Source organism: Opisthorchis viverrini, assembly GCF_000715545.1.
Source record: "Opisthorchis viverrini unplaced genomic scaffold opera_v5_43, whole genome shotgun sequence".
In the NCBI taxonomy this organism is placed as follows: domain Eukaryota; kingdom Metazoa; phylum Platyhelminthes; class Trematoda; order Opisthorchiida; family Opisthorchiidae; genus Opisthorchis; species Opisthorchis viverrini.
In genome coordinates, this window is record NW_008751699.1 from 594,398 (window position 1) to 666,486 (window position 72,089).

General features: G+C 42.7%; 3 protein-coding genes across 3 annotated transcripts; 1 reads left to right on the forward strand and 2 right to left on the reverse strand.

The window, feature by feature from the left end:
* Window positions 1-20,574: 20,574 nt before the first annotated feature.
* T265_03147 (hypothetical protein) lies at window positions 20,575-32,767 on the reverse strand (the record flags this gene model as incomplete). Its single annotated transcript, XM_009167560.1, has 8 exons — window positions 20,575-20,730; window positions 21,131-21,265; window positions 21,773-21,898; window positions 23,116-23,279; window positions 26,098-26,283; window positions 27,012-27,135; window positions 27,222-27,428; window positions 32,720-32,767. 8 exons carry the CDS (start codon window positions 32,765-32,767, stop codon window positions 20,575-20,577), a joined length of 1,146 nt encoding a protein of 381 aa, XP_009165824.1.
* Window positions 32,768-46,091: 13,324 nt separating this feature from the next.
* T265_13172 (hypothetical protein) lies at window positions 46,092-47,198 on the reverse strand (the record flags this gene model as incomplete). The annotated part of the gene is made up of 1 exon (XM_009167593.1): window positions 46,092-47,198. A coding segment is annotated over one exon (1,107 nt), but the record flags the coding sequence as incomplete, so codon positions are not given.
* A 13,842-nt stretch (window positions 47,199-61,040) lies between these two features.
* Window positions 61,041-61,952, forward strand: T265_03148 (hypothetical protein; the record flags this gene model as incomplete). The annotated part of the gene is made up of 1 exon (XM_009167561.1): window positions 61,041-61,952. The coding sequence occupies one exon, from the start codon at window positions 61,041-61,043 to the stop codon at window positions 61,950-61,952; it is 912 nt and encodes a 303-aa protein (XP_009165825.1).
* Between the last annotated feature and the right edge of the window lie 10,137 nt (window positions 61,953-72,089).

The window sequence follows — 72,089 nt, forward strand, 5'->3', positions numbered from 1 at the left end:
CCTATTCTCCTTATCGTTGGAAAGCAAAACCTCTGCAGCCCTAAGATGAGGAGAAGGAGGCCTGTCGAAAGCATTAAATGATGCCTAAACATCCAAGCGCTCAATCGATCTGGAAAGAAACTGACAGCAAAAGGCCATTGACGAAGGAGGCCTGTCGAAAGCATTAAATGATGCCTAAACATCCAAGCGCTCAATCGATCTGGAAAGAAACTGACAGCAAAAACGCCATTGACATCGACGAGTCGCCTCTAATGTTCCCAGCTAGGCACGGTGGTACTCCAACCTCATGAACAACACAAACTCTCCGTATTCCCTTTCATACTGTTCTGTCAAATCAAACGTCGTCCACCCCGGAGTTTGCGCCATTCGTAAACCGACTCACATTTTTGGTACGCAGGGTCCATGTCTTGCAGCCATACAACATATTGCCTTTACTATAGCCTGGTACATGTGACACTTAAGACGCTGTGGTATGCCCATTTTACGCAGGTTAGTAGGTGTGATTCGGACCTTTGAGCTTTGTGCTCTTCTGTCAAACTGGAATATATTGCCGGTGGATCTCGATACATTCTAAACAACGCGAATCAGTTCTTGGTCGAAATAAAGGACATACAGGTTGGGGAAGTCGAAATAACGATTTCTTTCGATGTGAGCTCGCTGTCTATAACTGTGAACCTCATTTCAGCGGAAGGAAATGCGAACCACTTGACAGTCGTGCGCTTCAAGCGGATCTCCAAACAGAGAATATATTCAACTGATCATTCCCTGTCTTGTCACATATTTTGAATTCAGCGGAAATTATTATGAACAAATTAATAGAGTACCAATTTTAGGATCCTCAGGATACTGCAGTGCAACCACCAGGGCTGCAGGACTTAGTTTAGGACGTAGATCCAAATTTATGGAACCTTTACTTGGAATATACCTCTGCTAGCATCAAAAGGAGCGAAATTCGCCAGAAAGATGAATTATAAAACAACGTTTTTAGCAGCATCAAATTTACAATGTGAGAAGATAACTGCGGGACAATGATATTCTTGGATGCAATTATCACTGCCGGATGGACGTCTACAAATCGTAGTCTACAGGGAAGCGAGTCTTACAGATCAAACCCTGACATACCACAGTAGCCGCCCCAGCAACTTCAACCAGAGCTACATCCGAACACCCTCATTGAGGAGTAAAGCACATTCCACCACCACGGAATTCAAACTTCCAAAGCAGCCGGTATCCGAGAAAACTTTATTGGAATGACTCTGAAAAATCGTAACACGACCAAAGAAGCAACAAAAGGGGAAACCGAACCGACAACAACCTGTACATCAAGGACATTTCGGAAGGATGCTATGACATCACAACTAACTGTGGCATAAAAACCACTGAGCACAATTGGAAAAGTATTATCAAAGCCAAGAGGAAAACTAATGAAGACTGGTGCTTTATACAGTATTCAACCAAGGACCGCAACAAACATCATGCTGGGCAGACGCGAAATAAACCGTCCACCTCGCTGTACGAGCATCAGCCGTATGAACAAGTCTCGCTCGTCTCCGTTCAAGAACATCAGGAAGGGAATAATTTCAACTGGGGCGGTGTTCATACACTATCCCAAGCAAGAATAAGGGATGAACTTGAATTCGTGGAAGCACGGTACTCAACCAGGAAAGCTCTCAGCAGACATACTGAAACCGGCCCAGCCCATCAACGTCTCGACAACAAAGAACTTGAGTAGAAATGCCCGTTCGGACACTTTTGAGGGCGAAGAGTTTCCATAATCACAGTCCATCTTTCTGTTCAAGGTCGGTCGTAAGGACTGAATGAAGTTTCCAGAATTTTTCATTTGATCTACTCCTTTGGCCTTCCGGATCCACCAACCATTCTGGTCTGCAAGGACGCTCAGCTTTAGCTGAAGACGAACTAGGCCTCGAGTTAAGATTTGGCTTCAACCGGAGAAAAATGTCGACGGCCTCCAGCAAAACCACGGTCTTATCAGAGGTCTAGCGTTTGGATGAGGTTGACTGGGTTGTACCGCAGGCAGGATTTCCTGCAGTGAGTAATACTTTGGATATCTGTCTCCAGCAACAGCTAACATCTGACACCAAACCAGTAGGCATTTGTTGGAGGAGTCTTTTCTGATAGGTTTGTTTGGTTTCTGGTTAGTGATCTACTCAGTGGCTAAGCGAGGTGCGCAGTGAGAAGCAACAGTGGAATCCACGTAGGTATTCCAGAGGGAGAGACAGTGAAATATTGGACCTCGTCACCATTAATTGGGAGCAGTATGGTCTATTTGGATTCGGAGCTAGTTCATCGGTGGGCATCGGCCGTTCCGGGGACGGTTACGGCAAAATTCTTTGATCGGCATACATTTGTAGTAGACGCTTTGCATTTTTCGAGCGTCTCTTGTCCAACCGAAAACGACCATCTAGTTTGGCCTCAGCAGCGCTTAGGCTACCTACATGAGCTTTTATACCACAGCAACCACAAAGATATCCGGGCTTGCGGCTTGTGGTAAAAAACATCTGGAGCATCATACAAACTAACCTTGGTAGAATCAGAGCTGCGATCCGTTAGGACTTAAACAGGAAAAAGGGGTGAATATACACTCATTTGTAAACTAATTTGGTTCTTTCGAGAGACTCACCTGGAACCCAGCTGAATCTCTCCTTTATGATGTTCTCAGGCAACTGAATGCGCTGCACCAGGCACCAGTAGCGACTGAAACATGAGGCGGCCTGGTGCAGCACATTCAGTTGCCTGAAAACATCATAAACGAGAGATTCAGCTGGGTTCCAGGTGAGTCTCTCGAAAGAACCAAATTGGTTTGCAAACGAGTGTGTATTCGCTAATTTCGTGCAATTTGGTTTCAAGTAGAACATAAGGTTGACGGAAACCCGGGGACTGCGTCTACCTGATGAGCCCCAAGAAGGGCGAAACCGGTCGTCGGCTGTCGATGGATTTTCAGCAACCTTATGAGTAGTACGTTACAGGGAAAAAGGGGTCCTAAACGTCTCTATCCGACACTACTTTCACAGGCGTTGCCGAGCTAACCACGCGGGGTTGAACATCAACGGATATACAATCAAATATAGGTTAAATCACCGACCCATCTCTATGCCCCACTACACTCTCCAACAGCGCACTGATGATGTCACCTCGATTAGTGCTGAAACGTTTGCAACCAAATTGCCCAGCTCAGCGAAAAAACCAACGATCCGAGGCGTTTTTCCCCGGTGGCTTAGTACAATACCCATCCCAAACATACGCAGCTACAGCGGGTTCGCTTCACCAGAGTTGCTGAAGGGGAGCCAGGGGAAGTCGCCTCTATTGTAGCACTGGATCCTCGTTTCTGAAAGACGTTTACATTTACGCGAAGGGAATTCAGCGTACAAGCAACAGCCGTTTGTTCTCCAGCATGCTTCGGGCTTCGGATATTACAGGCAGCTAAGTAGACTGGCTTTCGACATTCGAAACAGACTTCGAGGTGTTTAGAATTCTTAATGAAGTCATACGCACAGAGGCCAAAGCTAAGCGTGATGCATGGCGAACAAAGCGACCATTCCTGGCTGAATGTTCCCACAATGTTGCCAAGCCTCTGAAACCCCGCATACGGACCAGTCTTCACCTCATATTAGCTGTTTACCAGGCTAATTGGTAATGTATTTAGATCTTGTCTGTAGTGGTGCGCACACGTTCACTGACTAAGTTGTTATTAAAGTCCAGTATACGGCGTATCATCATCAAATAAACTGATATTGTGGAATTCTATGCTGAATAGGGTGTCATTGTTATTGGTGGAAGCCTATAGGGGCCACGGAGTGAAATAACACACGCGTTGGACGATATTTTGAGACATACTATCATTTGTATACTTTATTTATTTATTTATTATTGATTAATTGTTGATTAACAGTTGTCTTCCAGGAATATACACATTCCTGTACACTATTCCTATTATTGTGATCAATCTGGTGAACATAATCGTTCTCAGTACTTTCCCGTTTTGGGGAGGCTTCAAACACAAGGATGAATGGTGCGCTCTACTGCTGGACGTGCTATTCAGCTTATCTATCTGGATGACGATGATTCATGCAGAAGCTCCCAGGACTCACATGACCTTGGAATTCACCAGAATGACATTTCTTAACGTAATGCATGTAAGTTCCTTCCTTAAAAATTTTAACCAAGTGGAGAGTAACTACTAATCTCATGTTCACCTTAGCCGAAGAAATTCACATGAGCAAGGAGCTTGATACGGAAATAATTTAGGAGTGGACCGTGTTAGTTCGCTTTTGCTGGACACTCGAAAAGCGCAACACGAATTTATAACAGAAACATTCACGATTCCAAGACCCTTGCCCAAACCGAACTTTCCTCGCAGTAAGGCATATACTTTCGGACATGTGGATAGCAAACTGGCCTATCAGATGTAGCAAAAAGTAGCATCAACATATGAGTTTATCGTTGCCAGCTCAATTACTCAAAGGTGAATCCACCAAACTGGGTTGTTTATCGCTTTCGACATACAACAACCTGAACACCTCAGACAGACTCAAGCCCTTGTACCAATAATGTTTCACCGATCGCTACACATACTGAATCAGTGCAGCCGAATTCGAGCAGACAGGTGAACGAACCACCTTGATTCATTGTCTGGCTTGTGTCAACCACCTGTCTACTGATCTGTGCAGACAGTGTTTGTACTGACGTGTCTTTAGGCTTCCACAATGGCTATCCGAATTATTTTTAGAACTGTTCACAGATACTTGCCGACTTTGCTAACATAGTATCCTGTCACCACAACTGCAGGCAAACTAGTGACTGAAAACGAAGAATAGGGGTAGGTGAACGCACTTATTACATGGACGAGATCCCCAGCGGAAGCTACAGTTTGGTCGCTGAAGACGTATACTATAGTACGAACTTTACTGCAATCGTCTTGAAGACACAATTGTGGAACACTGCTTGGATACTGGTTTGTAAAACCCTTGTGTTATCAGACCGGATTTTGATGTGGATTTAAGTAAAGCAGCATGGATTCACCCATTGGCTATTAGGTAATATTGCAGTCACTGACAAGGATAATCGAAGTCGAAACCTACACAGTAGCTTTCTAAGTTTACAACAAAACTGAGGATTTTAATATTGTGGAAAAATCAGTGCCGCTATTGCGGTATTGAACCCGGTTTCATCCACCCAGTCACCGGCGTAAGTTGGCATAGAATCCGCCGAGCTGACTCCAGTTTGAGGCCTTTAACCGATTCCGTGAAGTAGGATCCGGGAAGGCCGTTCCGTTGGCCTAAGTATGTAGGGTTATTTTACGTAGATGATGCAAACTATAGAGGATGCATTTTCTTTCATATACTACGGTGAGCTACCTGAAATGTTGTTTAGTTTGGCGAGCTGCGAATTGCCGGACGAAGTAATTCGAAGCGTACTGTGCTTATACCGCGTGGCTAATAAGTTCAATATATACTTGTCCACATGACTCTGAACTCCTCTGGAAGTTGAACTTTTAACCTTTAAAGTAATAGGTTAGGTCAAGATCTCTTCTGCTGAGTTAGGCTGTCACTCGGGTGAACAAAACTCCTCGGCATTTAGCAAATAATAGGAGGTAAACTCTTGGTATTAAACTAGATTCGCTATTCAATTCGGTTTTTTATAAAAATGCAACTGTTAGAATTCAGGATCAAGTGCTATAATTATACGGGATCGGATCACCTGAACAGCTGGAGCCTGAAACAACTACTAAATGCAATTTACGGGAAGGGCTTAAATTTTGGTCCTACAAATATTGAATTAGGTAACACGGAACGAAGACACTAAGCTGATAAAATCAACTCCAAATGCTCCTACTTGCACACAAATTTGCTTTCAACCCCTCGTTTATAAACACACAGACTAGCATACTGTGCCTGCGTAAAGACACACGAAGGTCAAAGCCGACAGGCTTTTGGTAACCTTGATGAGACATATTTTGCGTTTTGTTTTCTTCTAGATGTACAGTTGCCCTGTGGATGTCAGTGGAACGTATAGACCGCTGGTTCTAACCATTCGTTTGAACGCCTTGATAGCAAAAAGTAGAAAACGAATTGGGCATACGCACAGTGAAAGTCCACGGAAAGTCTTGTACAAACGTGTAAAAAACAATATTTTTGGTGCTTCTTTAACGGAATGCACTTAAATTAAAGTCAGCGGTCAAGTATAGATAGGAGAGTGTGGAGTAAATGTAAAAAATTTAAAATGGCTATCGTGTCTTCTCGTGCTTTCAATGCTTGCGGGAAATTTAAAAGACGATCCCACGAAACACGCGCATAGTCTTGCCGTAGAATTATGGTTAGTCAACCCCACTAGCCAACAAACAGGGACATCAGACTGACACTCAGCATAAAGTTGACTAGTCATAAGAAATCTCACGGGTGGGTTCCCTGATTGCCTGAAAACCCAACCAACCTGCTTACTTACTCACCTGGCCTGACGAAGCTTCTGCGTCAAAGGCGAAACGTTGCCCAGCAATAAATCTACCGATTGTTTACCTAAACCTCTCTCAAAAGATGACTACCCAATCGGCTCCAAACATTTTCCAATTGATTGAAAAGTATGGTTCACCTTTTATTTTATCACCCACACAACAACTTATTTGATTCTGTGATACATGTTTCTTCTTCAGGCTGCCGTGACCCTGGCATGTCAATGCGTTCTGAAGCCCAAGATGTTCTTTTTTATGAGACATGTCATTCTCCGCATATTTGGAAGAAAATAGAAATCCCCGGCGGATGGATTTTGATGTGCTGTGTAAGTAGGCATCTTCAGCTCGAATCACTGGAAAGCTTATATTATATATTACATAATATCACATTATTATTATATTGCATTATAGAAATGCAATGTTTCACTCGCAGATGGTACATTTTTGGACCAGCTAAAATCGTTGCACTCTGAAGAGCGCACTCTCTTGAGGGGAGGCACAAAAGTTGGACCATGAATTTGCATACCTTCTTCACGTTGCGTTGCTTGAAGTGGATAGACAAACTGAAAAAATATGGTTCTATTAATTGCGAAAAACGAAACACGGTGACCGCTACAAATGACTGGATAGTGAACCTAACAATATTCTTCGCATCACCAACTGAGCTCCCACAATTGATGGCACTTCCGTTGGATGATGCAAAAAGGACACTCGACGGGTGAACGTGTGAAGGTTGCTAGATGCATTCGGTGTAAACAGTCACTCGGTGTGCTGTCATTTCTAGTTCTGTTGAATAATATTCATACCCCACACTTTCGATGCAACGGAATCAGATGATGAGGAAATATTCTAGGAATTTTCAATGAAACCGTATTCGTCCGACCTTACGCTCTAGAAAACTGTGAACTTCCTCACTTTTATGAAACTGCATCCGATTTTACTGTGTCGCCATGGGGAGACCTGATTTTACGAAGCATTTGTTTTTGGTTTTGTACTTGACATCCCCTAAGATTGCTTAGGTTGAGAATATCCATCCAGTGAGTTTAATTTAGTGTCCTGAGAAGAGTTAATGTTCATGATCCTTTACAATGCCATATAGGTTGGAACGTCTTTTATTCTATTCGGTGTATGCTTCAAAGGACACCCATCGCACTTGCGTTATAGTTCCGGTATTCAGAATTTGCACTTTTTATATTATGAACCCAGCTCTGTTTGCGAAGAGCCATTCAGTTAGCCAATGCTTTAGTGGGCTTCCCTTTTTGTTCGATTACGTCCTTGTTTTATATATAGAACTAAGCGGTAAAAACGTTTTGAATCATCCGTGTATTTTTGTTTGCTTCACACCGCGTGTCTGTTCGATCCATATTCGGGTTTTGAAACCCCACCCTTAAGTGCCGTCACTCCCCGCCAGTAGCTTTACGTGTCATAATCACTGCTACTCGGTCTCCAGATTCTCGCACAAATGACTTCTTGAAGAGCGAAGCTTCTTATGGTGGCATCCTCTAAACAAACATAATTTTTTTCAAGCATATGCTCTTCCATAGTATGTGCTTTTCAGCTGGGATTGTTATACTACACCTCGGCACTTTGGCCGCTAAGAGTACGACAATTTTCTATAACCCAAGCAACTGTCTCTCATGTTGCTCAAAAACTTCTGCTGCCTTTTTGTGCAATATCAAACGAGTGGTAATCAAATATTTTTTTGGAATTTCATTCCTCAAAAACGACTTACAGACCTCCATCTTCATGACCCTGGATGCATGTTTCTGATATTTGTATCCTCACTGATTCCAGGAGTTCAGGTAAATGGTCGTTGCATCTAACAATGTTGCTCACCTAGGTCTTACTGACCCAAGAGACGGCAGCCACGGGGCTAGTTGTTTATCCATGATCTTTTACTCGACTAGTCCTACCTTTTTCTTAATAACAGGTGGTCGCGGGATCTGTGAGATCCGCACTCCGTCATAAAACGTAACCATTGACGCCTCTTGTGGAGCACGGCGGTTTCCAAGTCGGCTTCTTTGGTGAGAATACAAGTAGACCAGATAGTGTAGCATGAGATACAGAGGGCACTGAATAATCTGATTATGTCACATGCAAAAGCGAAAAGAGGTCTGTCACTTGCGTCCCTGTCAATCCGAGCTTTCCTAGATAAACGTTGCGATTTCATGACATTATAGTTTTCCGGGTGCTGAACAGGAAATACCAGACATGACTGGCGTTGATCAGTGGTCACGGTTGCACAAAGCAGCATCCTCCTAACTTATCTAAAATCCACCGTGAATTTACTTGACTGCACAGATTGGCGAACGCATACCACAAATAATCATGAACCCACTATCTAACTCCGCAAAAAGTAGAATCCTGTTCTATTTTCGTCAGGCTTCGGCGCCTGCATGGCGCGGCTTTTCCACCAAGAAAAAACGTGCTGCGCCGCACGTGGAATCATCCTGCATAGTTAGATTTTATTTCTTTTTAAGCAAACTTTTTTCGATTGGGCGAATGTACCCCCTTCTTGAAGGCATCCTCTTTGAGCTCTCCTCCTTGACGTGCAGAATTATGTGGGCAAGATAGTCGTGAACTGCACCACTCTTGGGCTTTGAAGCCATTAGTTATATAAATACACGTAGAAGTAATTTCAGGTTTATTACAATAAACCAGGACACAGTAGTACAAAGGAACCACTTTCAGCTCACTTTATCAGCAGCAGAGGAAGGCTCCTATTAATCAGAGTCAGCTAAGAACACAGGGATTGCTTCTGAAATGTTGACAGTTCACGGACTCTGGTGCATGTGATCAACGCATAATGAGATGGCGATCGTGCTCAGTTCAGTACTATGGTCAGTCTCATGAGTTCCCGATTTGGAAGTAGCTAGTGAAAATCCGTGACAAGCCGAATAAACTATAAATTCTACCCGGGATAGACGTTCCTAATGATTCATAGACAAGATTTTACTTTTGTGTTCGGACTACCAAGACTAACTGCGATTTGGACCGGCAGTGTCAATCAGCTCTTAATACCGTTGGATGCATAGATATTCCTAATTTTAGTCGCATCAGGGATACCAAAAACTTCTTTGTTGAGTAGTACGCCTGATGGCATATGAGTCACCGATTCGCTTGGTAAAAAAAGCGTTCCCAACGTTTGTTTGGCGCAAAATGTGTGCATAGGCTTAATACTATACGTAAATTAGTCACTATTAGCTGCAAATGCTGGCAGGCGTGCGGCGTCGTACCGATTCAAACAGCCTGCTGAGCACCACGTGGTTTCCGGAAATTAATGACGATCCATTTCAAACCACACAAACTTCCAGCTAACCGCCTCATGATTTTTTTCACTTTCTAGAAGTACTTTTGTCCAAATCAGTTGGTTATATTTTCCAAAAAAAGTGTACAGCTTGGGTGTGCATATTGAATAATGCACGGTGGTGAGATTTTAAAATGTTGTAATTAAAGCAACGGATGATCGGAACTCAGATGTTCGATTTTTATTTAAAAAAAACATCACAGTATTCGTTAGTACTGGGAAATCGACGTCACTCAGTTGAGTACTCAGTTTAAATTAACATCGAGCGAAAAAATTTTAGGGAGTAAACTACGCCAAGATCCTACCTCCAAAATACACTGAAAGAACATGAATCGCAGATTAAAAAGTGAATCTGCTTGCATGCGGTCAAGCCAAAATCAAGATCATTCAAGTTGACGGATGGAAACCCTGTTCTTCTGAATGAGTTCTGTACAAAAAAGTAGGAAAGATAAAAAAATGAAAAGGATAAAGTCAGATGCCACAAATAGCAGTCTTGCCTGAGTTAGCCATGATAAAAACACTATAGATGGAAGACTTTCAACATCTGAAGCTCGAGTGACCCACCTGGAAAACTCACGAGACTAAACAACACCTGTCTGTGTTTGACTGCCCAAATAAGAGATGAACTTAGCTATACTTTCCGTGGCCTTTTCCTCAAAAGCCCACTCAACCCTCTGATTAAAATATGCTGATCGCTGTAATAGGTGTGTCTCACAATAGGGTCACTTTGAAGAAGCAACAGATCCAGTCATTCAAAAAGTTCTGCCAATTTAAGAAGGCTTCTATTTGAAAAGGGTGACGGACGAGATCTTTCCTACATAAGTAGAAAACACTTGTTGAACTGACGCTCAGTTCAGCAAAACCATATCTGCCAGAGCCTGAAGCCTTCCGATAAACAGTTCTCCACTATCAACCATGTCATGCGGTTTTTCCCCCGCTATCCGACATCTGGTACCAGAACTAACGTCTATTGGTCATTTACGCTGTTTTTTCAGTCGGAGTGGTAAGGCTACTGGACATTCCGCCGCACAGCAGTTTTGATTCGTTAATCCAACAAGCGAATAAGATAAATGAACATATGTGTGCTCCAATCGTACATCTCAGTGCTTGTAACGAGAAATAATCGCAGTGAACACGTGACAGACAGGAAGCAAGTCGTCAGTTCCTACGGTCGCATTTCAATAACATCAGCCAATAATTCTCATGGAGTACGATAGCCTTACTCCAAGTACTTCTTTTAAAAGGTACGAAAGAGATCATTCCTTCCAAGTTAACCACAGTAGTGCTGGAATACAGGACTAGGTTTACAGACTTCGTTAAATCCTGCAAAGATGCATGGGATAGCGTTAGCTCTTACTCTCTGACCATTTGGTTCGCACTATAAAGTATTTCATCTATCAGATGACATAGTCGACACACTTGTTCACATAAATTTTGACATAAGAATAGGTAGGATTTCCCTAATGTACATCTGGCAAATAGAACAGAACATAGAGGAAAATGTTGGTGGCTCAGGTAGCGTAGATCGTTGTTGACTTTTTCACACAACCCCCAACCCATCACTACGCACCACTACGCTCCTGAATAACGCACTGATGATGTCACCTCGATTGGTGATGAATAAGCCAACGACCAGAACAGGACATGTTCTATCATCTGATCTAAGTAACACAAACCTAGACGCTGATTAGGGTGGTCATAGACTTATAGTTTCCGCGACAAAACTCAGCATGAACAGTCACATCGAATTTTCAATCCGTTCTCGAGGCAAAACAGGGTCAAACCCTTTTCACTGATTGTTTACTTATCATTCGGTGGAAACCAGACTTTTACTCCTACACTTCACGAAAGGATTCCCATTTTTCCGTCCCGGATGATGAATGGTGAGGTGAGGACTTACAACCGAAGCTAATTCATTGAGGAGGCGCACCCGGTTACATCCACTCTTTTATCATAAGGCGGCAGATCCTTATCCTGTACGTGCAGTTTTCTCCGAAACCGCTGGGTCGAATAAATCTTGGCGTAAGCGTCAGATTTTTGCATGTATGCTCAAACCCAAAATCACCATAATCTGCTTTACTTCGGTTGGAATTTATTCTAATTAATCTATCTTCGTGATTTTTGGCGCGCATTTAATTTTACAGTCACAGTGCTGCGACTCGGCAAGTTATGGGTTCGGTTTCATTTATGTTTACTGAGATATTGGTGCCTGTCCAATTTTTTTTCCATCGTGGCACCTGAAAAGGCGCTAAATGAATAATTATGTGGCGCATTTGCTAATTACGAAGCCCCTGTTGTCCAGTTTGGCTTTGTCTAAGGAGACATGGAAACCAGCGCTCAGTCAACTCTTATCGTCCTGAACATAATCATAAAGTGATCAAATTTAGTGCGACCGACTTCCTGTAAACTGACGGCTAACTGAAGACTAGTTGGGCACGAGAGTAATCCTTCCGCAGATTGTGAGTCAATGAGTGGGCTGTAGCAAGTAAATAAAACGAATAAAAAATTAAAAAACGAATGATTATCGCCGCACAGCTATCTGCAGCGTTCATCCATCCTAAGAAATTCACATTTTCCGGCAAATCGCGGTATTTTATTCCATTAGACACTGCTTTCCAAATCGAGGCAAATGTTTACCTTGAATAATCGTTCACTTATTCAAATCACCTGTACGAAGAATTTGCAGAAAAACGCAACTGTCATGATGTGGTTACCTCGAAAACTTTGTCGTTTCCGAGAAACCATTTCTATCCGTCGGATGCTGATCGGTCATAAAGCTGCAGCCGACGCAGGAGTTTGGAATGTCCCATAATAGCTTGACCACTCTCGTAGGTTCAACAAGGACAGGGTGAACAAACATTAGATATGTACTGGCCTGACGGCAAGATCTTAAAAGATTCATGCTCATCCCTTTTGTTTTTGTTTGGATATATTCAACGCCAAATGGTCTCACTCACGAAACCTGCTCATTTTTTGTTTTTCTTGAAACAGCTGATGTGTAATATTACAAATAGGATAATGCAATGACGGTTGGGGTGTATTTCATGCCTACATTTATCTTCCCATACAAACATGGTTTATTGTTTCTCAGTGCTCGCCAGCAACTGACAAAGTTCAAGATGCTAAAGCTTAATATCCTCGGTATACTGCTTCCAGCTGAAAATCCGGGATCCCACCCTACTACCGAGCCGAATTCCTCTGATTGACTGATTTCTCTCAACAGGTCTATGTATATTGATCGAACGATCCCATTTCTTCAATTTCATATCGACATCATGGACTAAAAGACACCTTCGTCCAAACCGCCTGTTATCAGAAATCTGCAAGGAATCCGCTCATTCCAGGAATCTCGGCCTCTGTTCCCAGCCCATCACCTACAAATACGAGACCGTACTCCAATGGATGCTTGATGACTTTTAATTATATCTCATTTGCCATCTAATCGCTTCATCTGACTTTCGACTCTCTGCTGATACTCCGCTAGGAGCGGTGCAGTATCAAGGCTGTCGATCATAAGCTCACCCTCCATAAAGGCTCTCCTCAGGAAAATGTCTTCTTCTTTCCAAAGGGTCAACGTGCGGATGGATCACCGAAACGGATAAAGTGGACGTTGAGACGCAACAAAGATGTACTTTACAGTAAAGTTTCACAATAATTGTACAAGACTGTTACCGAGATAAATTATTCTAAACAAACAATTTTGTTTATTGAACAAAATAGTCAGTAGATGATACGTTACGGGCTCTGTCTTATCGGGGAGCAACTGTGACATGAAATTCTTCAGAATTTAGAACAAAATAGAGGGCTATAGTTTCTCAGACAGGATTTCCGCCGCCCAGAATCTCTTGTCACGTGACTGTTCCCTCACTGGTAAAAGGGAATAAGCGATTAGGCTTAGACGGACTTTTATTAAACTGGAGCAGCCAAGACATAATTTCCGCCTGAGTGGATTTTAAATTTCCATTTGGACATATTGCGATGTCCAAGCCTAGGATTCTCCCTGCCAATAAGGTAACTCCTGGCCAAAAAGCTGATAGGCACACTCTAGTTGTCTCCTCGTTGGGAATCATCACTACTGTGTACCTCACGAAACTGCAGGGTGTCCGGCTAGACTTTACCGTTCAGGCATGAGAGGCTGATTAGCAGCCTCGCCAGCCTACAGAGGATACAGCGCCACCCATTCTTTACTCACATCACGTGGGCACATATTGCCTTTCTCCTCGAATGACGACTTCTCAGATGGATGTTTCACTCATCCTGAAAAGTAATTATTCCTCTGAGCTACTCATAGTTTGCTGACAGTATGAAGCGCTTCTTTACATGGGTATTAGTACAAGCAATAATAATGTTTGTATGGGTGCAAACCCACCAGCCACGACAACTGCTTATGAGAAGTTTGAATTGTTTCTGTGCTACATAAGGAATGTCATGATAGGTGGGTCACATTCACTAGGTACCCCTTGAAGGGTCCGAGAAAACCACTCTCGTCACTCTCATACATACTCAGATGTGCGAAAATATTGTTCAAGCGTTTTCTTAAGCTTTTTTTAAGTGTTACATAACTGCCGAAAACCAGTGGACCCGCAGTTAAACAATAACTATCGGGTATCGACTGGTGATGATCAAATTCGCAGATGAGTCAGGAACCTGAATCGTGGTGACACGTTTGTAGTGTGCATAAGCTTGATTACTGTTTTTCTGCATAGTACCCACTTGCACTACTTGACTTTCTTGTAGCAAAACCAACGCGTAGCTGCAAGATAGACCCATAAATTGTTGCAAGTCCAGCAACTTTGCTGTTGATTCACGGCACAACCTGATACAAATCCAACTTACGAACGTACGTAGTTTTAGCTGCATACTATTTAAACAAGAGGGTATAGGTATTTTTATACAGTTTGACTATTATTATTAAACACACCGACTGGAAATTCCTGTGAAAACCACGGCAACATCTTTTTCTCAGAACCACGGAATCCTCACTAGATACAGTATCCTGACAAAACCTGTTGCTGGAAAAAAGATGGTGGAAGCGGGTGTAGAAAAATAGAAGACAGTTTCTTTATCAGCATTTATGCATCCGACTCATCGACTTTTATATTTCCTCACGCAAATGTTTTTAAATACAGGGACCAGTCTATACATCAGGAGAGCCAGAAGGTTTGTGCCAAATCTACGACTGTTTTAGGACCAAGCATGAAGACCACACGTACAGGCATCAATGAGCAAGCACAGTTTAGCAGATGAACCTCTCCTCACCAGCCACACACTTGGTAGTGTTTCGCACTCACAGACTCGTTGTACATGTAAACTGCTTCATATTCTGTGCTTAATTTGATCTTATCTAGCGACTAAAATCCAAACTCCTTCCAAACAACTACACCAACCAGCTGCGAACTTGGTAAAACACTCGCCGTAAACTTGGATGCAAATACATCCACCGCTTAGCTAGGTCACTAACTACTGGGCACTGAGCTGATATCTCCCTAGATGTAAATTTGATGAAATTATCCATTATGAAGTCTGTTGCCAGATAGGCCGTTGCTCAAGTCGGCTATGGGTGATTGTTTTGCATGAATCTATCCACTCTGAACAACTGTTTGACAGTTCCGTTGTTTGTTCCACTCAGTTTGTACAGATGCGAATCTTGGTATGCACTGGACCAACATGCGCCTCCCAAATTTCGTACGCAACTAACACGTGACATTCTCTATTATTCACTGACGTATTCAGTTAAATGAAAGGTCTATATTAAATGGTATACAGCGCTGTTTTCGTCCTAGAATGCTAAACTGCAACACATACAGTCAGTTTGGGACCACAGGATCAGAGGAACAACATACACACTTGCCGTTTTAGTCTAGGCACATATTTTCATATCCCATCGCAATCTTTCGACTTTTAGAAGTGAATGGTGATATTCCTAGCACAGAGGTCAGCATACATCTGCTTTGCGACTGAACTACGAAGATAAATCACGCAACTGAGTTTCAGCTGCGATATTCCTATAGGATTGCCAAGGGTTCAGTAGAATGCCCCTGACTCATATTTGTTATACATCGAATTAGAAGATAACCAGGGTAAAAATATGTGCCACACGACCATCATTAGAAATGGAAGATCAGTCAGATTTTCTCTCCGAGATATCTTTAAACAATCTACCTCTGTGGACAAATCAGATGTACGCTTATTCAATTGGTCAGCCTTTGGGATGCCTCTTGCGCGAAACTCTGAGGATGCAATCAACCAGTACTGAGGGTTCTGCATTCAAGACAAAAGTGAAATGTGTAGGCTTATTTTACACCAACTATAGAAGGGACACTTTACGGAATCAGTCAACCGTGCACCAAATCGAGTTCAGGATCGGTTTATCACGTTGATGATGTAGCTCAATATCAGTAGCTCGAGTGAACTGATTGGTTGTTGGAAGTTGGATTTTAAACGTTTCATCACCAATCAAAGAGCTTATATGTAAGCACGGGCGGGAGCGGAAAAATTTATTCACTCAGCCTTGCACTGATAATGTCAACGCAACTGGTGATGAGACGTTGGCGATCCAACTACCAAGCTCGTTGAACAGACCAACAACCAAGCGGTGTATCCTACCCACAAGGTAATCACATTGTTTTTAAGCCAAGGGATAGTGCTCAAGCTCTAATTTCAGGATCAGCGGATTTGAATCTCCCTGAAAAACCTTGAAATGCATATTGGTGGTGAGTTACAACAATGATTATCTGGCTGTGAAACGCTTATGCAGTTCAAGGAAGAAAGTACAGATGATTGTGTTTTACCTAACTTTCAAACCTACTACCACTGCAGAATGAAGAGAATGTCGACAATTTATCCAAATTCTCAAATATTTTGTTTGTAATATGTGGTTTATTTTCCAAAATGAGTGGGCATTTGCAGTCATCACTTGTTTATTGTGATGGAATGCTGTTAGTCAGTGTGTTTCTTGCGGCTGTTCGCGATATCAGTGAGGGTCACATTCACTTTTCAGTTTACCATGGACTACATTTACGCGCCGGGCGTCCCGGCGATTGTCCCAGCTGAAAACAAATTTATACTTCCGAGAGCAGGTTGTTCTACTAAAATCAATTCAGTATAACCTAAATATATCGAAAATGCCTAAATTCAACAAAGGATGAGATTCATCTCCTTTACTCTGAAAGCAAGGTTTTCGTTGAGTAGAATTCCAGAATCCACATCTCCAAGGAAAACACATACTAGTGGTCCTCTAGCCTTACTATTATTTCTGTGTGCTTGTTTCATCATAGATAAAAATTCATCTCACTTGAAGTGCTGTCTACTGGTCACTTGGAACAACCCTTTCACATCTGTAGCTCAGATTTATTCGTCGGGAGACGTTCTCACATTCAGTGGGTAAATCGTTTCTGAACCTTTCAAGGTGAACTTGGAACATTCTAGTTTCAGTTTATACTCAGACAAGTTAGCCGTAATGGCGGTTCTTTTAAAAGTCCAGATGACAATAAGGAACCATTGCGAATATTTGGATGTGCAGTGTTGGTGGCTTACAATAATGATTCGATTGAAAGCATTTGGTGCTCTTTATCTATGCGAGCAGCATGGCTTGGTTTTTCCCGTTCCGGATGCTCCCTGCAACCGCAGCGAGCATGGCGCGATAAAATCGACATCAATAAACAATATATAGATTTATATTGGAGACCCAGAACGCGGATCTCAGCGGAACAGTTCACCCTGCCCAACCGAGTCAAGGAAATCATGGTGCACACATAGTCTCTCAGGGGTTCTTTTCTGAACGAATGTCTGGTTTAATTAGCCTAAGAAACATTGGAAAAACGTCACCAAACCGTCTGCTTTGGTCGGAATGCCCCTCAGAGTGGTGGCAGTCTGCACATACTCTCTTCTGTCGCTTTACTACCATGATTGTTGAAATCAGCACACCAGCGGGAAATAGTGATGACGAATTACTGTAAAACAAGAGAGAGTGCCCGTCATAATGAAGCGTTGGAATCAATCGGAAGTGCGAGGACTTAGTGTGAGAAATTGTCATGCATTTACAGAAGACGCTGAAGAAAAAATGTGTACCTTTGAACAGCAGTGAAATCAACACATACGAACATTGTGTCGCGGTAAAACACCTTAACCAAGACGGCCTCAGCTTCCTTTGCGAACTCTTCCTAATTCAAGCTTAAAACTTTATACGGGAAAGCGGTGAGCAAGTGGCAGAATGCTGGCTTCTAGGACTGGTAACATATAACGTCCTACAGACTTCTTATCACCCTTAAGGTTTGACCTGGTACTACAGCCTACGACACTCAGCACCGCCTCCAACATTGATTGTCGCTGAAAAGAAGTAGATCCGGGTGAATGAGTATTCTGCAACCCACTACTTGGTCAGTTTTTTTAATAATTGGCGTACCACTTTCTTTAAAATAGAACGCTATCCAAAACGACTATCTGTATATTATTTTACATTCCTGTCCTGAAAAATCCCATGACGCATTTGCATGTAAGATCCCCAAAGCTGCCAGTAGATAACTAAATTTGTGAAGGGCCATTGCTTGAGAAAGCAGATGCATATGAGTTTGGGTCACATTGCGAGCCGATGTATGCATATTCGTACAAACTATCCTTCCGTCGCTGAAACTTAGCTAACGTGCAGTCGGCTGATGCGTTCAAATTCCCATGACTAACTCCAGTGACGCCATCGATAACATACAACCGCAGCATAGCACTGAAGACTAACAGGCATAAGTTGATCGCTGTCAAAGATAGTACTTAGGCCCTTTGGTTGTCCTTAGGCTTATTACACCAGGGACAGAACTTCGAGGCCTTATTCAACTGAGTGTGTGATGAATGTTGTGGGATTTCGTATTGAGCGTGAACCTTACTTTTCGGCGACCCTGTAAAGTGCCTTGCACAAGTTTGTAACACCGCTCAATAATCACAACTAGCTGTCAGTCATACAGTTCCCGCTTTGACATGTCATACTACCTGGATTTGTGCAGAATACTCAGACCTCTTTGTGGTTGATGTTTGTAGAAAGTTCGTGCGAGGTTCAACCCCTGAATACCTTCAAATATTTCGGTTCCTTGCTGTCACTGCTCGTTCTTCTGACTGACTTTCATTCAGCCCCCAAAGCGCAATCCATTGGTCTGCAAAATGCTTACTTATTTGCAATTGAACGCTTTACTTTTTAAAAGTATAGGACGAATACAGAGCAGTGAAACCCGTACAGTTCCAAGTTGCGATTTGCACCTTGTCAAGTTTCTAGCTCCAAGTGGCTGATTTTCAGACTGCTTGAGATTACACGGGGAGCTCTACTTTCCAGTTACTTCCAAATACTAATATAGCACTGTGAATTGAATTCAACAAAGCTAAGAATATTGCGTTAAACACAAGATTTATTAGATAGACATACAAGGTGAATTTAACCTAGATAAATTTATGGCCGCACCGTTCTTTGTCAAGTATCCTCAAGAATATGTCCCACGTTTCTCTCAGGTTATTAAGCTCCATCGGGGCCCCCAGTTGCTCCAAAGTTGCGAAATTTCAATCCACATTCAACTCATCTCTAGTTGTAGCGGATCGTGTATTGGCGAAACGGCAAAAAACGGTTACCAATTCTAACGAGCGGTGATTTCCCGAAACCTATCTCGGCTGCAATATGTGGTCTTGGATCGATCTGTGGATTTCACCATAGTTCGCTCGATATTTCTCAGCGAGGAATCACTCAGTTTAACTTGCTTCATCGTCCCGGAACATTGCGAGATGTAATGGGCTGCGTAGATTTGAGCAATCTACAGCTGTATCGATCAGTCATCCCGGTTGATTCTGATCACTGAAATGACCACTGAAATGGATGCCTATTTGACCGAATCTCTCTGAGGATTTTGAATGATTAATTGTTTATGGATGTAGAAGACTTATTTTGTAGTTAGTTTACTTCGCCCCCAACGTAATTATGAGCTTTATAGTCAAATGGCAATAAACGTACTTGCAGGTTATCTTGTTCCGACTCCGTCTGTAGACTGATATCTCCTAATCAATAAAACCCCTCAATGACCGAACGGTAAAGTCTTTGATAAAATATGCATAAAACAAAGTGAGCGAAATGAACTGAGTGAATTAATAACGGAATTATTTTGTTGAATCACTAACATTCACCGATCCCGTGGAACAGTTCTCAACAAAAGATGAAATTCTTCCTTTCTTTTGGGTTGTATGTAATTTGGAAACATGGTTAACAGAATTCAGTTTGCGACTCAGCGACTTGCCTGAAAGTTCTATTTCGAATTTCCTATCAGTTGTTGTTATTTGAACCTGGCTGCCCGATTTCTATGGCAGTCACTGAGAACATCTCTGCAGAAACGCATTTGCCACTTGCCTCACTTGATATGTGGTTCCCCTACTAGATACTTGTCCAGCTCTTGCTTACTGACATATTCTGATTAACTTTCAGGATGCGACCAATGACCAGGAAACAGCTAGCCTCCTGAAATATGATGTTCATGTGAACGCATAAAACAAGAGTGCGTGCACAAAATTCTTCATTCCAAAATATTCTGGAAGTGCGTATTGATCGGATTAATACGTCCCAACTTTCTCAGGTCTCTTGCCCAAGGCTTTCATCTGAGCAGAAGAAACTTGGGATTTCAATGCCTTGTAACTTCTGTTTCAAGCTGCTCTGATGCTATGAAAATGGGGGATCCAAATGTTTGAAATTTCCAAAGAAATAGGGTGGTAACCTTACATTTGTAGCTCAATAGTTAACGCAAGGTTTTGCTCATTGTTGTCCGGCATCTAATCTCTGCTTTCACGTAGTTATCGGCAGTTTTGTCCAAGGATTGAAAGATAACGACCACGCCACTGTTGCCCGTATTGATGCAGGTATTTCGCAAGTCATTCGTAGTGCGAGGGCGTCTGGGAATTTCTCATTGATGTTTCGTTCCATTAGTAAGTCTAATCGATGCTGAAAATACGAGATTCTTTGTACAGCTGGGTCCAGCTGCGTGATAAAATCCCAATTGAAATCTCCCGAATCCCCTCACGTTTCCATCAATCCATAAGTATCTCAAATGCCGTAGCGCCACTCATTGTCCGATCAAGGGATCCACATCACTTGACTCATTGAGTGACGACATCTTATGGAGCATTCCCCCTAAGCTACTTACAGAGTGCTGTTAATGTGAGGGGGTTTTCGAATTTTCAACTGAGTGGTGCTACGTCCTGTTTAAGGGCTTTTCAAGACAGACTGGCTCCAATTCCAGGATGAAATCTCAATTTAACAAATTAATTACTACTTTACAATACATACAGCGTTTCATGACTGAGGCGAGATGGCTGAATGGTTAGAGCGCGAATTTGCTGACCAGAAGGTCCGTGGTTCGAACCCCATCTCTGCATTTCGACTTCTCCAGTCTAAGCATGATCAGACTGCCAGGTTCCCAGCCCTTGTGCTGTCTTCGGGTATCATGACAGTTAGGCACCGAAACGGTGTAACAGCTCTGAACGATCATCGTGATTTGGACAGTGCAGACGTCAAACCCGTTGCAAATGATGAAACAACTCAGGATATCCATCATCCGCTTTTACACTGATGACAATTAAAGGGACGGAACGTCTAATATGAGACGAGGATAGCAGATCGCTGGTATCACAGAATAATGATTCATAGAAACCCAAATTCAGAAGTAGATTCCCCAGGACTGAGGTATATCTCAGGGAGCTGTAAAACCAAGCCCAGTCTAGGGTATGTGTTTGGACAACTCGTCCAAGTTAGGTTGTATTGCAAGACGACGCTTAGTTGATTACTTCAACAGCATTTATGAGCGTTCTGGTCTGTGAATGACAAGTGGCCGAGAACACTACAACTATGCTTGATTTAACAGGGTAGTTAGCGGAATAGTGCTGAAATTCACTTCAGCAATCCTTAAATAGATTCAAATACTTGGGATCAACATAGCTCATTCTCACCGAGAACGAAATCTGAAGTGAACATGGGAATTTTATACCCCTATCTTAAACATACTTGTGGTCAGATCTCCCATCCCAGTCGGAAACGGCAGGATAACGTGTCTTTGGTCTAGGAATGAGTGAGACCTGTCATTTGTACATCTTGGTAAACAAGCGAAAATTGCCTGGTGGGGTTCGAAGTTTTTTAACACAGTCCTTCAGTCTGACGGTTACGGAATCGTCTTCGTAGTTTTCGTTCCTTGACGCGCTTGCACATCTTATCCGGATCACCAAATGTTTTCTGATTGCATAGCTGAGACGGACGTGAAGGTTCTGCCTTCAGATACTATTAAGCATAAATTCCTCGGAATAGCACATTGATCGTTTGCCACATTGTCGGCTCAGTTCACTCTAAATTTCCCGATATGTTTCGCTCCAAGTATCGTTTTAACATGAAGACGGTGGATATGTTTGCGATCTCTCCCATTAGTTAAGGTGAACAACTACTGTTTTCATGAACATGAACGCTGCGTACTGTCTTCCGTTCCTTATCGGTGATTCAGGTAAGACGAGAAAAACCCACCGACTCGTGCTTGAATGGTTCCAAACGGATCATAAGAGTAGTGGTGGTTGGTTAGGTGTACGCAGTCGGAAGAGTTGGAAGTTGAATGAATGGGACATTTGCCGTGAGTAACCGTTTTTCTATAGGCGAACAATTACTCCTCAAGAGGTTGAGGCAGTCATTTCCATCAGCGTTTACTTATGCAGGAATCGGGAGTTTGTTGCTTAGGGCTGATTAAAAGACTAACTGGAAAGCTGAGTTAAGCCAATAATTGCTGAACAATGTCCCCTATTGAAAGCCTTCTCTTTGTAAAAAAACAACAGCAGGCCAGTATCAGAAGTATTGAACTATTTTCTACTTTTAAAACCTTACAGTCTCCTATTATATATTCAAATTCATGTATCAAAACGCCTGCAGTATCTCCAACCACATCCGCGCGAAAACTTACTGAGTTTGGCCACGGGGATGGTAAATGTTTTGTTAATTTGCACCAACTGGGTCTTTTTCCACACAGACTTACATATAATCCTTCATGTTTCAAAATCTGACCAGGTTGTCGGTTCTGAAAATTGTGTGAATACTTACGAACTAGGGTTTGAACCACCACTGCACAGCAGGTATGAATGTGTGACTTAAGTGGCTGTCAATCTTTGGAAGAGTCCATGTTCTCCAGCTTTGGAAATCTAAACTCCGCTCTTGCAATGCATTTGAGTGATCCAAATCAATTTTGTCGTTTTTTTTTCAGTGGCTTCACTCAACTGGTGTGTGAATATTTGCAAGCTTACTATCCAAGATCAACCAGAACTGAAGTGAAGTGAAGAACGGACTTCCAAAGGTCACCAAGCCGTTGTGTGGGTCGCTCATGAAGTAGACATCGATACCGGCTTCAATATGACTGCTCTGCAATTCCTGTTTAGGTGTTAAACGATGAAGCACCGGATAATCTGTGCTAACAAACCGAGACCAACCAGATACGGCGGCTGAATTTTGTTTAAACGCGTGTCCTTCGAAGGACAGAAGACCCAAATAATGAGGGATTCATACTTCGTTTGTTTTTCTACGTCAAATTCTTACTTTCCTTTTTTGCTGCATTTTGCAAGCAACTTGCGTTGTGAGGTCAGGCTGCGCCTTCATTTTCGAAAAGCATGTAGTTTTGCATGCCGTTGAATAGTGACAACCTCAGTTGTTTTAAAGAAAAGTTTTAGCCCAAAAGTCCCAAATAAATTGTCCGTTTTGCGGAGTAGCCCTTGGATCCGTAATTTTATGTAAAATGACCCTAGAGTAGAAACCTGAATAAATAAGGTCTTGCCATTTCCGGAGAAACTCGTAACAGAGAGCTTGTATATGATACGGAAAATAGGCTAAACCAAAATCCCATTTTTTCCCAACTTTGCATCACGGAGCCGTTTTTACTTTCTTGAAAAAAGAATTGGTTGTGTGCTCAGGTTTGTCCTAATGACTGTTTGTAGCAAAGGCTATAGTTTCTGAGAAACGTATTCTACGCAGAATGGCTATCCGACCCGTTTCAGACTAAGAACATTGATTTCTGGGGAAGAAACACAGACAAAACACTCGGTAAACAAGAAGCCCGTCTACGTCATCTGCCGTAAAAGGGCAAGAAAAAAAATGAAATTATGCCCATTTGACTAAGGATTTAGTAGAGTGTACGTTTATGGCGTCTAAACTCTGTTCGAAATTCGGTTCTTCCCACATCATTAGATCATAACTGGAAGAAAATCCGCCAGCCTCTTTCGCATGCTCATGTCGAGTATCGTGTAGTGGTCGTAAAATAATGTGTTTGTCAGACAGTCTACGTTAATCCTGTTCCTATTCGCTTGGAAACTGCAGATCCAGCCCAAGCACCACCGCTTTGCATCTAGCCGATACAGCTCACATAGTAGGTAGCGAATGAGTCTTTGGCACCACTGTAACATCGAATTCTCGACTTTCAGCACTGTCAGAGTTTGCATTGGATCCTGTTTGCAGTCCTAATACAAATTACGATGTAGTTGCCAGTTTATCAGTCAAGAGAAGCAGGTCTTATACGCAATACTGCATGGAGATATTACAACAAAAGTATTCAACACCCTTATCTATGAACGGGACCAATAATGACAGACTCGAATAAATTTTCGGCTGACTGAACTTTCCGTTTTATTAGTTACACTCCAATTTTTTTCTAAATAATAAGTAAGCTTACAGAGCATATTAAAACACTTTGTAATTCACAAATCCACATGAAGACGCCAAAATATTTCCGGCATCCACCCCCAGGCACTACTCATTGAGAACTTCCTCGTCATTAAACGGGGTTAACAGGCCTGGGGTGCGCGTTTTCAGGTACTAGCCAAGCATTCTTGATCAAGACAATATAAATGTAGAGCTTTTAGTTCGCTGAAAAATGCTGAATACTATATTTTGCTCCCAGCATATGAATGGACTGGGGATTGCTATGGTAATTCTTACAATGCTAAAATCATGTTGAAAATTCACTGTTAAACCTACTAACTGTGGGGAGATTATTATGCAGTTAACCAATGAAATTCTTGTGGGTATAACTTGGTAGTTACAAAAGTAAGCATTTTAAGATTCATGTCGTGCCGAACTCGCTCTTAGTTTTGCAACATCTCTTCTCCCTTCAAGGTGGAATTAAAATCAAGATGCGAAAAGATTCTGAAATGGCTAGATGTCCGTCCTTTAGTCATTCAAAATTTTCAAAATTCTCCTCTGTAGTGAGTAAGGTTCCTAATTTGCAATTTTTCTTCATATGAGAATGACACGTTTCAAAATTCTTGTTGATAGCACAGTGAAAAAATCGTTGCAAAATGGCTTATTCATCACCAAAAGGAAGAATGTCTGTTTTTTTAGTAGTTTCAACAATTCAACTGGCTACCGCAGCTGTTCAGCCGGGTCACAGCGCAGTCCCGAACAGTAAACGTGGAAACGGTGATGGATTTGGAATTGGGCGAATGAATCTCCCCTCCAAAGTTTCACAGAGTTACTGGTGCCTTCGAACTCCCAACTGCTCCTTAAAAAACTAATGCATTACTCGCATTGTTGCTGAAAAAATTCTGACAGTCCATAACCGCTTTTGTCCCTCTTGGGGCTCATCAAGTAGACGAAGTCCCCAATTTCCCGTCAACCTTATGTTCTACTTGTGCCCAAACTGAACGGATTTTGTCAAATGCACTCATTTGCATATCAATTAGGTTTTGACGGAAGGATCACATGGAACCCAACTGAATCTCTGGTTTACGTATTTATCGAAATTCCGCCTACCTTTTTCAAGCATGGAGATGAAATCCGCAGTCGGTTGTTATCTAACTTACTTGGCTCAATCTGGCCGGAAGACTAGGTCTGAACTAAGTGAAGTTACTCAATATTGATGCCCATTTTCAAGAAGTGTCCTCGCAGTTAGTGTCGTAATCACGGCGGAATTACTTTGACCTTCGTTCTAACCATGCTTACTGCGTTGTTTGTTTTATGCGGTCTTGGGAAGGCGAGTGAAGTCGGAACCGAGGAACAAGGGTCCACCCAGTGAGGGGCTATTTTGGAGACGTCCTTCACGTGCATACGTGTGTCCGACAGTCCTGGTTTTGCTTCACTTAGAGAGTGCGTTTGACTCTGTCGACCGGTTTATTCTTTTCAACATGTTGCGTAACGAGGTGCACCCCGGAAGTTAAGAGCACCTGAGAACGTATGTGGGCTCTCCAATGACTTTCCTTCAAGTAGTGTTGTTCAACGGCAAGTCCGCTTCTTCCATTTTCGTTTACCGTCATCGATGATGAATTAATGAAGCAAGCAGTGGAGAGTATCCAAAACCCCCGTGATCGAATCTTTTTGAGCGAGAGCCTTGTGGACTTGGATTGTGCAGACTAATTTTGAAGAAGATCAAGAAGCTCAACCAATAATGGAAAAGCCGTTGAAAGTCATCCAGTCCTTTGGAAAGTGCTTCACGCTGACAAAGTAGAATGTCATGCGGCGGGTATACAGTCTTTGAAAATGTTTCTATGGATTCACTGGGTAACACCGGGAGTAGTGGAACCCCATACGCATCTTGGAAGTTGCACTAGCTCTGTCGGTAATGTGTCAAACAAAGTCAACGCACGAATCTCAAAGACCAAAATTGTGTTAGCTAATTTGCGCTGTTTATGATATCTAAAAGCCATATCTCACCACGAAGGACGCAATTATCAGACTAAGGTGCGGGCTGTTTGGTTGTAAGCCTGTACACTCGGCCCCTTTGGGGCTTTGACCACCGATGTCCTACAACTATAGGTAGAATCAGGTGGAACCAGAAAACTCAGAGTGAGTTGGTCAGGAAACGGATGCTTAGTTAAGCAGATGTCACTTCACTCAAATAGTGCATCCATCACTGTGGAATAAAGGGACCGGGCTGTGCCTTATGTAAGATGAATCCAAACGTATGTTTACTATGGAAACACGTGTGTAAAGACGAGCGACCAGAGAAAGAACAAACAATGCTAAATGCTCTTCAATACACAGTAGGCGCTAGCACATTCTAAACTCGCACATCGTGCACAAATTGTCCGTCATACAAGGTCAGGTATGGAAGTCAGTGGCAAGAATGAACGCTCAGCGTAAATTTAATTTGGTCAAACAAACCGTTGGGCGTAAGAAGAGAAGATTGGTTGAATATACTACTCATGAGGTTGCTGAAAAATTTTCGACAGACTACTACTGCTTACGTTCGGCTTAGGGCTTATCATGTAGACGCAATCCTCGATTTTTCGTTGAAGTTGTGTTCCAATTGATCCCAGATTGATATGCAAATGCGTGTATTTGCCAAGGTTTGTGCAATTCAGGTTCAAATGGAAAGTAAGTTTGACGGAGATCGCTCTTAACTGATAAGCCCGGAGTGGAAAAGCGAAACCGGTCGTGGGTTTCTTGAATAGTTTTCAGCAGCCTTATGAGTAGTGTATTACGTCTGTAAAACATATTGCAATACCTCGAATATCGTACCACGTGAAACATAAGGCGGCCTGTTGCCACGCCATCATAAACAAGAGATCCAGCCGTTTCCGGTAGTGTAGTTGTTGAAAGCTTGGCTTGTCACAAGGACCACATTCATACTGGCACAAACAGTTTGCGACAACCACAATCCTGTCGGTGAATCCCGTGTTCCACTTTACCTGGACTCACTTGCAACAGACCGTTGATTAGTATAGTTCGAAGCGATAGTACGGGTTTGGCTTAATCCTCAAGTTTTCGTCAGGTTTTAGCTGGCTGATGGAAAACAAGTAGAAAATCAGTCGTGGATTGTCGAGGGGTTTCCAGCAACCGTGAGGAAAATATATTGTGACATCTCCTATACAGTATGAACTGAAACATGAGCCGGGTTTTGTGTGGCATATTCAATGGAAGAATGCCATAAACGTAAAAAAAAGCCGGGATTTGATAACTTCTCACTTTCTCACCGACTTGATCCGCAAATGAGTGAGTTTGGTCAATTCCGCAGTCGGTTTAAAATGTTGAATTTAATCCATCAATGGAAACCCAAGGATCCCAAAAGCATTCGTGGGGATCTTTCTGGTGTTCCACCACAATGATCTTCACAGAATTTTGATGCAACGCCACAACAATTATTGCTATTTCACCTCTGAAGCATTTCAAGCGTTTCACTGCGTAATCTATACGGATGAGATGGCTTAAGTGGTTTGAGCGCGAATTTGCCGACTGGCAGGTCCGTGGTTTGAGATCTGCCTTTCGACTTCCCTATCTGGGCATGGGCAACCTGGCGGTATCCAAGCCCACGTGCTTTCTTGGGGGGGGGCATGTCAGCTAACCATCGGAAGGGTGTTACATCTGAACAATAATTCAATCTATACGGGTCTAATCGTAAGTGCCATGTACTGCACGGTTAGTGGGAAGTTTAAAAATGGCGCTGCACACAAGTACTAGTCAGCCACTAAATCACACTTGTACTAAACTGATTGCTCCGACCACACTTCGAATATTTTGGCACAAAACACATCTTGATCACCTAATGGAGCCGAACAGTAAATCTCTAACCGCAAACTCGCTGCCCTCAAATTTATCACTAAGCGTCACTAACGAAAAGAACTAGAAATGTTTCTACGGAAGCGCAGTCTAACAAAGAACAGCGTAGTTTTTAGCACAATATATGTTTAGCGCAAATCCAATGTGAAATTTCAAAGTAGACGCATTATACTTAGCGGGTGGTCCATATGCAAATCGCACTCTTTTCAGTTTCAAAAAGGTTGACCACACAATGTCAGGCAATCACAAACACAGTACTCTCTCGCATTTTGAGAGAGAGAAAAGACTTGTGCAGCATCTTTCTACGTCTTCGCAGCCCGCTGGTAAAGCGTCCAGCATCTCTGATTAACAGCAGATGGCAGTATGTGTGCCCAAGCGTTGCACAACCTTGAATGTAAAAAAATGGGACGCATTGGTGCATCAGCAAGTTTTACCTTCATACTAATCTTCCGGGCATGTTCTCTGGGTCGAAAAAATACATTTCATAGTGGCCAGCTCGGAGCAGACAAAGATTACTGCGTGATGCGTACGCGTATTGCATCACGACTAGATACAAAATAATAAGCGCCCAAAAATGTAAATTGTCTTGCGTCGTTTTATCTTGTTGCCTGTCTTCTGCAACGCTAATGCGTATTGTAGCTATGTCACATCTTCGGAAATGCTTTTTCCCTCACTTATTGCTAGACTAAGCCAAGACACGTACAAAACTCAGAGGCGTACCCCGATGATGTTGGAAGCGCTAGAGAGTTGGATATCCAGGCGAACGGTAAAAGATATTGCCTTCTCACCAATTCTGGAACCATACAGTATTTTGTTCCCTAAGGTGAAGCATTCTTGGGAAGATAAGGTGTGATTCGGACAGCTATTACAGTAGGCCCCCATCAGTCACAGAAATGTCTGCTGGTTATACATCCACCAGAAGTATTTCCTGTTGAAAATACTCCCACCCGAATGCCACGCTTTCTTAAAATTCTATTCTTCTTGGCCTACTAAAATAGCGTTTTTACATTGTGGTTCGTTTGGCAATCCGCCTTCGGAGAAGCATCTTGGGGGAACGTCAAGCTACAAAACGATAGTGTTTCCTCCTGGAAATGAATGCAGAATTTAATCACCATCTTTGAGTTTCACTGTATGCGGAGGCTCTCAACATCTTCTCTTTGCTTTCTAGACAAATGTTTATCGTGTGTGGTTGTTCTGGAATAATTAGAGCCTCTTTGACACTATCTTGTGATGGCGAATCAATGATATTCGCCATATTTGAGCGGTCGAATGAGTAATACCGCTCTTAGTTTGTTATAATTACTCCATTTTTCCACTCACTGACAATGATAGCTTCGTCAATGCGACGTCTGGCGCTAGTGAACCGCTTACCTTGTGAGGGTCGCTGTACCAGGTAGACCTCACCAGGGGTAACTAGGTCACATGGCCACATGACGTGTTACGCCCACGGCTAGACGGACACGAGAAATGACCATAACCCCAAACACTGAGCGAAAAACGAAAGTAATGCTAGTTGAGAACTCCCGCTTCGTGGACTCACTCGTCGTTGGCCTATCGAGTCAAGGCTGAATATCCCGTCGTTCTGTGTGCGATGCACTGACCTCGAACGAGTAGAGGGATCGGTGGGGTTCTACTGCCGCTGCGCAAGTAGCCAGAGTTGAACTTTGAGGTTACCCTTACAAATAGCAATGGTGACAACGACTCGATTCTATCGCTAACCTGCTGGCCCGGGCCATCGATCCAATGATTTACGGAAGCCCTGTTAATCGTACGTACTGCAAAAATAATTGTCACGGAAACCACATCAATTTTACCTTGCGTGTTTTTCTCTAAGACAGTCAGTTGGTGACGTCAAAGTACGGTGTCTCCTGCTTATATCACCAGCGCGCACAAATGGTTAAGATCAGGCTACTTGTTGCAACAAGCAGAATTACTACAGAGAATCCACACATCCTACTAGTCAGTGAACTGAGAAAATGGATGCACCTGAATATCACCCACCATGGCCAATATGGTGTACCGCCATCGAATCATAGGTTATGGCACAAGTTCTTAGTTCTTTCAACTGATTCATTCCGATCAGTAGCAAATCTAATTTCATAGTATGACAGCTTGCTTCTTCACTTCACATGTTGAAACCTTTCTGACAGCCGACAGCCATGTCAGAATCTGACGAAGTTTCGCAATGCAGTACCCTTCTTTCAACATGCCTTATTAGCGTCGTGATCTTCAACATATAAAATGCAAGTTGAGATCACGAAGCGTTAACTTTACTCAGCAAGGCATCGTAAGCAGCCCCACATACTTCTCAACAATTGCCCTAGTTCGTTGACCTGCAACCTGATTTGCAGCATCGAAGAAGTCTTTATCCAGAATGTTCTGAAAATCACTGAGAACAGGTCAGGACAGACACGTCAAATCCAAAACTTCGTCTGAAACATAATTTTGGACTGATGTCCCCGGGCCTCCTGAAGAAAACAAACAAGAGGGTACGGAAACGGTTAGGCGAGAGCCATTGTGTGGATCATCACACATGAGGGGTACGTATGGTGTTTTGAATGTGACATACAGTCGATCTCGGTTAGCCCGAACTTGGGGCCCAGAGGCAAGGGAACTAAATTTGAATCAGGCCGCCTCCACTTAATTTATGACTTATTATTTGGAAACAGAACCAAGCAGTCATAACCCATGGCGAGACAATAAGCTCAACTCTGCAAGAACGATAATCAAGCGTGAAGACGTTCACCAGGTTAGACGTGAAAATTCAGATGCATCCAGTGTGCGCTGGTGAAGTTGTAAATGCGGTTCACCACTTAATTTATGACTTATTATTTGGAAACAGAACCAAGCAGTCATAACCCATGGCGAGACAATAAGCTCAACTCTGCAAGAACGATAATCAAGCGTGAAGACGTTCACCAGGTTAGACGTGAAAATTCAGATGCATCCAGTGTGCGCTGGTGAAGTTGTAAAATGCGGTTCAAAGTCCGGCATGGCCAAGGATATGTACTACTTATGGGCGATACTGAGAGTTAATCTCGAGTTCGACGATTGCTTCTTTGTTGTGGACTCACCAGAATGATTACTTCAGAACAAGAGGACGACTAATCAAACGAGTTTCATGTGAGTCTGAACTCTGCAAATCCCATAAACACCTACAAATAATCACTTGAGCTGATTGGTCGTAGTCAGTTGTCGTTATCCCACAACAGACAGATGCAATGGCATTCCCTTTTTGGAACAGGTAAAACGCGCACCAAAGGGGCAACTTCCTCACGATTGGGCTGGTCGTACATCCAGCTAACCACACACAATCACATAATCTACAGGCAGGACAGTATCTAGTATGGTGATGATTTCTGCTGACTCATGAATGCAACAATGTACCAGAAGTAGACATTTTTATCAACCTCACGGAATCGAATCCATGCGCTGTCAATCAGCTGCTGGAACCCTTAAGATTACATAGCAGTTCCCAATTTTAGCAGTTAGTGTTTAATTATGCGCTGAACATCAGACCTGTCTGTTTTGCATACTGCGCAAATCAGTGAGTGAAACAGCCGTTGGGCCGAAGTGGAAGATCAGAGTGGTGGAAATGTTCCCGTTTTGCACTAGCGGGTTCCGTGTTGGAGTATGAACAGAAAGTCATTGGTGGGTGAGTCTAGAACCCGCCTTCGGAACTCAGCATACTGTGTCCTATCTGATGCGTGGAACTTGTCTGCTAACAAACACATTACGTGGAAGCACAATTACTAGTCGAGATCTTAGGAAGAACAGGCAGTTTTTCAGATACTAGTTTAACCTTTAAAAATGATTTGTGAACACCCTAGCGCTAAAAGATGGGTTACCTGCTCACGACTGTTGACGTTTCCATTTAGTTGAGAATTGCTGTGTACATCTGTTCCCACGCTACATATGTGTTGCGTTTTCACAGCGCATTCTCGCATTATCTCACCATGGACTCCGGTGTAGAAGAGGTACCTGGGCTCCCGATCAGGGGCGACATTTTACTGCTCGTGTGCAATCAGCTCGCCACCACGACTCTAAATTGCGGCAGGCAATCTGTCAGCCTTTCAGCAAGATTAGTTGTGCTGGCTGCTTCATAGCAAGTCAAAAGACCGATCGAACAGTAACGGGGTGCACAAAGATATCAAGTCGAGATTGCGGTTTACTCCGTCAGGGTCATTCTATCCGGAAGTCCTGAGGGTAACTATGCTACCCAAAGGTATCTAATGAGCCTAAATGAGGCTATAAAAGACTGATAAAGAGAAGTTGGAATCCAAACACCATCGCTGTAGAACTTGGTAGGGTTATCAATCTCTTCCTCCCAGCTGGCGAGCGAGTAACCTCTCGTGTCAACGGTTGGCCCTAGTCCGAAATGGTCACATCCTCAGGTTGGTTAATTTACAGTAATCTGACTTACTCTCCGGTTGTATTCTTTACAGCCCCAGCAACTTGCATCCTCAACCATACCCACATGCTACTTTCTCGAATCTTTTTTTCTGTAGTAGCCGACTCTAGAATAGCAGGAAATAATTACTGAACAAGAGTGAGACGTTGAGTGTAAGCTCATTTAAATGTTAGCGCAACCGACCCACCTGGACGCTCCACTCTGCTTCCTAACAATGCACTGGTGATGTCATTTCCGTTGGGCAAGTTGACCAGGTCAGCGGACAAGCCAACCGTCTAACGACCTCCCTTATGCTGTAGTCTACATTCGCCGCACTTGTGAAGTGCGTCCGGGTAGCTACTTTGAAGATAGCTTATCGTGTTGTGGTCGCCTCCATGGTACGGAAAGAACATTGGAATCCACAGACATCACGAATTTGAAATTTCATTCACTCAGGGTGTACCAAGTTTCATTGATAAGTGAAGTAACCTATATTGCATGCTGGACTACCTTTCAGTTTTCTGGGCTGGTATAGATCATTTTGTCCATATCCAGCTGGTTACAAAATTTACGAATGCGGTCTGCACAAGCGAATAAGGGCAGGCGACTGATAAAGGGGACGTCCAAACTAATTAAACTTCGCCCAGAATCTTACCGTGATGGCTGGAAACGTGAAACGCTGGTGTGTAAATTATGGACTAGCAAGGAAGTAAGTTGAATGCGAGTCAGAAACACGGGTGTATTTGCTTTTGACATGAACCAAACACTGAGGTGCATCGCCGGAACCATTCTCCAAGTCTTCGTTTTAAGGGTTCTCATGAAGTACATCTACATATACTCCTTATTGTGAAATATGACCGGTCGTCCGCAACCTTAAACGATTGCTTCTGACACACTACATACATCGGTCTAATGGGAGTTGTTTGACGTTATGTGTAATAATCCAAGATCGAAATGGATTTATCGGACATACACGCACCTTGCAGGCGAACGATGAGCTCCAATAAACCTGCTTTTCTCTCCACAACACTTAATTCAACAGGGCATACTTATTAGCTGAATGAAAGTTCCATAACCACTTCAGCAATTTGTCTACAGAGATTTGAAGTTATCATCATAAAAACCACTGTCAAAATCATCACATACAGCAAGCCGTTTATCGTATATCCCCATTTACGCATCAAATTCGATTGATTTTATTTTTTGACAAACAGAAAGCAGAGTTCCGCTTCCTAGTACGCACCCTACCCGGTTCGCCTGAATAATGATGACAAAATAATGAGTTGATGGCAATGCCACTGCGTAACTAAACTCACATCTTTCGGGCTTTCTTGAAGAATGAACAGGCTTAGCGACAAAAACCCTAAACAGTGGTTACGTTCAATGAACGTTGGCGATTCCCGTATATTTAGTAGTAGGAATTATGTGTTGGAGAACAAGTGGCACAACGAAAGCCCCATGAAAGTAAATGTACGAGTACAAAATATGATACTGGCATATACATTCCCCACAACTCTGTTCTAATTCAGCCGATGTTTGAACATTGTGTGGCCCTAATGGGGCCACGTTTATTACTGCTCCATCCTCCGTCTTCCGGAAATGAGCTCAACACTGGGGAAAACGTCCGCTGCAATGACGCAGTACAGTTGTGTGCACACTGCGCTCAGTAGGATGATCTCAAGATGGTGTCAGACCCCATATGAACTGAAAACGGTCTGTTAAATCTAACTTGACCTTATGATATTTCCCCCACTCATTTGCTTACTCCGCCTATGTACTTTTGATCTCCAGTTGTTTTGCTTATTCTTAATCGCCACTCACCTTGCCACAGAGGCCGTCCTTTCCGACACTTGTCTGTCTGTGTGTGAATGTGCGCTGCTGACCTGCTTACCCACATGCGTTCATGTCCCGTTTGCTGAGCCTGCCTTGACTTGTTTTCTCATGAGGTCCGTGTTATCGCACGTCCAATGAGAATCACGAGACCGTCGTCGGAAGGATCGACCGCAACCCACGCACTGAGCGGTCATTCCGCTCGCCGTTGTTTGGTGTGCGGACGTTGACACTGCACCGGTCAGTGACAGACCTGTGAACTTGTTGACGCTAACAACGTGAACAACTGAGGTTTGTTGTAGAAATTTGCTTACCCTTGTGTAAATAGTACCGTAGAATCACGAACCCAATCCTTCCTTTTGATATTCGGGATTGTCGAACCTACGCGTCACTCAAAGTTCCGTATCGGGAACCTCAACACGGTCGTCCGCTTTACTTATTTCTCGTACTCCTCCATAGCGTAATAACATAAGAAGTGACTAGGTTTAGACCTGCCATTATTCGCAGGAAGGGCGAAACCGATTTCTAGGACCGTAGGTCGCGTTTTGTATAGGAAATTATGTAACAACAATACGTATTTTTTAAGCATTGGCTGACTTTTTCAGTTTTTGAGTAAGCATGTTTCCTCATAAAGCACCTTATATACGTCCCGTGCTGTCCGGACCTGTTTAAGTTTGAAGCATGAAAGTCCTCATTTGCATATGTAGAGAAGAAATCAAATCGACGCGTTCTTAAGCATCAAAGCATTGCTGTATAAACTGCGTTGCTCAGTTTTTTCGCTTCTTACTTTTTCTATGCGTCCTCATGTGTTGCGCTTTGAGAAGGTATGAGGTAGGCATCCGTCATGCCTCACGATATTTTGGAAAATAATACCTGTAAATGCTCTTTTGAAAAAAATTATCCCGGTAGGGGAACTCTGCACATAAAATTTGAAAATCAACTAAAACGTGTTTCGTTGAACCTAGCAGAAATTTCTCTTCATTGTTTTATTATCTGTAGTATTGCCATATTACTGTTATTTAAATAGTATTAGTTGAAGACTTATTATGTGAGACAGTGTTTAAAGACTACAATTACATAGTAATCCGTGAGCCTACTTCCAGTCACTTCGGTACAACTCGTACAATTATCCCGCTAAATCAAACACATTATCGTCTTTGATAAACTTTGGGATAAATGGAGTTAAGCTTCGACCGCTTTCAAATGGCCACGCATTTTATGAACCACCGATTCTTCGTGGGCGTTTTTAAGTTTACCTAGTACGCTTACCAAGTGCCAACCTTAGAATCCAATCGCCCGATCGCCTAGCTAATTTTGCGATAGAACTTTCATCTCCAATGCACTACTCCGCATTGATGGGGACACCACGATTGTTCTAGAAGCGTTTGCAACAAAATTGCCGAGCTCAGCTAACAAGTGAACCGCCACCTGAATAGCCTGAACAATTAGCAGTAGCTGGTCCTCTATCAAACGTTGTCATGATTCTAAGCCGGGGAGGAATGAGACGCCTCAAATGTAGAAATCGGTGTCCCCTTTATCACAATTTGCCAGCCTGTGGCTCATCAACACAAATGAAAATCAACGACTTACGTGGTGCGGATGGTGACTTAAGATTTTTATCTTTCCAGTGAGATTCTAAGAATCCTGACAAACGAATATATGAATCACAGTTGCGTGACGATAGCGTTCTTTCTTGATTGGTCAGTTGATGACCTGTCAAGTCAGGTTTAAAAAATCAGCGGTTTTGGCACACAGATTGGGAGTCACTGGACTGATGTCGACCGATTGGATCAAACTTAAAGTCGACTATTCCAAATAGGCTCATTTAAACACGGCTAGTCATGGTAAGCGGCTCCATCGGGTTGTACTATCCCTGCAAAGTGTCCAAGGATTGCCTAGGGTCCAAGTCTTCCAGCGTTATCCTCAGCAAGCTTAAATGCTGCTGATTCTCCCTAACATGTCGTACAACGGATACCGTTTTCACAAAACGACCAACAAATAGCACTAACAGTTCTAAGCGAGCATGGGTTAACTGTAGAAGGAGATTTTCTGTTTAGCGTCATTTAATATGTTTGGGTGGCTGCATTTCGTGGTATGTGGTGTATTTAAATGCACTATCACTCAAGCCAAATAAACTGCGTTTCTCCGTGAGATTAAGCCTGAAAATCTCCAGCCGTGGCCCGAGCTAACATCTTCTAGCGTAGAAGAAAGATGAGACTTTCGGAAGAGAACTTTAACTGCCTTATACAAAGGCGATTCCCAGCGAGACCGTCTTCTCGAAGAACAAGAAATGCATTAGCACATACAGTGTTGCTGGTCACTTGATAAGAAACGCAGACTCGTCAAGAAATAACCAAGACGACAGAAGAATGCACGGAAAATTAGAACTTGGACTGACAAGAAACCAACAGTTAAAAGGTACCACCATCCTTCGGGGCAAGTCAATAGCGGGCCCTACGTGGGTCATTTTGGAACAGGGTTGTTTTCTGCAAGCGGCCGTCGGTCCATCTACTTGGGAGATGATATGGATACCATCTCTACTTGTGTCACGTCGGCCGCAACTAGCAGCATTTTGAAGATGTCGGAAAGAATGACAGGAGGGATGTTGTTAGAGCACGCTGGTGGTCTCGAGAGATGGCGTGAACAGAGTCGAATATCGTGTTGGGCCAGGTATCTCGGTTAACAGAAACGTCCTAGGACGTGGTCCCCGATCCAGGGATCACACTTTCGTCTCCCGCGAAAATCGGGGCATCCACATCAAAGTGGGTCTCTGTGACAGTCACTATTGACTTGGAAAGTTGCGTCTGTGTGAGACAGTAGAATCGGTGCTCAAATATTCCAGCTCACAAGGGTTTAGCAGTTGATTTATAATCATCCACCGAGTTATTTGGAATGGTGCAGTAGTCTGGCAGAAATCTTTGCAGAACATCACCATATGTCCTCTTTCCCTGAGATTAGAGCAGCCGAAAGTATCAACATGACTCGCGGGTGGTACGGTGGCGAACAGTCGTGCGCGAGTGGGTTTCTCCGGAAGAATGCTCGGAGGAAACCGAATGTGAACTGTGATCCGTTGTCCGAAACTATGGTCTTCGGCAAGCCACGTTAGCTGGACGTTTGGCTCTCAATGCACTGGTTGTAGGCGGGACAATGGGCACGACTTCTGGCCACTTTGAAACAGCGTCGACCAGGTCGAGGTTGGTCACTCCGTCAATGAGGTCAGCATAGGTAACGTGCACTGGAAACCAGGGTCGTTCAGTTCAAGGCCAAGCATCGGGCGGCAAGCTAGGTGGTGGATTTTGAAAGTGAAATCATTTGCTTACGATTTGGTTGATTCCCTTACAGTTTGGCCAAGGAAACATGAAGGAATCTTTCCTTTAGAGGAAAGGTGTTAATTTAGACTTCAGTTCACTTCGTCTGCTCACTCGGCTCTATCGATAACTCTTTTAAACCTGACGAGGACAAGCAGTGCAGAGCAGATAAACGGAAAGCGTAGATGACTATAGTTGTTTTCTGAAGATCAACAATGCAAGATCCACATTTTTCAGGAAACAAACTAACCGAAATTCGATGGCTAAGGTTACTACCGGAATCATTTTTACACAGTTTAAAACGGACAAGCATCATGTTGTTCGAAGCAAATCAGTTTTAGGGATAATTTCTGACATGATTTAGACCATCCTTGGACGAAATGAAGTGATTACTAACTTTTCTTACAGCTTTCACGTTAACTACAGGGTAATGTATATATGTAGACATAAAATCGGACGAATGGCGGAGCAAATAAAGTGACCCATTCCTACTGAACTTACCTTCATTCTTCTTACTTGTTCTTTAGGCAACCTTTCTCACTGAAATTTTCGTCATGTTATCTGCCGGCTTCTTCCCTAATTCAGAAGCAAATTTTGAGCATATGGTCCGTACATGCCTTGGAAAGTATGAGTAGTGGGGCTGAAATGGTGTTTGGTTCTCGCACACGCGGAACTCCTGAAGCCTTGAGACAAGACTATTGTCATAGCTTTAATTTGGCAAACTTATACCCTCTTATTTGCCTAAAATTGACCTTACCGGTAGTCGTATTCATTATTACATACAACTGACCGAATATTTGCCAATAATAACGCACAAGATTCATAAAGTGTCCAATTCCAAAAACAATGATAAAAATATCAGTTTTGACTGCTGAGTTATTTAAACATCATGTGAAGCATGTCAACTATCAGTTTCTTAGTAAGTGATTTGTTTACATCTGAGAGTCCAGTAAACCACACCCCCCCCCCAACACGTGGGATTTCTACTTGATATGAGATTCCACCGAGATAGAAAACCTCTTGTGAAAAGCTTTTCTGTTTGATTAAAAAATATCACTGCAAACGTTTACCGATCATTGGATAGTGCCATAATTTGATTTGGTCAAACGTCAGTGTGGTATTCAAAGAATTCAGTCAATAGCAGAAGCACTTCTGATGAACTAATCTTTGTTCTGGTCGGGTCGAACCTAAATATCAGGTCTATTTTCAGATTCAAGACATTTTTTGGCTAAGCTGTTATCAAAAACTAGCTTGAATCTGGTGTACAAGGTTTAAGTTTGCAGATTTGGTCGGGCCTGGTTCACTGAACATGTAACGTCTTAATTAGTCGAACAAACAGTGAATCAAGCAACCATACGTTTCAACATACAGAAGTTCGAGATATCTCAGGGGAAAATAAGCTCGTTTGTGAATAAACAAAACAAACGGACAAGTGACTTTGGGATGGTGAAAAAACATACTAACCCACATTTCTTTACATATATTTCATTCGAGGAGAAAGAAGAAGAGGAAATCACGAAAAGAAATGTTAAGCTACCTTCGAGTTCATCTCGAAGTGGAGTTGCAGCATGATTCACCAAAACGTTTAAAGGATTCGGGCTTCTAATAACCCAGTGCTGCTAAAGTTTTGCGTAAACTGATTTGAACAAATTGTTTCTGCTTTACTGCTAATAAATAAACAGCAGTAGCTGATTAGATTGAAAGCGATCTTCTAGACGTAACCCACTAGTCATAAGGTTGCTGAAAACTCTGAGATATTCAGCTAGATTCAGTTGATTCTCTAGTCCAAGCCAAGTAAGTGTGCAAACGACAGGGTTTGAAGGAAATCAATTTTGGGATTTGTCCAAACTTCTTTCATGTGCCGAAGATTCGGAAGATGAAATCGCATAATCGTCTTTCTTTCTGTAGGGTCTGTGTACATCGAAAACGTGACAAAGGATCCTTTCGGTTCAAGTTGGATGTTGACACTTCAGAGTCATAAAACATCGTTTCACCTGTGTCTTTGCAGGTTATAACCATAATTTTGAATGCAATCATTTGTCAAATGTGAACCATTCTTACAGTCTGATGGCATTCTGCACAGTACATCACAGTCTGTGTTCAACAGTGATGACGGAACGTCCTAGTCTAAGCTACTCACTTCGGTACAATGTAGATTTTGCGTCGGAACTCAGTGAAGCAACGCAAGATGATCTTGATCCGCTTAGAAAAATTGTCATGCAAGTAACTCAGTGTTCGTATTGTTCAGACTAGCTAGCTTTATGATGCAATCACGAAAGCAGAAAACAATTCTACAACTGAACAATACCCCTGGCCATTCAATGCTAGTTTACTCTTAAATGAGTCATCACCTGCATCTGATTGTGTGTTCTCTTTCCGCCAAGTAGTGTCAACGTCATTCATCATTGTGAATGTGCTACAACCTGGAATATAGATGGTGACCATCCATTCTGTCGTCACTTTATCGAACATCTTAATTCTGGGTGAAGATCATCAAGTCAATAAATGGTATTTTAGACTGCCGGTTTGATTTCCCTCCATCTATTCTCCGTCATCCGAGATTAAGTGCTCAAAAGATAGGAATACCTTTGAAACAGTTCATTGCCTTTAGCCATTCTGTGCTTTCGCGCGTGGTGCCGCATCGACTAAAGTCTTCACATATTGTTAGGTCAGATATCCGGTTCCTCATAGTCACCAAGGGTTTGAAAACGTTTGCACAAACCATTGCTTTCTGTCTGTGTCATACAGATGCCTTGGGATGGAGCAACGATTCAGATTCTTTCAACGTTTCTGGATTTTGTTGCTCCACTACCTTCTAGTTCACTAATGCTGCATTACTTTGATCCCGCAATGGCATAGAATGGCTACTTTCCTTCTGAATTTGGACGTCGTGGGTTGGTAGCGCATTTTACTTAGGGGTTTGTTCAAATTAAATTAAAAAGCTTTGTTCAGACTTGTTCTATAATCGAATCGAATATAGCAAGAATTCAACTCTTCAAATGTCGTTTCCCTAATTGGCACAATATTCACGCTTAAGAAAATGGAGGGTCATTTTTGTGGCTAAGGTATGGGACTGAACACAACCCTTTTGAAGATCATTCTGAGCCGAAGTGATTCTTCGTTAGGAGTCATGAAGCTGACCGAGTACGAAGACAGAGTAATTGATGACTAGAAGCCACATATCGTGTTGGTATCTGAGCAGAACCAGTCGCACGTTTTCTGTCCGAGTTGCGTATAGAAAGGTTTTTCTGATAATAAGTACAATCTGAGGACCATTTGTCACGCCTAGAATAGGTGTGCAGGTAAAGCCAACCTAAACTGGATCGTTGTTTCATCGCCAGCTATGCAGATCTCTTAAGATTTAAGGCAGCTTTGGACCCTCAATTTTACAGTTAATAGGTAAACGCTTCAGCAAAATACGCTAGTTTGCGCACCAATTTGGTTTTCACGAGAAACCCAACTGAACCTGCTGTTCATGGCACTTGGCTGCCTCATTTTTAGTTGGTATGGTAAACCAGTATCGCAATACATTCCATCAACATAAATTGTAATAAATCATTTATAGGCCAATTTGTTTTTCGCAGAAGACCCGATTGAATCTCTCCTTTATGATATTCATCAACTGAATTTGCCGCACAAATTCCGCCTCATGTTTCAGTCGGTACAGTACACCAGTACCACAATATACTGTATAGATTTAAAACACTACCCAAAAGTCAAACGCTCTGTCATTCACCAAAGAGTTGTGGATCAGCAGTATGACTGGTTTGTGTAAGCGGGATATTATCCAATTAACTATTCAGTTTCCCAAGGAACATTTCGGAAGGGAGCCTTTAACTAGTTCTTTTTCTTTAATGGCAGTTTGCCCACACCTCTACCCAAAATAAACTGTGAAATATAATCCGTCAACATTCGGAGTAAACATAGGGAAATGCAAGCCACAATGGGGCGAGATGGCTCAAGTGGTTAGAGCGCGAATTAACTGACCGGAAGGTTCGTAGTTCGAATCCGACCTCCGCCACTCGACTTCCCCTGTCTAGGCTTGGACAACCTAGCAGTATCCCAGCCCTCGTGCTTCCTTCGGGTGACATGGCAGCTAGGCACTGGAAGGGTGCTACAGCTGAGCGCTTTTTACAGCTGAACACAAGCCACAATAGTGTCATGCTTCGAAATCAACGAAGACGTTGCTTAGCATTCTTAACTGCCCCTCATCATGCCGGACAAGTAGATATCACCTCTTAGTCTTGGCTTTTCAGTTTAAAGGTAGCAGTAGCCCATCTCCTAGGATCTGTCTGAGAAAGAGAGCTTCTTGACCAAATCAGAAGCAACGAGTATATTGCCACGTAGAGTTACACAAGGATGTGTCTGAAAATAAACCCAAGACTGAAAGGTCTCTTCTGGCTAAAACAGACTGGACAGGCTAATTTATTTTGTTTGCGGATAGGACGGGAATGCTGAACGAAATTCGTCGGCGATCAAGCGTTGTTTTCGCCCCGTTTACTCAGAGAAGCTTTTCTTTCTGAGTAGTGCGCGCATTAGTAGGGTCACAAGGTCTATTACCGGATGAATCACAACAAAACGGTGGCTTTTCTTATTTCTACTTAGGTTTGACTAAAATTACTTATAGTATAAAAATCGTTTTTTACTGCCCGTAACCCATGTCCTGTGTTCCACGCAGTGCTTGGAAAATAATGAGCCTGGCGCTGGCAAAAGTTCAAAAGATATCACTCCATGTTCGGGAAATATGATGTAGTGAGTAATTACCATATCAACATTGGCTACCAGAGCTATTATAAAAAACGGGGCAGGGGGTCCTCACAATCCCTAGCACAGGATAGATCCTGTCAAATGCTGTTTCGAGTTGCTTTGTGGAAGTTTTCCCGGTGGAACAGTGTACTTACCCGGGATACTCGAGCCTTGTTCGTTAAATATACTTGAATACATAGTTCGAATCAGTGGTATATAAAATTTCCGTGAAAAAAATGGCAATCAGGAATTTTTTTTACAAATTATCTAAGCCTACCGGTTACTCACTAATACGGGTCGGTTGTTGATTTCACTTGTAAGAGCCAGGTGAAGTTTCCCTAATCGAGGCGATAAACTCAATGTTGCCGAAGCATGTTGAAGCAGTACAACCAGTGGCTTTTGAGATTCCATCCTTATAACAGTGATAAAGATTTCGAGAGATACACTCATTTGCAAATCAACTTGGTCTTCATGAGAGACTCGAGCAAACCTCTCGTTCATGATGTTCCTCAACTGAATGCGTTCCACACAGGCCGCTTCATGTTTCAGTTGGCACGATATTCGAGATATCGCAGTATATTTTCATAAAGGAAACTACTCACAAGGATGCTTGAAACTCTTCGGTAACCCACGACCGGTTTCGCCTTCCTTTGGGTTCATCAGGTAGTCGCAGTCCCCGAGTTTCCGTCAACCCGGCGACGATTTCTGGATGATTGCCCTCGGGCATTTGACAATGCTAAAACCTTTTAATTCTTATTTTAGAATAATTATCTGGATACACATTTCGCTTCATAGTGAAAATAGGTCCCTATATGGATAGTTTGAAAGTTTGAATTTGTACCAAATCCAGAGAGCTGCTGCAAATAAATCCTGGTGACAAGCTAAATACCATTTTAGATCACGAGGTAATGAACTCCTCGAGCAACAAGCCTTTCTCCGAGGGTAGTCACATACTAAACGGTGTCTTTCTGAAAGTGATACCTTGCACTACCCATGCGTTGGCTATGTATTACACGTGTGTTACCCTATCTCAAGGAGTTTTTCTTGAAGGCATTACTGAGCACGGTTCTACATCAATGCGCAGGGTGTTTTTTAACAGTACTGGTTTGACATATCAAGTGAGTAGCAAGGGTGTGGGTAAAGGAGATAGTGAGATGGAACCTTCCAAAACCGGTGGCCTGCACAGAAATCCAGGACCTCCTCACTGGAGAAGCGGATGCACTGTGCAGAATAAATTTGAAATTTACTGAGTTTCCACTTCTGTTGGCATGTCAATCAGTGGGTTTCTGCATCCCAGCTGACCATCATATTGAACGACGTCTGTCTACAAAATCTTGGACAACGGAAAATACCATTGTTTAAGAACAAAAACCTCCCCCTTGGGGGACTATTTTTACGGATAACTATCGTGTTTAAGGTTGCTGTACCTGATAACCTAAATCGCTTTGAAACCAAACTTATCCGTACTGTTAGTACGGATCATCATTATCCCCCGTATGAGGGGAATTATTCCTCTGGGATATTCAGGGTTGAGTTTGTTTCGCCATGGAGGTTGCCGTTTGAATGGCACCAATTTCAAGCCAAACGACCAAATTGGATTTCGTCCTAATTTTGGAATTACTCATTTCTGGGGCAGTGTGCTGGACAGAGCTAGTGCATTTCCTTCCCGGCTAACCTATATATATATATATATATATATATATATATATATATGGGTAAAGCATGTAGTATCAAATGCAAAAATGCCTTTAGTAGTCTGTGAGCTCTAAAATGTGTGGGTGGACATAACGGTGCAAAATGTCCTCCTGCTGTCCCAACATGATTATTCCGGTTGGTCGTCTGAAAATATCAGAATAGGTAACGCGTTTCGCCTACTGTGATTCGTTTAAGTCCTGCCCAAAAGCTCGTTTTCTAAGTCGGGTGTTTGAAGTACAAATCCAAGGGCAAACATGGAGATGCACGGCGGGTGAGCTCCAATTAGAGATAAATCCAGGTCCAGTATCGTCCGTCGATATTTGAGTACAGATGGAGGATTTTTTCTAAAGTAACATCGTGCAAACTGTAAGTAATCTCTCCGGTTTGTTCATTTCTTTGGCGTTCTTGTGAACTGATATGTGGAAATGAAACTTGCGAATTAGTCTTAATTACACCTTAACTAGAAAATCTGTGACCAAAATATGAATTCAAGGATAGATTATCTTGGGGGTCTAGTAGTCTCTTACAGGTCCAAAGCCCCACTTCTAATCCAAATGTTAGATTGTAGACATAGTTACATAAAACGAACTCAAATCATCGCAGATTAAACCTCTTTTGCAAGCAAGGTGTTAATGGGCGACTCAGTCAAGACTCAGTTTAGTCTCCAAATTCCAATGTTCTTCAGGTATTTACTTGACAAGATCCTCACCATCTGATCGCGTCCAAGTGATCTTCAAACCCGCCAACGTTTTCACTGGTACTATGTCGTTGACAGTTCTGTAAGCTTGGAATATTTCTTGATATCTCAGTAGACGAATTCCATTCATCTACCCAACTCATGTGACTGACGCGAATTTCATACCCCTACCCAGATGATAGATACTTTTTCTTTTAGGGTAGGTTTTCAGCCGCTATAATTTGCTGTGCACACCATGGAGGGCTAATTTTATAAGCTGTGACAAAAAACAAACTAGCAAAATTCTTGCCACTGTCACTGGTTTTGTGATGCACTGGCATAAGGTGGTGCGTTGCCCTATAGTAATCATTTTTACTTGAAATTTTATATCGTTTGTGGTGGGTGGACAAGACAGTGTCTCCATACTTTACTGCTGCACACACTGCGAATTCGGTCAACTCTAAGACGCAGGTGAGCTTGTTCTCAAAGCTTGTTCTCAATGGATAATGCCAAATTGATATTGCCTTGATGGGCTCGTGTGATTTCGTGTCTCTATCCGATAGAATGAATTTTCAAAAGTAGATACAGTCATGACTGAAGAAGCACATATTGCTTTCCCCTCTAACACTTTGAATTTTCAGGAACATTCCTACAGGACTCTTAGTGCCTTGACACCCGGGTCAACAGGTGTTCACCGAAAATGGTAGGCAGGTATTTCTGGTAAGCCTATCACCCATATTCTTCCAGTACTTTAGTAATCAGTCCATATCCTATCATAAAAACAACGGGAGTTAAAAAAATAAAGCACAATCTTCGGTATCGCCTAATTTGCACAAATAAATGATACGACAAAACATTTTGTTGACGGAAGCTGATAAGTAGCCCTTGTTATATATAAACATACTCATCTAAACGGTTGCAGCACAAAGGATAAGATTCACTAAGATAATTTTATTAGTTGACTCACGAACATATCCTCTCATACTAGACAATCATGTACAAATCGGTTGGAGCGTACGTCCCTACGTTTCTACACACAACTCCAGCCTCCGTCGGTTATAGAAATGTAAGTTCCACCGCAGCTACGGGTGAGCTATTAGAAGCAACAAATGTTTAAGTTTCACAGGTAAGGGTCCGTAGAGTTTTATCAAACTTCCTTTGGAATCAAAGCATGCCACATCGCTTGGCTTCTCGGGCTGTTCTCAAGCATTTCTGTCCAATGCTTCCCACCACCGGACATATCCATGGTCGAGCCTACCGCAAAACTCCCGAGAATATGTTTTTTGCCTTGTTTTCCACAGCTTTGCAATTGGAAAGTAAGTTTTGCATCCGACAGTTGATCCTTGTTTAACTTGAAGTTAAATCTTTCGTTAAAATACGGCGTAAGCAGGTCCGATTTGGGACGGGTTTCAAACGAACCTAGAGAAACTTGATTGCATCGCAACTCCACGTGCACGTTAACTTGTTTGTGCTTTAATGCCTTCATACATTCACTGATTTTCAGGTTTCTTGCTTCGAATACTTGACACTCCAAAACTTCCAAGGTTTTCTGGTAACTTAGTCCCAAGTACACCTGGCCAATCCCATTGAATTTGGGCTCACCAGCCTGCAACCATTCAGCGTGTTCCAGAGTTTTGTCAATATAATCACCCAGGTCAAAATTGTTTAAAGGGATTGCTAGACGTCCAATGCTTTTATCCTGACTGACGGCGTCATAACTAAACAGTTCAAAAAGTATATGGGTGTATTTCAGATCTTTCTTTTCTACATCGAAAGTGCACTGGTAATTCCAACACGGGCTTTCTTTTTTTCGTTGCATATCCGTTCTAACTGGGTCTCCGCATTGCTTTAATTTGCCGTATTTGTCAGAAGCCAGTTTCACTGTTACGTACGTGTCTGAAAAAGCCTCAACCGAAGAGGATTCTCCAAATGTTGCCTGCATGACGACCACGATGAGTTTACCGTCTTCACTCTGATAGTGAATGCTGAATAAGAGTTGGCCATATTTCCCCCGGGTTTTTCCACGCTCCGATATATCATCCAGATACACAGATGCCAACCGCTTTCGAAAACCTTTTCTCCTTTTTGCGGTCGCCTGCGTTTTCACACAGTGGATGATCAACATCACCAGGACCACAGTCACTGAAACACATAGTAGACAGATTAAAATTAGAATGACAACAGTCACTGCTGTACTTTCCACGTGAAACGCTCGTGAGAGCTGCTCAAGAAATCGATTTCCTGTAGAATCGGACATGTTGTAATGCAAAAATGGTCACTCTGGTTTATTCGAGTGCGGAGTCATTGTGAATGAAATACACACGATATTGGTTTTTTACGACGTATTATTTCATTTTATACGACAAGCAAATTTGGAAAAATCACTAGCCATACCAATAGTGAGCCTTGTATTGAAAGTGACCTATGAGCATTCAAGGTTACTGTGAATCAGCTGATCATGTGCGAAACAGCGTTAACTTATGGACGACCGACGTTCACCGAAAAGAGAACAGTGAAATGGAGCTAATTGGCACAACCGCAAAACATCACAAGTTGTACCATATCCATGAGACGGACTCTGTGTAGGTGTATATCGCTGCCATACAACAGTGATTTATTTGAAAGTCTTGTTGTGGAGAAAATAATAAAGGTGAACAGGGAAGAGACTTAGTAGTAGCTTCATTACGACTTCGCTGACACCAAACTACACGGGCTACGGTCCTGAGACAACGAATGTCGAATACCTGGAGACGTCTCAGTCCCGCTGCTCGGACAGGCCAAGTCTCACAGCCATTCAACAACACAACCTGCACTGAAGCCTGATACGCACGTCCCTTGAGATTCAGGGATACACCGCTTGGACACCATAGATACCTCAAATTATGAAACGCGACCAGAGTCTTGCAGATTCGTGCATTGACTTCATCTGTCACACTACAGTCAGAACTAATACAACTTCCAAGGTGCGCGAAACGCTCCACAACTTCGAGTGACAGTCACTGGGTTGTAAGTGACGTGTTTAATGACTGCATGTTTAGAGGCATGACCTTCAAATATGTGGGTGCAATGTGCATGCCAGAAAACGGGGATGACTTTTGCCTGTTCATCCAAGACACCTGCGTCTTCTTCTCCTCTACGGAGACGAGAACGATATCTGCATATTCCAGATTGACAAGATTTTTGTCACAGGCGATTGTAATACCGGGATTTTCAAGAACTTCCAGTGTTCGCCTCATTATCTCAATAATGACGAAATTAAATAAGAAAGGAGAGCCTCCTTTTTGTGTACGGAAGCTTTTGGAGAGTTCACCATTTACCGGGAATACACTCATTTGCAAATCAATTTAATATTCACGAGAGACTCAACTGAATCTCTCGTTTTTGATATTTTACTGTTCTACAAGTCCGGGACAGTCATTGATGGAAAAGCATGACAAGAAGAATAGTCCGGTCAGCCCAGTCAAACGCATCTTGGAAATCCAGGAATACTAAAATTGTGGATCGTTGCTACATATGGCGTTGTTCTAGCGCCTGACATCAACGCAACACCTACCAGACCGGAACCCCGCTTGCCACTCAAGGGTCAGTGTTTCACGGGTTACTATGAACCGACGAAGCACAAGTGACCCCAACAGTCTCGTTACACCCGGGGTTCAAGCTTGTCTCCCCGTGGTTACGCACTCACTACGAGCCACTTTTCTGAAAATGGCCACTACCACCAACCCTCCCCAGTTGTCTGGGATAGTCTCCTTTTCCCAAGTGCAAGCAAATAGGTCAGACAAGTGCTGACTGAGGAGTTCACCCCCATCTTTGAACACTGAGTGGGAGGTCATCCGAACCAGAGGCTCGGTGGCGCTTGAGAGGACATATCCAGTCATGAACCTCCGAGACCGTACGGGGTTTCGTGTTCACTATTCAGGGTTCTACGTCAACCGTGGGCTCTAGATGAGTGGCAGTTGTTGGCCATGATAAGCGTTCTTCGAGGTACTCGGCTCAACTGTCGAGGCGTTCTCGTTTATTCAAGATGGTCACTCCATTCTCATTCATGATGTTTTCGCTCACAAATGGTTCCCGGGGGCCGGTCGCACGGATCAAGTGAAATAATCTTCGAGCATTCCCGGCTTTCTTGGCCTCTTCCATTTCCATGGCTACACGATCGGTTCGCACGCTCACTTTCATTTGATATCTGATAATTCATTGAGCCAAGTTTTGTTCGGGATCGGGTGGGATATCCCTCCGAGAAATAAGCAGCGTCACCGTTCAGTCTGATATCTAGTGCTTGAGTGAGCCTGGTACGCCGTGCCACAAGTAAAACTCCCAGCACTGTATAAAGAGGTGGCGATCTCGTCCCAGTATGAATTCAGATCTGATGGTCGATAATTCGGAAGAGGCTCTAGAAAACAATTCTGGTAAATTCGTCTAACATCCGGATCTGCATTCTTTCAGTTTCTAAGTGATTTTTTCGCACCCAATGGGTTCCTGGAAAACGAAGGGAAAAGATACTTCAGGCGATATTCACAAATGTGTTCCAAAACGACCGGCAGTCAGTTATTGGCCCACCCAATCGGTAACTGATGGCACTGTAACAGACTTGAGTTCGTGGCCGGTACACCGTTGGAGGACACTGTGTGGTCATATGCCTCCAGCCACTCCGGGAGTTAGTACGTGAGCTCGCGGTCAGAGCATAGGTGAAGCGATCGTTCACCACTTTCAGTGCGTACCGAGTCCAATCCATGTAGACTACTTAGCGGAGTCTCAGATGGACTAAGCATCTTGTGCGTTCAGATCTACGGCAAACACAGAGAAGTTTGATCTTTTAGCTCCTTGCAACAGGGCATTCAGGGCGTCATAAAACTTATTTTTGATGATGTCAGGGCTACAGTCAGTTGGGGCGTAAACAGACACAACAAACAAACATCGACTAACTTCCCCCTTATGAGACTTCTTCACAGACCTTGCCAGGCGACCCGGGCAGACGCGACTATCAACGGGTATCTAGTCAAGCAAGTATCCTTCCATCGCGTGAGTTAGGACGATACCAATCCCTGTATATTTTGCCGCAGCAGTCTCTGGATCCACAGAGCTGAGCAGCCGCATGAGATTGGAGAGTGATGGGGCGGTTAGCTCAACGCTTGCATATTGAATTCTTGTTTCTGAGACACAGCACACATCAGTGTCAAGCAAGTCCAGTGTGAGACTAACAGCACCTTTTTGTCATACTTTCTTCAGAGTGCGTCGGGGCTTGAAGATTGAATCCGGGATGCCTGAGGATGTCGGCGCCGGATGACACGCAAGTGTTGCCTGCGAAGCCGATGCCAAACCAAGTCATCAGTCCCAAGTGCTGCGCCTACAAGAAGAGAGTTATTAATGGGGTGGGGAGAGGGGATATCAAGTATCTGAAAAAGAAAGAATGAAGGCGTAAGCAGTAGCCTGTTTTCACTTACTTGCCCTAGTGTATTCAGCGAGTAGGGTGACCCGGCTGATGCCACCATGCGATGTCCGATGTGGCATGAATTTAATTGTATATGTGCGTGGGCTGGGATACTGCCAGGGCACCAACACGTAGACAGGACGACTACTATGGTCTTCAACCAAAGCCTTTGGCTCAAAAGCCTGACCACAATTCAGCAGTGTTTGGCTGGAATTGGAAGCACATTATCGTTTCTACGAAACACATCGCCACACATGCTGCAGCCTTCAGCCTGGGGGATCAGGAGGCTGTGTTTTTTAGACCTCGCACCACTGATTAACCTGATGCAAGACTCTACGGATGTCATGCGGACACCCCCCAGTATAGCTCAATGGGTCGCCGAGGCCCACGAACCGTCACCTCACGATGACAACATACCGTAGTTCACTGTATCCTAATGATTTTACTCTGATAAAAACTTGATATCATATTTTTTGGTTTTTACGTTGCAACGAGGATGCAGGATTCAATTAAGAGGGTTGGGCGGTGATGATATTTGACCTGGCTTATTAATACATGGTATGATCGCTGGATGCACATATTGTGCCATTATTAATGTTATTTATTTGATCCTGCTCCTCTGTTTTACAGTACTTTGCCTGGTGGGTATTCTCCTGTGTCCTTTTAACACCTGACCTGTTTTTCTTTGCGCAGGTTTTACGGAATGCCTAATGCGTAAGGACAGTGAGTTTTCTTACCATTGTGAGCTTAACGAGATCTTTCGGGATCACAGTGAGCCATGAAGTTATTGGACTGAAAATGACCCTCGCAGGAGAAACGTACTGGTGAGTACAAGGTGAACATCAGGACGCCTAGAATTCAATCAAAAACTTCGGTAGTAGGAGAGAAAATACGTGGTTTACCCAAAAAAAGGTTGCCATTGTGCTTCAACTAGTTACGTGGCATTTTTATAGTAGGCATTGACAAACAATGACTCTCTACTCCGTTTAGAAGCTACGTTGAAATAAAATTCTATTTGACCATACTTCCAGCTTCCATAATTCTGCGGTTATCACTTAGATAAATTACCTAAGGCCTAAAGACACGCTATTTGATTTGTGATGGGAATCGATATAATGTCCACTGTTCTCCTTCCGCCTTAAATCTCAACCAACCTCGTAATCTAGTCACTCGGCCTGACGAAGCTCCTGTGGCACAAGCGGAACGTCACCCAGCAATAAATTTTTCGACTGTTCCAAAACGGTATGATATTCTACAACTGAATGTGCTGCACATAGGCTGCCTCATGATTCAGTTGGCACGATATTCGAGATCTCGCAGTATATTTTCATAAAGGAAACTACTCACAAGGTTGCTGAAAACTGTTCGACAGCAGACGACCGGTTTCGCCCTTCTTGGGGCTCATCAGGTAGGCGCAGCCCCCGAGATTCCGCCGATGATATTCAAATAAATGAGGTGCATGAAGCCCGCCTTCTGTTTCATTTGGGATGACATTCAAAATATAGCAATTCGTTGTTTAGATTAACCATACTTTGGCAAGCCTTGACCATGAATTTTTTCTCGGATTCAGTCGAGTCTCACCTCAGAACCAAACAATTTTACAAACCGGAAACCCGGGGACTGCGCCTATCTGATGCGCCCCAAGAAGGACGAAACCAGTCGTGGGCTGTCGAAGAGTTTTCAGCGACCTTGTGATTAGTTCCCTTTATTAAAATGTCTACGGTACTTTGTACCTCCAAACTAGGACTGGCAGCTACTTTAGAGGACATAAAATGATAGAACTAATCATAATACTTAGTGGTTCCATTAAGTTTCGGCATATCCCGGATGCAGAAACTAAAGTGATGTCTTTCAAATGTCATTCTGGTAAAAGATGATGTCAAAGCCCCCTTTTATAGAAAAAAATATCATGTATTCTGTGGCACTAGGACAGAAGGCACCAACTGTAGCGTTTGAGGTTGCAAGAGTATTTCCGTCCTGCACTCAAAGAAAGCAACGAATCCGATCCCCACTTCGAATTTGTAACCTGGGGATTTAGGAGGGCCTGGCAGATTTTTAATGTGTGGTATATGGGCATTTGCTCCATAATGACGGTCCGCGGGAAAGTGAAAAAAAGTGATTCTGACGAATTTAATGCGTGTCAGATATCTAAGACAACCACAGATGGATACACATACTGAAGAAACCCGCAGAGTTCGTCTTTCATATTCCTGTAGCCCTGGGTTTTGGACACCCTAAATTTGGCGACAATCGTACACGAACAGCGTCGGACGGTGTACAATAGCAACATGAAACTTATCGTTTACAACTGTCTCACAATTCCATGTTGTGCCCAACTGGCGGTTAACAACAAAATTTACCGCGCCATCTAGAACACAACTGCGCTCACTGATGAAGTTTCGGAGTCCAAACCATGAACACCATGGATTTCGACGATAAGTTGGTAACGACTTTCATCACTTCGTCGAGGATGGGCTGTATGCCCTCGCTCTTGATTTGGCACAATAAATATAGAGTAATTCAGCTAAACGTAATTCTTGCAAGTAAGCGTGCAGTCAAGTTGACTGGAAAGGAATTGCTGTGCCCTTTCCATATATAAGCTCTGAAATGACCCCGGGATATCTGTCATTGCGCACGTTAACCAGAAAAATTTAAATGAACCACCTCTCAGCTAGTATGCTTATTCTACTTACAGCTGACAGACTGCAATTAATTACACAAAACTTTGAGCTGATTAGAGCCCCCATTCTCTCGGAAGAGTGCTCGAAGTAACCTACCAAAAGTCGATTCTGGGAGTTATCCTTACTCTACGGGGAGTATCAGAAGTCGGTGGACCAGATACTTAGTCTTGTCACACGGCTGTCCTTCCCTAGTGTGATTCTGCCAGATATAAAAGTGTAGTACGAACTATCCATTATTTTTAAAATATTTTCACTTGTATTGTCAAAAAACCTTCCCAGCTCGAAGACTGTGCCCTATAAAGGTCATGAAGTCCCTTGCTCAAAATTCATTGAATTTCTGGCCGATGCCTCAGGAAATGAGTAAAATTTTTATCAAAATAAACGGTGCTCAAAGAACCGAGCATCTATCTTTTATTCTGTGACGTGGACAACTGACTTAAGCATTGAATTTTTTTACTACTCACAAATCACCAGTAGCACAGTTGCGTTCTAAGAAGGGCCGTAAATTCCGGAAACAGTAAACGTAGGTCCATGCACCCACGATCACTTCAACATATGATGTTGCCTTCTTGTCGGTTTCTGGAATAGCTTTGAGGACATCGACAACCTGATGCGCAAGAAAAAAGACACCCAAAACATTAGGTTGGACAAACAAATTTCGCATGCACACCCACACTTTTGTATAAATGACTGAAACAGAGCGATTTGGTCTGACGATGGGTGGTATCGTTACGAGGCGATTACTCCTTTCGGTGAGTTTGTTATATACCTCTAAGTAAAATTTCGAACCGCGCCAAAATATTTTCTTCAGAATAAATGGTAGTTCCTGAAGAAGCGTTCATTTCGTTCACCAGGGGTAACCGTACTGAATGATGGTAATTCAAGGAACTCCATAATTTTTGAATCTAAAAGTGGAAAAGAAATCTCAGCCAAAGGAACACTCAGTCTCTTGTAAAACCAATGCATTTACAACAACTTCGTCGGAACGTGTACCTCTGAAGCAGAAAAAATAATTTTTGCTATTTCAGCGTTCATCTTCCTTGACCCGCTCTTGTTGTTATCCTGGCAATAGTACAAACAAACAGTCCAATGCCCTCTAACACTAAGGGGTGACATGCAAAAACCAACATTCTCCTTTGGGGAAACTAAAAACATGTTCCATTTTTTAATCGTGGTTTTTTTAACAAAATTTTACGACTATGTGATTTACATGAAATTAGTCCCAAGAAATTTGAGATTCAAGAATCCTCAACGAGAAAGACAGCTTGGATGAATGGACCCGACCAAATTTCGTGTCATAATTGTGTGCGTGTTCTCAACGTAAGCTCTGCCCTCTCGGTGATCAACACCAGCATTTTTAGGCAAGCTGTTAGTTTGAACTGTGTTGACCGGTTTTTTATTTTCACGGCAATCAAACTTCACCAGTGACTTTCGTCACTATTCAAAATCAAGCCGTTGGGCAATTTTGTAAGGCATCACATATACTACTACGTGAATGTAGTAAGGCTCGATGATAAAATTGTGCGCATAGCATATCAGCTGGATTTGCTGACCTACATGCAGACTGGTGCAAATCTGTCAGACGACCAGGCACCTGGCAGGTAGAAAGGAGAGATTTTGGATGGTACTATCCGGATGAACTTCGATTCAGTGGTGGGATGACAAATAGACTGCTCCCTCATATTGCGCTGTCTAGGTCCGCGTCCATCAAAAGGACATTCTGTAAAGTAAAGCTGCAGCAAGGAGTAAAGGTAAGAGTTTTGGCGTTCATACAGACCCGTCGTCATCACCGTCTATAGCATAACATCACTGCTCAACACTGATGTTTCGCTGCCATAAATGTGGAGTAACTGTATTGTGGTCTGTAGGAATCATGGTGTTACCTGGGCTTGGATACACCCAAGACCTCCAGACCAAGACAAGATGATGATTGGTCCTCAGACAAAGACTTTGGCTCAGGAGTCTAACCGCAAAGCAGCGGTGTTTGACGGGAAACGCTACAATTATTCCAACTCCGAATCATCAGGACCAGGAGACTTGGTTGGTCGGCCCTCTACCATTGGCCAAAGTGGTATGAGAGCAAGAGTACCGCAAGGATATCTCCCATTATAGCTCAGTGGCTAACGGGGTTATACAAACCGTCGCAATACGGCAAGATCCATTCTCTTGTGATGGTCCCGACAGATTGGCCCTTGGTTACTAATCAGCTGAAGAGTTAAAACGCTGCCTTAATGAGGACAACCGGATAGTCTGGTTTCAATTGGTGAGTCTAATCGGCCTCGTGCGGCATCATAAGATGAGGAACCATCTGAATTTTTTCACGGTAGCTTCAAATTAAGGTAGAATGTCGCGACGCAAAGTATCATTCATAAGCTGAAATTACTTGATTAGTATGGCTAGAAAGATTTCGGCTGTATGCATATAACAGAATGGCATTTTTCTTCGAAAGGAGTGTTTTGAATTAGTGAACAGGGAGCCACAATTAAAACAGCTACCCAGCACAAACGGTGGCACTTTCAAAACGCAGCTCACTCGTAACAGTAAGCCAGTTAGTTTGTTCTATCTTCTTACACTTTGGTGAAGGTTGTATCATACTGTGATGAATCTGGTTGTGTTCTTCTTGCAATTCACAAGCATATTCTCTCACTTCCATCGCTACTGATGACAGTCATAACATACTAATTATTACTCAATCACTTTATTACTGAATTTTGCTTGCTTCTATTCCACGGCTTTTTAATTTCACCCCTAGCTCTTTCAATTAAAGTTAGTTTGTTGAAGTTAGGATGATAGCGCATGAACGGTGATTGAAGAATTTCGGTGTTGAGTGTTCCGACTTAGAGTGAACTCCCAAGAAACCGTGTCGCATCATGTTATTTATCATGACACTGGAAATTCATAATAAACTTAATGGACCGTCCAACAACAATATGGGTCCGACGATCCATTCTCGAAAGCTTGATGGTGGTTCCCAGTGTATGGATTTATATTACTTAATTGGGAACAATTTTTAACTGAGCTCGTTATCACAGCCGCGAAGTAGATTTCCGCAAAATGTCAACAAATATCTTTGTAATATACTACTCATAAGGTTGCTGAAAATCCGTCGACAGCCACGACCGGGTTTCGCCCTTTTTGGGACTCATCAGGTAGGCGCAGTTCCCGGTTTTCCGACAACCTTATGTTCTACCTGAAAACATCACAAACGAGAGATTCAGCTTGGTTACAGGTGAGTCTCCCGAAAAACCAAATTAGTTTGCAAATGGGTGTATATTCGCTAATTTCGTGCAATTTGGTTTCAAGTAGAACATAAGGTTGACGTAAACTCGGGGACTGCGCCTACCCAATGAGCCCCAAAGAGGGCGAAACCGGTCGTCGGCTGCGACGGATTTTCAGCAACTTTATAAGTAGTACATTACAAAGATATGCATGTATCGCGATATCTCAAATATCGTAGCGACTGAAACATGATGCGGCCTGATGCAGCACATTCAGTTGCCTGAGAACATCAGGCAACATCGGGTTCCATGTGAGCCTCCCAAAAAACCAAATTAGTTTGAAAGTGAGTGTATATTCAACAAATCTCTGTTTTTCGTGAAACTTCGTTTTCCGTGACTTTATTCATCACATATTCATCATGTTGCACAAAATTTCATGGAATTCTACGTTGCACAGACTACATGGGCTGGTACAACAAAGCCTGTAGCTTCTACCACGCAAACCAGAGACGTACCGTTGACATTCAAAAATTGAGTTATCAGCTGCTGTCTTCAGTGTTTCATGAAGATGACATCGACAATAACTGAAGGGCTGAGAACTATGCGTTTGACTGACCTCATTTCAGAATACACGCTAGGACCCTGATACAAACAACAGAATACAGCAACTACTGGATCAGCTTTTGTCCTCTGCCAGCAATTCAGCACAACTTGACATCACGTGGGATGGACCAGATAGTGTTGACTGCTCAGTTTTTGCAGTAAAATGTGGTCTCCCGTTGTGGAATCAGACAAGTTTCTCTTCTAAAGAAAGCAAAGGAGGTGACACATGGCCCATCGGCTGAAATCGCCGGCTGGCATGCTAAAGTGGACGAAACGCAAGCGGTTACTCACTAGTTCAGACAAAGTGCAAAACTTCCCAAGCTCAGAAGTGATTGAGTTTTACCTTAAGCTGTTTTTTCTGATGAGGGTGAAATATTTTAGGCTGGATTAGAGAATATCACACCCTAAATGGAACTATCCCTCCACCTTACGCTTAAACTTTAAGTCTATTTCCGTTTGCATTGAGTACCCCCACTTTTCTAGCCTGTGCAGTGCATAGTCAGCTTTTCAGAATCAACTCTGGTCCCTCCTAACTCGACGCGTCAACGCTGTAAAGGTATTCCGTTAAAGCACACACTTACCTACATGACGATATTCAAGCTGGAGGCTGGGTTATTCTTGGTAATTGGACCAAGCAGATGAAGTGAATATTCCATTCCACATAAACAGTATTCCAGAATTTTCATTGTTGGGACTTCGCCGTGAAACCCAGTAAATCTAAGGGAACCGAGTTTGCTGCTATCCGTAAGCAAATGTATGTTAAAAGATGCTATCGATGGCTACGAAACACAGGTCATGATTTTAAGAGAATGGCCTCAAATCGGTATGCAAAAGATCCATCTAATTCTGCGAGAGCATCAAAAACTCGACAAGTTTTTCATTAAGGTATTTTTGTGAGATTAAGCAAATCATAGGTGCAGAAAAGAACCTACTATCTTCCACGGTAAGGTATACTTGAAAATATATTCCACACCGAAAACTACTTGATAAAAGAGCGACGTGCATAGTTATTCCGACCCGACAAACTAAAATTTTCAAGCATGTTACTGTTGTAAAATCTTACTCTACATATCAAAAGAAGCACGCTGAATATATATAATTGAATGTAGGGCAACGATAATCAACAGGATAGGCGAATATATGGACGAAATACAATGCCTAGAATGAGACTTGTGGTCACATCGCACATCACACAGCCGAAATAGTCTTGCAAGAGTAGACGCTTCTGTGGTTCAAGTACTTTCATGTACATTTGTCAACATGTTTTCATGTATGCTGCCTCAAAATCCGATCGGGTCTATTCTATGAAGGTATGTAAAGGAGGATGTAATCTGCATATAAGTTGTCCTCTTACGATCATTCCAACGAGATTCTCTATTTCGGACTAAACTGTACAAACTGGCTGGGTTCATCAAGCCTTTTGTCAGTCTGTTCTGCACCAGCCGACGCATTCAGCAGTTGCCAACTTCAATTATTTATTGTTTTGGCATCAAGCAAGCTCGGCTGGTCAAAATTATGGCAGTTTTTGAGTAATGCACCGGCGCAACAATTGGGTTGAAGTTTCTTGTTGATTAGTCCGGTTGATAAAACATTATATACTACTCTGACACTTCTTGGTCGAATGTAGCTCACTATACAGTTAGAAGGGCGGTCTGAATACGCCCATATAAAGTGCCTGCAATCTCCCAATCGAGTGAACCGGGGCTTTATATAGTAAGCACTTCTATTAACTGTCGCGTTATAGACTAATTGAATATTCCCATTTTAAAAAACGACCAACAAGTTTGCGAAAAAACATCCTTCAGTCACTTCTCGTTTAGCAATTCCACCCATGAAATAGAAAGGTAGATTCACACACTGTATCATTTTAGCTTACTACTGGTATAAAAGCCTTAGCAGGTAAGTATAAGCAACTCAATGGTAAAGCTCTCACGTCTCTTTTGCGGGCAGAGGGAGAGATCACCTACCCGAGATCTCATCAGCTGTTTCAAACATGCACTGACGGTTGACTCTCAATCGACTTTCCGGTGTTCGCTGGATTACGGTGAATGAGTCAGTCCGGTCAATCCGCTGGTCTGCATCGATCAACTGACTGGTAACAGCTCTCGTCACGTTCCAAGGCTGATCCAGTTTTCGGCAAGTGGATGAGTGTTCCTGAATTTTCCGGAATAAGTTCCGTGTCCTTCGACCCACTTAGTTTGCGCGACATCTGTAATAAAAATGAATACACAACCACAGCGAATTTGTGAACTGACACTTTGTCCTTGAGGTTCTTATTGAGCAGTCAGCAATTCATAGATGTGCCCACAATTCTGATGCACTGAACGTTCCCAGTCAAGCACTGGGAAATTTTTTACCCATTTTAAATGATAGCTTAGTGATTAAAATATAGCATAGTGGATGTGATATGATATGGTATGATAATAATATGTAAAAGTTTGAAAGATCTTCGTTTTCACTGTTAACCCTATTCTGAGATGCAGTATTGATTCGTTTGGGAGTCGTAGATTGCGTGTACTGAACATAGAAATGGTTCTTGTCCATCAGAAAGTTCCGTAGAATACCTGACAGAAACTTATGGTGCAGTGATGCACATAATTTTAGTCGTTGGCAGTGTGCAAAGACTTGGAAACTTTGATGAATATTTTGTCCTGCAAGTGGGGTCAATCTATGCTGTAAAAACAAGATGCATTGCATGGCTGTTACTTCCTTGGGAATTATCAGCAGTGTGCATCTTACCGAACTCCAGAAAGCCTCCATCCCTCGACCTCCATTCGAATAGTTTAAACTCTTAATTGTTCAGCCACCATGGGCTGTATGATTGGCAAGCAATTAGATGGGTGTAGAGCAGCTTAAACTTCAGTCACGGGATCCACATCACGTGGTTAAACAGGTCGACTGTCTCCCCGAGTGATGACTTCTCAGATGGAAGTTTCACTTATTGTGCGAACTATTCTTCCGCTGTGATGACCAGCCGTTCACGGCAGAACGCTTTACTGTTCAAACTGATAGCCTGTAGCTCGTGATTTCCAGACTCTCCGGAATTTATTGAAAAGCACATTGTTGGTCACCTAAAATAAGGATGAAACAGCTGTACAGTGCTTTGCAGCTCTTCAGCATATACTGGCTTCTTTTACAGGACGAAATCTCCATTAAAAATATCAGTTGATGGATCTGCTGCTTTGTTTCTTATTTCTTCTGGGCGAAACTGTCTCTGACCCTGTCTCAACCACAACGATATGATGTTGCAGACCAGCACCTGTCTTTTGGCCGAACGGGAAAACAAGCAATCGTTTGTCTTGCTGTCAACAGAATACATCCAATACCCGCATTCATATTGCACCGAGCGCGTTAGCCAAGCAGAACACGCAAACCTGCAGAGATTGTAACAAACAACGAAGATGAGTTCAACAAGCCAGAGAAACATCGTTGTTGTTGTTTCTTGCCAGATCCGACTTTCGTAGTGGTGATTCATCCCACATTAATGAGTTCAACAAAATTCCTGTCTTGTGTGGCCAGTTTCAACAGGAGTTCAGCACATGCATGATTATCTCGAAATGTAAAATGAGCAATCTGTACAGAGGCAGAATAAACGAAAACGGTCAAAGAACACTGGTATACGCTTTTGACCGGTTGTAGGCAACTGTTTCCGGAGATTGCACAGTATAAATTCATAACACAGATTACCTGTAATCGTTGTGAGTTATGCCTTCCACGTTTCTGGTCTACTAGCTGATCTGAAGTGCCCTTGAAACCGATTGGCTGGTTAAGCACCTCTGTTATGATTGGTTCTAGAAGACGTTCTTCTATGACCTCTGGTTAACTATGATCTCAGTATGGAAAGTGATGTTCTAAGTAGCTGCGACGTTTAACTTCACCAAACAGTTCTTTCTTCATCAACTGATCATAGGACTTACGGAAACTTCACTATGCTTGTGAAATGAAAAGTTGGTTTTTATACACAAGACCTACGGTGAACGATGTCTTCCGGTGAATCATCATTTCTGGAAAATCTCGCGGCAAAATTCCATGTAGAAAACAGAGCGCTAGCAGTTTTTCTCCTTGTGTTAATCTGTTTGGCAAGTACCTCTGTGTTGGTCTTCTTTATATTATGTATCAGTTCCAGCGTGCGACGAATGCGACTGAGGAAGCTAGCCAGAACACGTATGAAATCTGTATATCTGGATGAACTTGCAGGCAACGAGAAAGTGAAGGGAAAATACGGACAACTCACCTACAGCATCCAATATGACATTCGATTGGCAAAGCTTACCGTGATCGTCATAGAAGCGAACAAATTGAACATTCTTCCCGAAAATGAATTGTTAGACACCTACGTGACTGTGAAACTTGCTTCTGGAAAGCATGGTAGATTGGAGCAAATTGGAAACATTCAGAGAACGGACATACAACGACGAACCATGCTTCCGCGTTGGCATTTTCAGTGCAAGTTCGATCTGAAAATGGACGACCTGAAATATGCTATCTTGATTTTTGAGATATTTGATTACGACAGTATCGGACAGGATAGAAGCATTGGGCGCCTGACCACCAATTTGGCCAACCTTGATGTTGGTGCCTACGTTGGTACACCGCTCGAGAACACTGAATGGTTGAAAGCTGGTGAGCCGAAGTTCTTGGGTCTTGGAGAAACGTGTATTGGTTTAAACTACCACCATGCGCTAGAGCGCCTTGAATGCCACGTATACGAAGCCAGATGCCTACACGTAAGTGAGTATCTGAGTGCCAACAAACACCAGAAAATTAGTGTACGCGTAAACTTACGCTGTAAAAGACATTCGCTGGGTTCCTTCGAGACCCATTCGCAGAAGGAGTTGACCAATCCCTATTTCAATGAGAAATTCAGCTTCCATCTGAACGTAAAACAACTACCAGATGCGAAACTTGTTTTTCACTTGCGCAGCCGAGGTACCTATGGGAGAAAGTGTGTTCTGGGTAGCTTCACAATTGGTCCAAATACAGACATGTCATCCGGTGCCAAACATTGGGAGGAAATGGTTCAAAACAGTCCCAGGAGCCATGTGATGTGGCACACGTGGATTCCGAAAGATTTCTGACACCCCTCGTGAGGTCGGTTGCGTAACTTTCTGTTTTCCTCTGTTGTGGACCTGCTTCCTAGGATGGTGTTCACTTAACAAAATCAATGTTCGTGAGTTAACTTAATTAAAGCTGTTTTAAAACACTTTTTAACTTCTGATTTCCCCGTGAAGTAGTCCTTTAATTTGTCAAAACTCAGGATGTCCTAGAAAATATCTAGAAGCCGAAGCACCTACCAGTGAGGGCATCCTCTTCTGACTTTATGTTCTCCCAAAAAACTCAGGTGGTCTTGTGCGTGTTAAATAGCCTCATTTCTTTCCAGGGGAGTTCACGTCATGACCGTACACTCCAGTAATGTAGGATCGTTCTTCATAGAGCGAGGGAAACAACAACCGAGTAGGTTCAGAGGCTGTTCATCAAATAGGGCTAGGAGCTTGGTAACTCTGCTTGTTGGTTGTTGATCTGCTCGCAAGCCTTGCAGCTGGATTGCCAAGCGAGGAAGTGCCATAAGTGCGTTGTTTGGGGAGTTACGTGTGTTGATAAGGTCTCCTCTATTGATGTTGAAACGTATACAATCCAGTCGCCAGATCAACAAGCAAAGAACCCGGGGTACCAATTGTCTGCAATATTGCCAAAATTCTCGGGCTTCCTACACTTAAAAGGGCTGGTTGATGTGGAACTTCTGTGTGTCAACGGCGTTCCACTAGATAGTCAATTTGCTTCCTCCAAGAATACTTGCTACCTACCACCAGCCCACTTCTTTGTTATTTCCCCCACAACACTAACTCACATGCCGTTTTATACTTTTCATTGATATGATCAGTTAGGGTCTTTCCCCGTCTGACCTTTCTGATATTCCTGCCTTAATCCACTTCTTTGTTATTTCCCCCACAACACTAACTCACATGCCGTTTTATACTTTTCATTGATATGATCAGTTAGGGTCTTTCCCCGTCTGACCTTTCTGATATTCCTGCCTTAATACTTGCCTTACACTCGTGTTGTTTTTTTTATTACGACACACTGTAAGGAAAAAAGATGCAAGCCGGTAACGCATTCGCTCTTTGCTCAGAACTTTTTTTCTTGTGTGCCTTTTGTGTACTTGAGCTCAGGCTGCATGGTTTACCCACACGATCTCCTTTTTAATTTATGCGTTATTAGTTTTGTTTTGAACAAATTATCAATGGTTAGTTCACTAAACCCGCAATGATACTGAGGTTGGTCTTATACTAGGTAGCGTTTATGCAATGACGAGTAACTTTTACATTCTGGTAATAATCAGAAAGTTATCGAGTTACTAGTGTGGGTTAAGCTGAGGTGAGTCGTATGTTCCTGCTTAGTTAACAGTGGCGTCAACCATAGCTCTACAGCCACCTACCTCATATTCGGTCATGTAACAGATGGGTCATGAACCTAACTAAATCAGTCTGTCCTTGTTTTGCTTCAGACAATCACGATAGCCTAACGAACTGTTGTGTGTGGCAAATTAACGACCCTTCTAATTTGGTACAATTGAAGCTGTGCACCAGAGGTCATTTTCATCAATGTCATGAGTGCTTTGCACCGTTTTAGTTTACTTTAAGAAGCTTGTGGAAGCGAATTGTGGCTCGTAAAGCCAAACATAAAAACAAACATCCAGCAAATACAGGTCTTCTGTATGATATTTTAAAAAATGCTATAAATTTCACTGTGTTAAATAGGGTTTTCCAAAGTTGGAATCGGGCAATTATTTGTTCCAAATCTGACTTGCAGTTCGCTGTTTGTATTTTTTTATATTGGTCAGATTTCCCACAGTACTTTCCAAATTAACTAATATTCGGTTGGGCACAAGGAACTGTTTTTGTTATTTTTAGGTAGACAAGTTCCCTGATGTGATGTTTCTAATCTCATTAGCTGGAGTAGATTGATGGCTAACTATGGGATCAGAGCTACTACTTAGTGTAATTGAGCTTCCAAATGAAATTGCTTGTGTTAATGTCCGATCGCTTACTAACCGCTCAGGATCGAGAAGGGGTAACACCTGAACTGAACAGCAGATGTTCTTACGATAACCCTAGTTCACTTCAACACGCGATGTGCATCCTTTTACCAAAAGCAACTTGAGACGGTTTAATGATCCATCAAGTTAATGTTGTGTCGAACAAGTGGTTGAGGGTGCGAAAAATCGATACTCACTAGTTCTGACAAAGGTGAATTCAGATCTTCGATAAATTTAGGTTACAACTAGACCGGTTTCCAATCTATTGATGAGTAGAATATTGTGCTGATTCACCAGCTGCACTACTGAATGAGAAGGCCCTGTGAAGGAACTCGTTTCCTCCCGTTCCGTACAGTAGATTTTCAGTTAATAGGGGTCATGTCGAACACATGCCTAACGATGGTCGTAACCCTTAGAGTCACAACATCCTCCTCCATCTTATTTTTCGCTTTACTTCTAACTAGTTTGTAAGAATGGGCTTGGGTAAGAACTTTCTGTGCATAACATAAGAACAATACCTCATTTCTCCCGCCAGATAGAGCTAACGTAATTGTTTTTTCGAAAGATCCTAACTGAGAAACACTCCATAGAAAGAGACTATCTTGGGAATTTTAGTTTTTAACGTTTGCCTGTTTACAGATCCTAGTCCGGGAAAATGCTGTACGCAACATTGGCTTCTTGAACTTAGTTTATGGTGTTCAACAACTTTATCTCCGTCGCCTGGACCGTTGGAAAATGACTTGCTCAACAAAGGTGAAACACAGATAATTTTCACTTGGCTGGCATCGTACTTCATCGTACTTCAGTTTAGCACAAAGCACGGTTTCAAATTTTCCCCTGTGAATAAAAATGGCGAAGTTTGTAAAGTAAATAAAAAGCAAGTATTAAAATTACGTCCCCATGAGGAAATCGTTGAACCCGAAGGTGCCTACATAATGAGCCCAAGGCAGTCAAACTGGTAATGAATTGTCAATGAATTTTGAGCCACCAACTCATACTACTTATGTCAAGAAAGAACCATATTTGTCAGCACATTTTAGCTGTCATCAACCACTATGATGCCACTTTATTTCACCCCGTTGTACAAGCTGCACAGATTTCAGAGAATGGAGTGTAGTTGTTTAGCATTCGATATCAAGCGGGCACGGCTCGTCTAACTTTTTTTCTTCTCAGAGGTCACAACCGAGTGACCACAATCTGCGGTAAGTCGTGGGACAGTAATATCCGTCCATGTGAGTTGAAAAAAATAACCATATTAAAATACCTCTAGGCAAACACTTGCTTACGGTCTTCCTCAAGCTTAATCTTTGCTCGATGGTAGCCTGTTTAGCGTCTTGCGACACTGTGCCCAATTTTCCATTGTAAGTCTCATACATTTTATACTGTTAATAGTGCTTCAAAAGAACCCACGTTATAAAAGATTTTGCAGAACTCCATAAACAGGAGATTCAGTTGGGCCTCCCGTGAAAACCAAATTTGCATGCACTTTGCGAATTTTGTGCGATTTGGATTCAAGCAGAACAAGAGTTTGACGGAAACTCAGGGAACGCGACTACCTGATAGGCCTGGTGCGGAAAGGCATAACCGGTCGTCAGTTGCTGGATAGTTTTTAGTAATCTTATGAGAAGTTTATTACATCTGTGCAAAGATTTTGATCTTTTTCTCACCCGGTCGTTGGATTTAACAGCTAGAGTCGAAGTATCGCAATTGGCCGGTTCGCAGAATTCAAACAATGTTGAGGCTAAAGAAAAACGGTGCTGGTAACCTGACAGCAAGACTAGAGTTGCGCTCCTACCTCCTGCGGTTTACACCAACCATTACAATCGTACCAGGACAGGAAAAAGACAGTTTGTGTGTGTGTGTGTGAGAGAGAGAGAGAGAGTAGTCCGTAGTCGGAAATTCAACGGGACATTTACTATAGTGATCGTGAACCTACTGCAGGAAAACTCTAGCGCCTTTGCTTCTCCTCCATTTTCTGGTAGCTGAGACAAAATTCAGAGTCGTATGCTCCGCGCCCTCCGTTCCGCTGTTCACAAAAACACGTTTGTCAGCCCACCGTTCACATGTGTTTCCTTCCAGCCTAACTAAGCAGTGACAGTCCGTATTCACACCCTTTCTCGTTGGTGTGAGGGTGAGTGAAACAAACTAGAAGCGGAATTCTATCATCTGGTTTAGCTGCTTAGCCTTGTCGACTCCACCGGTTAGTGACTCTATCAGTAACCTCAAAGTACCTCAATACCCGGTGATAAATCGTTTATCAGGTGTGACCCAATTACTCGAACAAGCACCTTCGGTGACACCGTGAAACCAGTATCGAACTTTGCTTGATTTGTAGACTTTAGCCAGCGGAATGTCTGGAGGACTACAGAGTTGAAATTTTGAGGGCGATTCAACGACATCTCCCCGCCTTTAGTAAACCGATGTTTGACATGGATTGTAGCACAGCGATCCCACATACGAGTTTCATTGTAGTGTACGCACCGACTGAAGCGTTATCACACTCTTGTGACATGAGGACATCAACTTTCCAAATGAGGGACACCCTATATCGATAGTCTCTGACAAAAATGAAGCGTTTTTGCACTGCCTCCTCAACATAACGCTACCGAATTGTGGAGTGGAACGTGATTGCATCACTCCTGATCATTGCATGAGTAGTTGGTGTAAGTAGCCTCGAAGAACGTCTAAAGGCTGCCCCTGCTAAAACGAACTAAAAGAAGCCTCGGCGAAATTCGCTATTTTAATTCCGCCAACAAGATTGTGCATCCATTTTTCGTATGTAGTGTAGGTGGTTTTCTTCTTTGACCAAAATTTGATCAGATTTGATTGCTTAGTATTATAGAAATCCTGATCACAGGTAAACCACGTATTTAATGTGCAAGATAGAAAGCATGTAGTTTTAAGAAGGTCACAGGTTAATCTAGAAAACAGAAAAAATGAAGACCATAACATGTGGATGTCCAGGACACAAGTGGGGATTCTTCGCACCGCGTACTCCGCAAAGAATTCAGTCAGCTGGCATACTGAGGTCGACCGTGTCTGCGCACAGCTACGAGCGAGAAACCACCAACTCAATGAATCAATGAGTCAGCCTTGGCAAACGGGAAAAGGTCAAAGCCGGGGGAGCCGAGTGGCCCAGTCTGAAGATTGCCCGGACACCCAGCAGTAACATGTTAGGTCAACCAACAGGACAGAAAGAATGCTCATCCAAATCATCAAGAATCGATCGAGGTCGACCCTATGTTAATCCACGCAGGCGCAACGGCTAGGCACTTCCAACCTAAACTCAATTTTGCTCACATTTAACTGATGTTGTCACCTAGACTAGTATGAGAAGTTTTGCAACCAAATGGCCCAGTTCAGCAACCAAAGACTGGTTTATTCCTCGAGCAAGGAAATTTTGTCCCAGGCTTTCCATCACCTAGCGAGGTCATCTGAATGGACATTGTGCTTGATTTTTTTTCTATTTGACCGCGTTCCAGACGGTCAGTGCTATAAGACCTCGCAACTTGACTTCCTCGGGTTCTAGGCTGTTTACCTATCTATAGCTTGTTCCTGATGCATTTTGACCTCTCTAAGCAATCTGTCTTAGTATATACGACACCAAGTACCAACAATGTATACTCTGGTACGGTATACGAAGGCTCGGCTCAGAATTGATACTTTTAACTGACCATACACAAATCCCAATATAGAACACGTTAGGTAGTCGTGATTCGAAAAACACCCATTAACAAGCTCAACGATGACAAACCCTTGTATATGTATTTTCATATATTACAGGCCTTGCAGGCTACTTATTCTCAAAATTTATGAAACCTAAACACATGCGTTCCGCCCTAAACACCCTCACTATATGAAAATAGGTAGAGAAAAGTTGTGCCTTACGTTACATTATATTCCCAAGTTTTCCGCGAGAACACTAAGGACCTCATACGTGCAAAACCATACGTTACGTTTAATAGCAAATAATGCACAAAATCTTTACGGTACATAATGCGAACAGGTTCTGAGATGATAGACGTGTCTGTGCAGTTATGTTTGAATACTCTAGTGGGTTAGGGGAAACCTAGCGTGTTGCAAGTTAGCACGATCACGTGCCGAATTCCCAAATATATATTTGAGCTTGAAAGGATATTTTTATAGACCCAGATACACTGCAGAACGCAGGTCAACAAATGCACAGAACGACACTTTGGTAGGATAAACTGAATTAAACCAATGAAAATAGATGCAGCATCAATGCCACTGCAACTTTGTGAACTCCCTCTAAATTTAAAACAAACAAGTGAAACCGATCGTGAGCTGTGGGAAAGTTTTCAGCAACCTTGTGGGTAGTTTCCTTTATGAAAATATGCTGAGATATCTCGAATGTCGGCCTGTGTGCAGCACATTCAGTTCTAGAATATCATAAAAGAGAGATTCACTTGAGTCTCTCGTGAAAACCAAAATGAGTGTTTTTCTCGAAAACAGTCCATTTTGGGTTCAAGTAGTATATAAGGTTGACGGAAACTCTGGGACGGAGCCTACCTGATGAGCCCCTAGAAGAGCGAAACCGGTCGTGGGCTTTCGGAGAGTTATCAGCAAACTTGTGAGTAGTTTCCTTTACGAAAAAGTGTTTAAATCCCGTTTAAACTGACTTTTAATCACTCCGTACACACACATTACCACTCGACTACCAATTTTGGACTTGTTTTCAGCCACCTTTGCTGAACAGTGACAAGGCCCAATGTCTATATTTAACCATATTTTCGGTACTTCAATTGGCTAAAGTTGGCTGTACAAGAGATGATATAATTTTGTCCTTATTACAGTTGTTTTGCTATCAAGAAATAATTTATTTTCATTCACACTGTCCCGTTTTGTCCGCCAAATAGCTTTTTCAAAAAAATTCATCCGTTTTCAAGACTATATGGACGATTCCTCCTGAGTGGTCCGTGTTCAAGCGACAGGTTTGTAGAGGTTTAAGCTAAACTCCTCGGAGATGTCATAAACAGATACATACAACCCTTCGATTGAACACACTAAGCATAAGGTTTCTGGAAACTGTTAGACAGTCCACGACCGGTATGCCCTTCTTCGTGCTCATCAGATGGATGCAGCCCCAATTATCCATACCAATTATCCATCCGTACCGATATTTCACCACATTACCATCCATTATGTTCTTAATGGACACCAAATTGGTGACGTGCTCTTGCGTTAAAAGAGGCAATGCCCATGAATCGCAGCTGAATCTCTCGTTTGTGACGTGTTTGTCCTCCCATTCCAACGTCTTTAGGCTTTCATGAAAACAGTTTGACTGGTAAAATACTGTAAGACATATGTCACCCCAAACACAACCACCAGTGTTATGGAACAGCATGCCCCGGTGATTTTTTCAGTCGCAAAAACAGGGTTACGGTATGAACAAGAATAAACTGTGAAACCTTGGAGCCTCGTCTCCTCATCAAGAAAACGGCTGAAGCCAGTGGATTTCGATGCTTTAACTTGCATTTCCCATAAATTTGGTGAAGAAACATAGTGGTGAACATGAGCACAGGTTAAAAAAGGAAAAGTCATACATCGATTCATTAATCCCTTCTAACTCTCATAACTGAGGGTTGACTTTTCTACCAGCTCCTTGGACAATTCAATATCAACGGTCACTACTATTTCGATGGTGCAAGACATACTTAATATGTTCCGCAATGGTTTTGTTGAACTTTAATTTGTTACTGGTCACGTGACGCATAATAGATCCATGACTGTCAATGTGGTGACTGAAAAAGAACGTGGTCCGTTGGCTGGTTTGCGTAACACTGTCATGAGTGCTGGCGTTCAAATATTGAATGGGTTTGCAGTCAGGCTCATCGAAAATATGGGAATAAGAAAGCTGGAATCATGTTCAAAAGCCACGAGTGATGGCATCTCATTGTCCACTTGTTCAAAAATCCTACTTCTTGTACAGAACAGTACTCATGGTTGAGTTGTCTAAATGACTTATTACTTTTACTTTTATTCATTTCCGTAAACGTTATTGATCGTGCGGTCTGGTTGTTTCTCTTACACATTGAGGTGAAATTTCCATCCCCACACTTGACAGCAAAAATATGTTGATTGGTTGGATGTTACTTCATCGAACTGGTTCTAATGGTGTAGTTCGTAAGGTGGAAGCGAACTATTTGATTTTTTCTGGTAAACAGATCACTCCTTCTCGCCTCATTTGTTGATAGCTAAGTATACAGTGGAGGAACAACTCCTGATCTTCCGAATTCTCAGTATAATTTGGTGTATTAAGGATGTCTGCCAGTTTTAAATGAAGATGGGACCGAAAGCGGTGGGCTGCAGATATGGGATTTTCTATTTTGGTTAAAATGTCGGAATGATAAAACAGTCAATCATTCTTCTGAATTTGATGAAATACCTATCAAGAAGGCTCCTATCTGACAGAAAAACAAGGGTTATCTGGATGTCCTAATGATACCTCAAAAATGGTGCCGTCAGAGGAATTGGAGGCGGCGGCAGGGTCCTCAGGCCATGCGTTGTAACACATTTAATCTTGCTGTCGTAATTCTGCAAAACGGTGCTACAATGCCGTCCTGATTGGGTAGGCTGATAGCTTTCTACAGTTCTGTACATGTTTGTCCACCGAACTTACGCTTTCGTGTTTACATCGGATTCATTAGCTCATTTGCAGTAGCGCATCCAGCTCCACGCAGGGGGTTTGTGTTGTTATAATTCTGCGCAGACGTCGATTAATTTATCCCACGTTGACCGGCAAACCTTTATCGATCACCAGAAGACAACGAACCGAAAGAAAACAAATTCGTTTGCTTCGAATCATCCCACTTGAATTACGGAGCCTGAAAACTCTGCAGAGAAAACCTCTTGTTTAGGCTTATCATTGTAGCTTATAAAGTTGGTCTACATCGTTAGATTCCTCCGTTATTAGATAGAGCCTTCAATCCGTCGTGCTTGACACTCGCGAGGTTTCATTCTCGTTCTAGGATAATATAGCGGCATCGTTCGACGACAATTCGCAGTAGGTGTGAACAAGGTGAACAATCAATGCCAAGTCTCACTTTTCTGGGTCAAGTTCATATCAGTAAATTACTCAAGGCGAAGCTGCTGCTGATTTCCGAACGATTGGAACATCGAGTCTCACAGAACCCCCACGTTAGAACAGTATGCGAAAGACATTCCAGTTGCGATTCAGGTCATTGTGAAAAGAAACGTTCCTGCAGACGGGGACTTTACTCCAAGCCAATCGAAACCGAAGATTTTCAACCCCCGTAGCTAAGGCGAAATTCAAAATCTAGATGAATTCAACAAGCCTCGTTTTCTTACAAAAGGGTCATTCAAACCCAATTAAAGTTACGTAAGTAGTAACGAATCCAAAATTGAATCAGGCAACTGTCTTCAGAAAAGAATGGAAAGTAATTTTTGTTTTCCGTTCTATCGATGGGAATTTATTGGGAAAAACAACTACAATTTGCCAGCGCTACTCAAAAAAAGACTGTGAAACAAGGATCAAGAAGCTTCAGAAACCTAGAAACTGAGTCATTTGAGTTCAGATAAGTCTCGGCAGGCATATTGTGGATGTTGACGGACGAATGTACCTTGCCTTGAGGTTTTACAAGCCCCTCTTCTGTGAAGCCTACGGAGTAATGTTTTGTTCAATTAACGGGAACGTGGTTTGATAGTCGAAACTTTGTAGAAACAACCCATCGTCTAAATTCTTTACCGACCTCACACGGATGACTTGTTACCTACCAGCTCAACCCTCTGTGCTGCACAGAGATCTGTTTTTATTTACTCTTGTAATAAGTATGAATAAACTAATAGAAAAGACACATGATACAGTGATTATTCAGAGCGGTTCATCGTAACGCAGTTGTTTAGTAGTGTTTCCAGTCAGCTATGAAATAAAGCCTGTTCTGAGTTACTCCAGTAGTCTTACTGAGATAGGCAACTCTGATGAGTTCCAGATATGCTTTATGTGAACTAAATTTAAACCAAAATTAGGATGTATCCGGCTGCGGATCTCAATATTTCCAGTACTAGAACAAGAGCACGGTTAGGTTTGACCACAAATACAAGGGAATTGAACCGATCTATCGCATATCTGTAGTCGAGATTGATCAACCCATGCAGCACTGACCGTAAAATTGTACAGCCAGACTGAGTGGTGTATGTC